The following is a 72089-nucleotide window of genomic DNA, read 5'->3' as shown; positions in this document are numbered from 1 at the left end:
TAACGAGACAAAGAGACAGCGCACAGCGGGTAGCGTGGCCGAGCGGTCTAAGGTGCTGGATTAAGACTCCAGTCTCTTGGGGGGCGTGGGTTCGAATCCCACCGCTGACAGGTGCTTCTGTTGCGACCCCCTTTCAGCTGACTTCAGACGAAAGGGAGGGAACTGCTTTTTGGCAGTCTCTCGAGAAACTAAGCAAAGTGTTTAAAGATACTTTCTCAGCTTGACATCAAGGCACAAAACAAAAACCTTCTTGCGTCCTCTCAACCCAAAAGCGCTTTGCCACTTTTTGCGTTATGCAGGGAACGACGTCTGCCCAGATCACTTTTGTGTCAATGCAAATCATAGTGTGCCCTCCGTTTTAATGTTGGCTGTGCTGGCGTGCCGCTTCTGTCTGTGAAACTTGAATGTTCTGCTTCTTCACACCGAATCGTTGGCGGGGGTTGAGCATGTTAAATCTTTGCGCATAGCGCTCCTTTGGAAGTACTTTGTCCAAGTTCAAAAGCGATCGTGGGATTTACTTCATGCGTTCAAGAAGCATGCCTCGCACGACAGATTTAAATGGGGAATGGAGCCTGCTTCTTGCTGTTTTTCCTGTGGTTGCAGTTACAAAGCTGATCGTGCTTTCACATTCTGTTAACAGTATTCACTGGCTAAGCTTTATCAGTTGGTTCGTAAAGGAATCTCTGCCTCGGTTCCAGAAAAGTCATCTGTAGTGTTTTTTTTCCGTGCCCATGGCAGTCTTTTAAAGCTGGTAGTAATGGCGGCGAAGTTAATTTTTTATCCTCTTTAAAAGAATAAGGACGGGCTGGGGCGAGCTCCATTTACCACTCTTTCAGCTAACCGCCGAACTCGCGAACTGATTACACTGCAGAGCCACAGGCGCCTCGCTTTTCTCCATTCTCTGGGTTAGGGTGAAAAAAAAACACTGCTGGTATTAGCTGGCCTGCTGGGAGTACCTCTTCTTCACTGATAAGCAAGATTTGTGTTTCATCTTTCGCAAGCTGTATAGATTTCTTTCAAAACAAGTTGTTCCAGAAAGGAAACGAACACTTGCATTCACCTGAATTAAAAGGGATGGGATTTGCCCGTAAGGATAAATTCTGTACAGTAAGACAGGAGGAAAGGCACCGCTGGGAATCGGACCCAGGATCTCCTGTTTACTAAACAGGCGCTTTAGCCAACTAAGCCACGGCGCCGGCGAAGTGCTGTCCTTTGACAGCCACTTGGACACGTCTCAACTGCTCTGAGACATGCGTTCGGTGTGCACCGAGCCTGCTCGCCTTGCAAGTTGCCTCATTTACATGCGATAGCTTCAGCACTAAGAGAAAGGATGAGAAATGGCTTTTATCTGGCACTTTTCATGTCAGAGGATCTCAATCTCCTTTCCGTGTACAAGAGGATGTCCAGCTCATGTAGCTAAAGACGTAGACGACAGTGCTCCACTGAAATCTTGATCTCACAACCCTCGGTATGACTCCACTGTGTTCTGCTTTAGACAAAGGGGGGAAAAGACTTCTTTCATCACACGTTTTGCACTGTTTACGGTGTTTGCAGTGCTCTTTCTTAAATGAAAACCAGGAATCGGCACCATATGAGGTGTGACTAGATAATATTGGAACAAGTAGCCTCGCCGTTCCATGCGTGACGTGAGCAAAGTGTAATTCCTGTCTTTATAGTGTGCTTGTTAGAGACTTAGCTGGCACCCAGAGCGCTTTAAATCCGGGAGTCAGCAGCCCAAGACAAGAGAGCTTCCTTCGTCTATGTTTTTTGCGTGAAGGGGGGAAACCATACGTGTGCTGCAAACGATCTTAGTATCGAAGTGCCGTCCCACATAACCGATCCGAACAATCTGTTTTACAGAGGAGCACTGCCGGAGCTTATCGTTGGCAAATTGAAGACCAGGCCGACCTCTTCTGTGACTCTTGAACACTGAATCTCAAGGTTCTGAATTCAAGCTCCACGCTGGCTGGAAATTCCATAGGTAATGATCACATTTTCTTGCATGCTAATCAAAAGAAATATTAAGAAACTTTTCCCGATACCAGTTTTTTACAAAAGTAAAGGCACATGGCACATGTGTGCCACATCACGTCCGAGTTTAGTGACAACTACCTCAGAGATTGTAAGCTGGGTAGTTTCAGATCAGATCACTTTTTTATCAAAGGTTCAAGCAAACCCGAATACTTTTGCAAGAGACATTTCAGAATCCCAGTCAAATCCAGTACGATTGCTGGATCCTTCGAATTCGACTGAACTATAGCACAGATCTGCAGTCCACCATTAGAATACTGTGGGTGTGTTGTATAAGCCACACGGCCAAAATAGTTCTAAAACAGGAGATGCATCCTCGTTTAGGAATGTGGTATAAAGTGAAATGGTCTGGGAAGAGTCCTACGTTTGAACAGTTCAAAATAGACGTAAAGGGGTATTTACGGACTCTTTCGAAATGTAAGAACAAGCTGTGCGGACCTTATCTTTATTTACCTTGTGTAATCGTTTTTCATAAAGTGTAATTGTATTATAGCATGTGCCACTGACGATGTTCTTGATACGTTATATGTGCTCTTGTTTGTATTGTATGTAGTTTTGTTGTTCAAATAAAACGTAAAAGACACAACTTTCCGGATGCGGCTGCTGTAAAGATAAAATGACATCAAGGGTGCTGTACGCAGAGGTCTGAAACCTGCTCCACAGAAGATCTTTATCCAGAGGTGTTAAAGAAGTCGAGATCTCGCCATGAGAGTGTAAGCATCTCAGAAAAAGCAGGTGCAGTCGGTTCCACGGTCATAACGCCACTAAGTCGGGCGACAAGAGCAAAACCCACCCGACCTCCTCCGAGCAAGTAACGAGACAAAGAGACAGCGCACAGCGGGTAGCGTGGCCGAGCGGTCTAAGGCGCTGGATTAAGGCTCCAGTCTCTTCGGGGGCGTGGGTTCGAATCCCACCGCTGCCAGGTGCTTCTGTCGCCACCTCCTTTCAGCTGACTTCAGACGAAAGGGAGGGAACTGCTTTTTGGCAGTCTCTCGAGAAACTAAGCAAAGTGTTTAAAGATACTTTCTCAGCTTGACATCAAGGCACAAAACAAAAACCTTCTTGCGTCCTCTCAACCCAAAAGCGCTTTGCCACTTTTTGCGTTATGCAGGGAACGACGTCTGCCCAGATCACTTTTGTGTCAATGCAAATCGTAGTGTGCCCTCCGTTTTAATGTTGGCTGTGCTGGCGTGCTGCTTCTGTCTGTGAAACTTGAATGTTCTGCTTCTTCACACCGAATCGTTGGCTTGGGTTGAGCTTGTTAAATCTTTGCGCATAGCGCTCCTTTGGAAGTACTTTGTCCAAGTTCAAAAGCGATCGTGGGATTTACTTCATGCGTTCAAGAAGCATGCCTCGCACGACAGATTTAAATGGGGAATGGAGCCTGCTTCTTGCTGTTTTTCCTGTGGTTGCAGTTACAAAGTTGATCGTGCTTTCACATTCTGTTAACAGTATTCACTGGCTGAGCTTTATCAGTTGGTTCGTAAAGGAATCTCTGCTTCGGTTCCAGAAAAGTCATCTGTAGTGTGTTTTTTTCCGTGCCCATGGCAGTCTTTTAAAGCTGGTAGTAATGGCGGCAAAGTTAATTTTTTATCCTCTTTAAAAGAATAAGGACGGGCTGGGGCGAGCTCCATTTGCCACTCTTTCAGCTAACCGCCGAACTCGCGAACTGATTACACTGCAGAGCCACAGGCGCCTCGCTTTTCTCCATTCTCTGGGTTAGGGTGAAAAAAAAACACTGCTGGTATTAGCTGGCCTGCTGGGAGTACCTCTTCTTCACTGATAAGAAAGATTTGTGTTTCATCTTTCGCAAGCTGTATAGATTTCTTTCAAAACAAGTTGTTCCAGAAAGGAAACGAACACTTGCATTCACCTGAATTAAAAGGCATGGGATTTGCCCGTAAGGATAAATTCTGTACAGTAAGACAGGAAGAAAGGCACCGCTGGGAATCGGACCCAGGATCTCCTGTTTACTAGACAGGCGCTTTAGCCAACTAAGCCACGGCGCCGGCGAAGGGCTGTCCTTTGACAGCCACTTGGACACGTCTCAACTGCTCTGAGACAACTGCGTTCAGTGTGCACCGAGCCTGCTCGCCTTGCAAGTTGCCTCATTTACATGCGATAGCTCCACCACTAAGAGAAAGGATGAGAAATGGCTTTTATCTGGCACTTTTCATGTCAGAGGATCTCAATCTGCTTTCCGTGTACAAGAGGATGTCCAACTCATGTAGCTAAAGACGTAGACGACAGTGCTCCACTGAAATCTTGATCTCACAACCCTCGGCATGACTCCGCTGTGTTCTGCTTTAGACAAAGGGCGGAAAAGACTTCTTTCATCACACGTTTTGCACTGTTTACGGTGTTTGCAGTGCTCTTTCTTAAATGAAAACCAGGAATCGGCACCATATGAGGTGTGACTAGATAATATTGGAACAAGTAGCCTCGCCATCCCATGCGTGACATGAGCAAAGTGTAATTCCTGTCTTTATAGTGTGCTTGTTAGAGACTTAGCTGGCACCCAGAGCGCTTTAAATCCGGGAGTCAGCAGCCCAAGACAAGAGAGCTTCCTTCGACTATGTTTTTTGCATGAAGGGGGGAAACCATGCGTGTGCTGCAAACAATCTTAGTATCGAAGTGCCGTCCCACATAACCAATCCGAACAATCTGTTTTACAGAGGAGCACTGCCGGAGCTTATCGTTGGCAAATTGAAGACCAGGCCGACCTCTTCTGTGACTCTTGAACACTGAATCTCAAGGTTCTGAATTCAAGCTCCACGCTGGCTGGAAATTCCATAGGTAATGATCACATTTTCTTGCATGCTAATCAAAAGAAATATTAAGAAACTTTTCCCGATACCAGTTTTTTACAAAAGTAAAGGCACATGGCACATGTGTGCCACATCACGTCCGAGTTTAGTGACAACTACCTCAGAGATTGTAAGCTGGGTAGTTTCAGATCAGATCACTTTTTTTATCAAAGGTTCAAGCAAACCCGAATACTTTTGCAAGAGACATTTCAGAATCCCAGTCAAATCCAGTACGATTGCTGGATCCTTCGAATTCGACTGAACTATAGCACAGATCTGCAGTCCACCATTAGAATACTGTGGGTGTGTTGTATAAGCCACACGGCCAAAATAGTTCTAAAACAGGAGATGCATCCTCGTTTAGGAATGTGGTATAAAGTGAAATGGTCTGGGAAGAGTCCTACGTTTGAACAGTTCAAAATAGACGTAAAGGGGTATTTACGGACTCTTTCGAAATGTAAGAACAAGCTGTGCGGACCTTATCTTTATTTACCTTGTGTAATCGTTTTTCATAAAGTGTAATTGTATTATAGCATGTGCCACTGACGATGTTCTTGATACGTTATATGTGCTCTTGTTTGTATTGTATGTAGTTTTGTTGTTTAAATAAAACGTAAAAGACACAACTTTCCGGATGCGGCTGCTGTAAAGATAAAATGACATCAAGGGTGCTGTACGCAGAGGTCTGAAACCTGCTCCACAGAAGATCCTTATCCAGAGGTGTTAAAGAAGTCGAGATCTCGCCATGAGAGGGGAAGCATCTCAGAAAAAGCAGGTGCAGTCGGTTCCACGGTCATAACGCCACTAAGTCGGGCGACAAGAGCAAAACCCACCCGACCTCCTCCGAGCAAGTAACGAGACAAAGAGACAGCGCACAGCGGGTAGCGTGGCCGAGCGGTCTAAGGCGCTGGATTAAGGCTCCAGTCTCTTCGGGGGCGTGGGTTCGAATCCCACCGCTGCCAGGTGCTTCTGTCGCCACCTCCTTTCAGCTGACTTCAGACGAAAGGGAGGGAACTGCTTTTTGGCAGTCTCTCGAGAAACTAAGCAAAGTGTTTAAAGATACTTTCTCAGATTGACATCAAGGCACAAAACAAAAACCTTCTTGCGTCCTCTCAACCCAAAAGCGCTTTGCCACTTTTTGCGTTATGCAGGGAACGATGTCTGCCCAGATCACTTTTGTGTCAATGCAAATCGTAGTGTGCCCTCCGTTTTAATGTTGGCTGTGCTGGCGTGCCGCTTCTGTCTGTGAAACTTGAATGTTCTGCTTCTTCACACCGAATCGTTGGCTTGGGTTGAGCTTGTTAAATCTTTGCGCATAGCGCTCCTTTGGAAGTACTTTGTCCAAGTTCAAAAGCGATCGTGGGATTTACTTCATGCGTTCAAGAAGCATGCCTCGCACGACAGATTTAAATGGGGAATGGAGCCTGCTTCTTGCTGTTTTTCCTGTGGTTGCAGTTACAAAGTTGATCGTGCTTTCACATTCTGTTAACAGTATTCACTGGCTGAGCTTTATCAGTTGGTTCGTAAAGGAATCTCTGCTTCGGTTCCAGAAAAGTCATCTGTAGTGTGTTTTTTTCCGTGCCCATGGCAGTCTTTTAAAGCTGGTAGTAATGGCGGCAAAGTTAATTTTTTATCCTCTTTAAAAGAATAAGGACGGGCTGGGGCGAGCTCCATTTGCCACTCTTTCAGCTAACCGCCGAACTCGCGAACTGATTACACTGCAGAGCCACAGGCGCCTCGCTTTTCTCCATTCTATGGGTTAGGGTGAAAAAAAAACACTGCTGGTATTAGCTGGCCTGCTGGGAGTATCTCTTCTTCACTGATAAGAAAGATTTGTGTTTCATCTTTCGCAAGCTGTATAGATTTCTTTCAAAACAAGTTGTTCCAGAAAGGAAACGAACACTTGCATTCACCTGAATTAAAAGGCATGGGATTTGCCCGTAAGGATAAATTCTGTACAGTAAGACAGGAAGAAAGGCACCGCTGGGAATCGGACCCAGGATCTCCTGTTTACTAGACAGGCGCTTTAGCCAACTAAGCCACGGCGCCGGCAAAGGGCTGTCCTTTGACAGCCACTTGGACACGTCTCAACTGCTCTGAGACAACTGCGTTCAGTGTGCACCGAGCCTGCTCGCCTTGCAAGTTGCCTCATTTACATGCGATAGCTCCACCACTAAGAGAAAGGATGAGAAATGGCTTTTATCTGGCACTTTTCATGTCAGAGGATCTCAATCTGCTTTCCGTGTACAAGAGGATGTCCAACTCATGTAGCTAAAGACGTAGACGACAGTGCTCCACTGAAATCTTGATCTCACAACCCTCGGCATGACTCCGCTGTGTTCTGCTTTAGACAAAGGGCGGAAAAGACTTCTTTCATCACACGTTTTGCACTGTTTACGGTGTTTGCAGTGCTCTTTCTTAAATGAAAACCAGGAATCGGCACCATATGAGGTGTGACTAGATAATATTGGAACAAGTAGCCTCGCCATCCCATGCGTGACATGAGCAAAGTGTAATTCCTTTCTTTATAGTGTGCTTGTTAGAGACTTAGCTGGCACCCAGACCACTTTAAATCCGGGAGTCAGCAGCCCATGACAAGAGAGCTTCCTTAGACTATGTTTTTTGCATGAAGGGGGGAAACCATGCGTGTGCTGCAAACAATCTTAGTATCGAAGTGCCGTCCCACATAACCGATCCGAACAATCTGTTTTACAGAGGAGCACTGCCGGAGCTTATCATTGGCAAATTGAAGACCAGGCCGACCTCTTCTGTGACTCTTGAACACTGAATCTCAAGGTTCTGAATTCAAGCTCCACGCTGGCTGGAAATTCCATAGGTAATGATCACATTTTCTTGCAAGCTAATCAAAAGAAATATTAAGAAACTTTTCCCGATACCAGTTTTTTACAAAAGTAAAGGCACATGGCACATGTGTGCCACATCACGTCCGATTTTAGTGACAACTACCTCAGAGATTGTAAGCTGGGTAGTTTCAGATCAGATCACTTTTTTACCAAAGGTTCAAGCAAACCCGAATACTTTTGCAAGAGACATTTCAGAATCCCAGTCAAATCCAGTACGATTGCTGGATCCTTCGAATTCGACTGAACTATAGCACAGATCTGCAGTCCACCATTAGAATACTGTGGGTGTGTTGTATAAGCCACACGGCCAAAATAGTTCTAAAACAGGAGATGCATCTTCGTTTAGGAATGTGGTATAGAGTGAAATGGTCTGGGAAGAGTCCTACGTTTGAACAGTTCAATATAGACGTAAAGGGGTATTTACGGACTCTTTCGAAATGTAAGAACAAGCTTTGTGGACCTTATCTTTATTTACCTTGTGTAATCGTTTTTCATAAAGTGTAATTGTATTATAGCATGTACCGCTGACGATTTTCTTGATACGTTATATGTGCTCTTTTTTGTATTGTATGTAGTTTTGTTGTTCAAATAATAAATAAAAGACACAACTTTCCGGATGCGGCTGCTGTAAAAATAAAATGACATCAAGGGCGCTGTACGCAGAGGTGTGAAGCCTGTTTCACAGAAGAACTATATCCAGAGGTGTTAAAGAAGTCGAGATCTTGCCATGAGAGGGGAAGCATCTCAGAAAAAGCAGGTGCAGTTGGTTCGACGGTCATAACGCCACTAAGTCGGGCGACAAGAGCAAAAGCCACCCTGTTTTGTCCGGGCAGGTAATGTGGCTCAGTGGTTTTAGTCTCTGGCTTAAGGCTTCAGTCTTTTCGGAGGTGTGGGTTCCAATCCCATTGCTGCCTGGTGTTTTTGTTTTAGAACCACCTTCCTACTGTTTAGGAATCCAATGGGGGACATGTGTTTTTTGATAAATGGAGCAAAAGCTATTTTATCAGCTTAACATCAAAGCAGGGAAAAAAAATGTTTCGTCTTCTCAACACAAATTCTCGTTTCCACCTTCAGCAGGGAAGTTTGTCTACCAAGATCACTTTTGAGTCAGTGCAAATCACAGTGTGCCCTCAATTATGATGTCGGTTGTGTTCCTTTTATCGTTCTGCGTCTTCAAGTCGAGTCGTCCTCAGAGGTAGAGCTGATAAAGTCTTTCTGCATAGCGCTCTATCAGAAATAACTTGTCCAAGTTCAAAAGAGATCGTGGGTTTTACTTCAAGCGATCACAAAGCATACCTCAGATGTCAGATCTAAGTGGGGAATTGATTCTGTTTTTTTATGTTCTGCTAGAGTATCTATTGGCTTGCCTTTATCAGCTGTGTTGGAAAGATAATCTGTGCTTCGTCTCAGGAAAAAATCATCAGTACTGTCATTTTATTCTGTGCGTATGGCCGTTATTTAAAGTATATAAAAATCACGAGTTCATAGATTTCTCCAAATATCAACGACACCTTGTAAACCTGTGATAAGAATTCCTTCAATCCAATAGTTTCACTCCAGGGAAAAGGCAGGGAAACATAGAGAATTCTTATTTAAAGACCACATCCGTATTGGATTGCATGTAAGCAGGCATCACTCAGAATTCCTAATATGATTCTGAATTCAGTTTTGCAGTTCTTTAGTGTTTTACTACTTTCAGAGAGTCCTTTATTGACCTTGCTGAAGCAGAGAAGCGACATAATCACAAATGTGACCAGTTTTTTTGCTGTTTCTGGTTAATAATGATTATTATTTTGTATTTTGATTAGTATTTTTCGTAGCATTCTTCTTCAGCTTTTAAGTTATTTGGTGAGCAAGAACCACTGAGAACGAATCTGAATGTGTGAGCCCATTTCAAAAAATAAAAAAAATAAGTTATATAAATCAAACCTTTTCTTCTGTAGTAATTTCATTTGATATTAAAATTAGTCCTGATTTACAATTTTTGGACATGGTTCATCTTAAATAATTTTGTAATAAGTTTCAGTTTAGGAAAATCATGCCCCAAAGCTACCAAAACTGGTAATGTTCACATAATGTGTAATGCAATAGCAGCAGTTGGGGTGGGAAACAAAAGGCATCTTTTGGTATGAATCCTAAAACTTCATAGATGGCGTTCTAGGATTTCTTGCTTCAGATAAAGCTGTCAATACAACATAGATTTCTACTCAGTCAATATCAGCAGTGTTATCACTACCAAACGCTAAATATAGATCCTGGCAATACTTCATGAGTTGTTCATTAGAAAATTGTTTATGTTTTTTTTTTTACATATTTTCAATACCAGACAAAAAATCGAAAGTTTCAATTTCATGCAACTGATGAAATCTCTCTTCGATGGAAGTTATAAGTACAGTACATCCAAAATACTGCGGAATCAATCAAATTTACATGTTTCTTGTGGATCCAGAAGATCATTTTGAGACTCAAAACATGCCTGTCTTTTCTTTTTTCGAGGACGAAGGAGTAGCAGCAGGAGTAGCAGTAATGGCAAGAACATGTTTAGAGTTCAGCACTTCTCATTTCTAATGCGGAGCCATCGACTCGGAAAGCACCAGCCCTGATAAAATAAATTGCAGAATTGCTGCCTACACGCTTTGAATTGCTGGCATTCTCTGAAAGCGTTCCTTTTTGAGGGTTCATGAAATTCCTCACATTTGAGCCAACACTAAAATATTTCATTCGGGGTCGCCTAATTCATAGTGCAAACCGAATCTACAGGGGAATGCTGTGGCACATGAAGCCGTTTGTTATTCTGTATTGAGGTGTGAGGGGCGGAATGCAAATCGAGTTGGTGAATAGAAAATGAAACAGGAGTCACTTCTTGAGCTACGAATTCCAAAAAGTATAAAAACCTGTGCATTTTAACACAAATACTCACAAATTGCACTGAGTTGCTTGCTTTCTTCTGCTGGTTTTATATTTCAGTCATTCACTGTCAGCTAGCACTGGAACAATTCAAGAGAGGTAAAAACAGGAGCTGTCAGGAGTCGGATTTGAACCCACACCTCTATTTGGAGACTAGAATACCCACGCCAGCTGGAAAGACACAGGCTTTTGAATCTGGCACCTTAGACCACTCGGCCACCCTGAACAGCAAGAGCAAGGGGTGTGCTGAATACAGTTGACTAGTTGACTAAACTGAGTTTCTTCCCTGAAATTATTTGCTTGCGAAGAGCCAAGTTGCCTTGAATGGATCTTGGAAATCAAATATACGGATGGATTGTTATTCGGTTGTGAGTTTTGAGGGGCGTATTATAAATTGAGTTGGTGAAAATGCGCTTTTTGTTAGTCTGTCGGGAGGCTGCACAAGGTGTTTAGAGGGAGAACGTCTAAAAGGTAGGCTCTCTATGTTTAACATCAAGGCAGATTTTTTTTTCCTCAGTGGAAATGCTCTTTGGCGCTTTCAACTTTACGTAGGGAACAACGTCTGCCGAGATCACTTTTGAGCCAGTGCACATGGTAATGTGCCACCAAGTACATTTAATATTGGCTGTTGTAGCGAGCTGCTTTTGTTTGTGAAGCTTTTACTTCTTCAAGCTGAATTATCAGCAGGAGTAGCTTATTAAATATTTGCTCATAGCGCTCCATCAGAAATACCTTGTCCATGTTCAAAAGAGATCAGGGGATTTACTTCATACTTTCACATAGCATACCTTAGACGAAAGATTTAAATGGGGAATTGATTGTGCTTCTTGATGTTGTTCCTGTGGTTGCCTTGGTTACAATGGTGAACATTCTTCCACGTTCTGCTAGAGTATCCACTGGGTGGGCTTTATCAATTGGCTCGGATAGGTCATCAGTGCTCCGTCTCCAGAAAAATAATCAGCACTGTCTTTTTTCTGTGCGCATGACCGTCTTTTAAAACATATAAAATCACGAGTTCATTGATTTCTCCAAATAACAACAGTACATTTTAACAAAGCGGTTAGCATTCCTCCAAACCAATAGTTTTACTCCAAGTAAAAAGCAGCACAATATATAGAGAGATGATATTCAAAGACTTCAACGTTCTTATTGGATTGCCTGTATGCAGATATCGCTCAGAATTGCTAATATGATTTTAATTCGGTGTTTCTCTACTACTTTCAGAGTCTTTTATTGACCTTGCTGGAGCAGAGAAGTGACATAATCACAAATGCGACCAGTTGTGCAGCTGTTTCTGGTTAATAATGATTAATGCGAAAAAAACAGCTCCTTGCATTCAGAGCAAGAGCAACCGATGCGCTTGCTTGTTGAGTTGGGTATTTTACAAGCTACTGTTCCTTAGCTGTAAAGTTATGTGGTGAGCAAGGACCTCTGAATCCATCAAGAAGATGGAAAATCTAATATTGCACTGCCGTCTTGTGTACAAAATATTTGTTCAGCTCTAACGTCTGTGTGCTTTGACAAGGCATCTCAAAAGGATGTATTAAATAAGAAAATGATCCTTTCTGTTACCATTCCTGTGGTTGGAGCATTGTTTCGCCCTTTTTCGCCCTTGTCTCTACAATTTTTACAGACAAGGTTTCATCACTGGAGTTGTACAGAACAAGTGTGCATCAGTCCATGAAAATCATCAGTACTGCTGTTTTTCTATGTAAAGTTTAATCAAGAGCACTTAAAAGATGCAAAAGATAGATTGTGTTCTGTGAGCACCTGCACATCTCTAAGTCACTTCCACAGCCTTCTAAGTCGGGGATGTAGCTCAGTGGTAGCTTGCATACTTCACATGTACAGATGCAGCCATTCAAAATGCGCGGGCGATACCACATTATTTTCCGGTATGCTGTACGCAATCTACCGCAAGTTACCGGTAAATACCGCTAGCAAAATAATAGTATCCGGAATTTCCGCAAGGTGGAGCTAATAAAGCTCAACCTCTCATGTTTGAGCTGTAGCCATCAAAGTCTTTAACGAAGATATTAATAATAGTATTAATAATAAATGACCTTGGACAAGCTGTAAACTCAAAGTATTGCCCTGGTCCACATTCTTTTTTTCATTGACCGTCTTTGTAAAAGTAACACCACAGCATTTCGCAATCACGCATTTTTTTCCAATCATGCAAAGTACAGTAATTTTTGAGAATCGATTCACCATTCCTTACACATGCTCACAAAAGAGATTGATTTAGGAACATAAACATATTACCGTATGCAAACTGTACTGTATACAGTATGTATATGTATATTTAATGTCTTAACTGTGCTCGTTTAAGTATTAAATATTTATATGGAATTTTACCACTGAAGGGAAATCTTAGTGCCTGAACATAAAAAGAATAGGAGCATACTGCAACGTACGCGTGTGAAGGCCATAAACGATATTAATTTTGGAACATAAACATACAGTATATGGCTGGTCTCGGTACTTTAAAGAAAACATACACGAAACATGGTTTCATTATGACCAGAATCGGTCTTGAGATATTTTTAACTTGATTTACAGTATTTGAGAGGTATGTCTTGACACCGATACTACGTAAGTACTGCTCACGTACTGTATATGTTTCTAGGTTTATATTATGCATTTCATACGGTCAAATTACTTTTGAGCAACTGATAAGAAGCGCGAAACGGTATGCCCAGGGCGTTTTAGTTTCGTTTTGTCCGGGGACTGCTTTAACTATATCGCCGTGGATTGATTAGAGATATCAAGTACATACAAGACATTTTTTAAATGTTGTAGTTTGTCCTGTAAAAATGTTACGAGAACATCATCTGTCAACAATTACACAGGTTCTGTTTCCATATTGTGGATTTTGGTTACGTAATATTATTTTCTAATTTATCATTGTGAATATATGATTTGGGCAAACAGAGCCGCAAAGAAGTACATTATGGGTTGTTGTTTTTTTTGCAGTTTTATCTAGAACAAGCGATGCTGAAACCTTTGTCTGATTCTTGTGAAACTATCCACACGACAGTTACCCACAGTAAGATTTGACTTCAGTGATGTCACTGATGGGATGTTTCTAAAAATCCATCCTCTGTAAAACGTCTTCTCTAGTTGTCCTGCATATGTATTCGCTAATGAAGCTGTGTGTTCTGAGCCTGGATCTCTACATTTCTGTATGAACCAGCTTAGAGGGCTAAAGACAGCTTGTGTTTAAATTGAGTGTAAGGTAATTTATGCTTCTAAAGTCATGGTCAGCATTTATTATAGTACTGTGCTGTAAACTTGTTCTGTGCCTAGTCACATTATTTTATAGCGTTTTTATAGCGTTATCAAATCTGGTGGCGCTGTGTGTTAGTTTCCTGACTCCCATGTCACATGGTCTGTGATTGAATCCCATGGAACTACTGTACAGTATCACTTTATTTTTTAACAAACATTTCTTTGAAAAAATGAAACGTTTCTCTTGGTCAGAGATTAAATAAAACTTCACTCGCACCAAACAAATTTATATTTCTAAATATCACAACATGATCGAATTTAAGTCTTTTTAATAACAATGAATAGTCACCTATGCGTTACAAAATAAACATTTATATTGATTTGAATCGCGTTTTGATTTAAATCGTAAACACGTGTTTAAATATATGTGTTTAAAGGCGATATACTGTATAAAAGCGCTGATTCTTATGGAGTGTGTTCCGCCGGATATTCAAAAAATTTATTTTTTTTAATCGCGTATCTAAGGAAAATTGCAGTATAACTTAGTTAATGCACAAACAGTGGCATGTTACATTATAATTTGGGTGTCTGTCCTTGCCAGAAAGCTCTAAATTGCATTTTGAGTGCGGTTTTTGACTTTTTCTAAATTGCAACCCATAAATAAAGCTGATAAAGCTTAGACTAACTGTATTCTAAACTGTATTACAACGTAAATTGCAAAAATGCACTTGGAATCTGTCCAAGCCCTACTACGAAAATTATTTAAACTGCGACACTGAACTTTATGAAACTTTATTTCATATAGCGTTTTAGGCGAATAGGTAATAAGATTGCTCATAAACCTAATCGCTTTTTCTACATAAACACAGCGTGATTGCTCTCTGAAAATGCTTTTCCTTTATATTTAGGCTCAGATTTCAACTATAGATCGCATTATTATAAACTTTCTTGGAAAAATGTATTTTATGTAAACCATGTTTGCTATTAATTCATTTAGGGCTAAAATACGTTCATTGTCTTCCAATCGAGTCGAGTTGACATTAGAAGCTTGCCACTCCCGGACTGTTACACCAACGCATTAGTATGTTAAAGCGATTTCATTGAGGAGCCCAGCTACCAGTTAACACTGTACTTCCTACTTTAAAAATACTTGTGAAACCGGTTTAAGTCGTCACAGCTAGCACTCCTGCAGAGAGAGGGTTGTACTCGTAAAGTAGAAGCAGGCGAGATTTCCAGCAAAAGACACCCCCCCCCCCACCTCAAAAACCCAGTAAGCAGTAAGGCTTTATGTTGAAAATTGAAGTGGATTTTGTTTATGATAAAGAGGAGAAACTGGGATGGGAGGAGGGTTTGGTTTTGCATAAGGGGCGGGATTATGATAATTGGAGGAATTTGCGAGAGTATAATGGTTTGATATATTTGATTTTGTATTGTGGTCGTTCTCTATGTTTTTGGTTGGTATTATGTTTATATGGTTGTTTTTGTTGGTTGGTTGTTATTATGGCTATTAATAATACGATCTATAGTTGAAATCTGAGCCTAAATAAAAAGAAAAAGCAAGTGATTAGGTTTATGAGCAATCTAATTACTTATTCGTTTAAAACGCTATATAAAATAAAGTTTATTATTAATTTGCTGGACAGAGCGGTGAACATTATTATGCATAACACAAAGATAACGATCCTTATCAGTTTGGAAATCTGTGTACGCTGTAAGGTTTTTACTTCTTAAACTTTTAAAATACACGTTTCGAATAGAAAGAAATCCTCTTCCTGGTACAGTCGCATGAAGAGAGAGGCGAAACAGCCCTACACAGCCCTGTCACAGTACACAAATATAATCATATCGTTATTAAATTATTTAGATACGCGATTCCATATTATATTAGCAGAAAAGCTGAAACTACCACTTTTTCACACGCTATTTCACATGTTAGTTAAATTTAATTTATTTATATATTATATATTTATATCTCTGACCAAGGGAAACGTCTCATTTTTTCAAAGAAATGTTTGTTCACAACGGCGACTGTCAGAAGATAGGACACAGTGGCTCAGGCACCCGCTGAATGGAAAAGGGGCACTTTAATGTTCTGTATGGCTAATACTAAAGCCAATACTAATATTCAATACTTTAATATCCTTTTCTGTATGTTTAACAATAGTGGGTACTGGCCTAATTCGTCCCTGCTCCCGTTGTTAGGTGTTAATGTGTTGTTAAGTGTGAATTTGTAGCTGTTTCCCTGGGGTCTGGCTTTTTTTCTGGAAAACCATAACTGGTCTTGTCCAGATTAACTGTCGGCGCCCAGGTCTGACAGTGCTGCTCCAGCAGTGCCAGGTTCTGGTGCAGCCTCTGTTCTGTGGGCGACAGCGGGACCAGGTCGTCTGCACAGAGCAGGAACTCGATTTCCATAATTAATGCAGATCAGTAAATCAAGGGACAAAACAATTATTGCGCCCGGGTCCTCAATGGGCTTTGACGTGCTAATGCATTGGTTTAACAGTCCGGGTGTGGCAAGCCTCTAATCTCTCCCGACTTTGAAAACCAAGTAATAACTTAACTATATGTGCAAACGTTTCATATGTTGCTGTTGTGGATGCCTGTGGAGTGTATCTTGTTTGCCGAGCGCCCTCCCCCCCTCTTTCCCTCAATTCAATTCAATTCAGGGTGTTTTATTAGCATGGCAGATGGGTTCAATCAGTGTTGGGTATTTACTTTGAGATTCCACTTTTAAAGGTGATATATAAATTTTTGACTAAAATAAATTGATATCTTTGTCTTCTAAGCTCTCTGTGTACAGTGGAGCCTCCTGTCCAGCCAGCACATGTCCACAGACATTCAAAACAGTGACATATCATAAAACGTTTGAACATATAGTGTGCAAAAATGCACTTTATTTACTAAAAATAAGACAGAGATACTGTATCAATTTATGTTGCATTAGCCTGATTATGATTAAAAAAACACATATAATTAAACACGCGTTTGCGATTTAAATCAAAACACGATTTAAATCAATATAAATGTTTATATTGTATCGCATACTGTCCAGCCTCCATTTCTCTACAAAAATTTACTCTATTACACACACACACAATAGAAGCAGGAAGCAGAAGCAGGGACCGTTGTCAGAAGGGAAGAAGGTGACTATTCATTGTTATCAAAAATGACTTAGAATCGATCATGTTGCGATATTTTGAAATATAAAAGTCAATTGATTGTCCATAAAATCGCTATTCTATTTTTTCGAAGAAATGTTTGTTAAAAGAAAAAAGTCCAGCACTAGCTGGATTTGAACACACAACCTGCAAGTTGTTAATCAGGCACGTAGACAAGCAGGCTACAAGACAACACGCATGACAGTGAGGCGAAACAGCCCTACACAGCCCTGTCGCAGTACACGAATATAATCATATCGTTATTAAATTCTTTATACGCGATTCCATATTATATTAGCAGAAAAGCTTAAAACTACCACTTTTTCACACGCTATTTCACATGCTAGTTAAATACTTCGTTGCTTAAAATGTTTAGGGAGAAATGGAATACCGGTGTGTATTTTTCCTTTAAAGTACCAATTCCTGGAATCTGACTGGCTGACACCATTCTGAAGTGGTTCCATAAAATCTGGTATACGGAAAAGAAAGCATTGATAAAAAAAGCCTGGATTCTCATTTATCTCATACAAGTATCTTTTAATGCAGTCTTTGCTGTGCTCTTGAGGATCCTTGTGATATTTTGAGCTCTAGTTGAATGATAAGTGTCGCATTTTAAATCATTTTCGTAGTTAGAAATTATGAAACGCCCTGTTAAAAGCAAGGGAGTTTTTATGCCCGTTGAAGTAAAACAAAATGCCTGACAAAGTATGGCTTGGACAGATTCCAAGTGCTTGTACAAATGTGCTAAAGACATTATACTTTGAGTATACAGCTTGTCCAAAGTCATTCATTATTAATACTATTAGTAATATCTTCAGTAAAGGCTTTGATGCATAAATATTTCTGATAAAGGTAGGTTGTGTACTTTTGTCCAGCTGAGCAATCTTGCTTTCATAAAATATATACGCGATTCAATATTATATTCCCTTTTAATCAAATTCTAAAAGTATGCCTGTTGACTCCGGTATCTCTTTAGTTAAAGACTTCGATGCTTAAAATGTTTAGGGAGAAATGGAATACTGGTGTGTATTTTTTCTTTAAAGTACCAAGACCAGCCATATACTGTATGTTTATGTTCCAAAATTAATATCGTTTATGGCCTTCACACGTGTTACAGTATGCTCCTATTCTTTTTATGCTCAGCTACTAAGATTTCCTTTCAGTGGTAAAATTCAATATCTACAACAGACACAGCAAAGACGTTTACTGTAAGTCTTTCTACGACAGACCGGCAGACCACGAGTGCTTCTGTCGGTCAACCAATCACATACTACGGTGCCTCATGTCATCTTGCATCACAATGCGCAACGCCACCTGCAGTACGTGTCTATAACGCACACTTTGAATGGCTGCATCTGTAGCAGAGGATGGCTTTGTTCCATTGACATCTGGGTGATGGGCCTAGCACGCTTCCACTGCGCCACTCAGCTATGTTTAATACAACTGCTGTTGCACCTGAGATTAAAAGTTTCAACGGTAAATGCAGCCGTCACTGAGCACTTGGTCTTTTGTAGAATAAATCATCACACGCTGCTCTACATGGGCGTGTCTTCAAGATCGTTGAGAACCAAAGATTCTGCCTTCCTTGCTACTGGTTCTACTAGGGTAAAGTTAGCTTGAAGTTCGAAAATGATTTTGGCACGCCTGTAGCGTTTACACGAAACCTCTTAGAGTTGCGAGAATACTTCCTTTGTGTATAAAATACATTGTGAATGATTTCTCAGCCTTTACTTTTTCGTTTTTATGACATTTTTTTACCAAGCACGAATATTCTTTTGTCCATATCTCCGCAATGGAAGCACAGAATGCCTTCAAACCAAATGCATTTTAAAGACCACTACTTGTGGATATTTCCACAGCCTTTACATCAAACTATCAGTGAGCTAATGATAAAATTACAATAGATTCTACAGTATTTATGTTTAAAATTAAGATACATATGTCAAAATATCAAAATCCAACTGCACAGTACTAAGGTAACAATGCTTGTCAAGTTCTCAAACCTGCATTGTATTTTTAAAATATTTCAGCAGAGGATTCAACGGGAGTATAAATGACGATTCGATGATCATTTTTCTTGGGTGAATATGGTTTTCTGGACCTCCGGTTTTTCATCGATGCGTAATTACGCACGAACTGGAACGCGGGGGACCGCTGTGTGCACACGTTCACAACGCGAGAAATACTGTTCAATACGGCTTCGTGCGAAAAACCCGTATATGACCATAGGAAGCAGTGCAATATACCTTTCACTTTTCACCTGCAATCGAGACAGGAGGTACAGTAACTCTGAGACTTGACTAAGGTCCTGGATATTGAATCACCACTACGATCAAGAGGTAAGACTTTACATTTTTACTTTTAAATGCATTTGCTGATAACCTTTTAAAACTAATACGCAGTCAGGCAGATGCATCTTTATTCTTAAGCGTCTCTCAGTGCACTGATATTGTTTTTACTAATCTAATATCAAGAATCTCATCATGTGCATGCTGAGGTGTGGACTATATCTTTGTGTTAAATGGTATTGTTTTGTATATTGTATAATTGAAATACAGCCTCTTTCTGGTTACAAGTATTGGCATAGAAGACTTCTCCTTGCATTGTATAATCAGGGCCAGTTCAATGGGGCATTTCATTAATTGAGAGCTCTTTCTAGTAGTAAATGCAGTAATTTTTAGTAGTAAATTGCATTTGTTGGTTTTTAAGGAGTAAGAGTGCAGGGGGTTTAAACCTGCAATCCAGTGTGTTGAAGTATTTCACAACACTACCTCTAGCACATCTGGAAATAAATCCTCATAATGATTATTGCCCTGGGCATGTACCAAAAAATCAGTGAGCATATATATATATATCACTGTGTTGAAGCTAGAGACACAGAATAACTGCAAACACATCATAAATACAGTGTTCCTGCAACTTTGAACTCATCCAGAATGTATCGTTTTTTGAAAGGGATTGCAGTCAGAATGCACAACTGAATCCCAAACAGAATCCCTAGTCAAATATGTTCATTTTTGAAACAGGTAAATGAGTCTCTCAGGGGCCCATTGCTCATTTTCAGACACATGTATGCGATACTTTTACCATGCGTTGAGCAATAGGGATTAAAGATACCAGAGGTAAGGTTTAAAAGCGATTCTGAGGTGCAACACATCAGCGATACAGCTAGGCATCTGAAATGCGGGGTTTGAGAGCCCTTCAAGGAACACCGTACCCTAAAGGTACCAGAAGTCCACTAGTGGACTTAGGTACTAATGCTTAGTACAAGCATTAAGTCACTGTCACTCCTGTTACAATGTGATTGCTACATATCTTCCATTCCTTTCATTACCTTTTACTTTTTAAAATGAACTCAAATTGTGTATAATGTAATAATTTAAGTAGAATAAAGTAGCAGTCATTCTGAGGTGCCACATGTGAGGGATACAGCTAAGCATCTGAAATGCAGGGTTTGAGAGCCCTTTCAGGAGCACTGCATCCATTGAGACAGACCTGTGCATGTTAAACAAATTATCATTTCTTTCAGCATTAGAGACTAAATATACTAAACGTATGATGCTAAAACGTTATTTTCACATGTATTAATGTAATAAATGATTGCTTATGCTTTATAAACAAATCTAATTAAAATAAAAGCTTAAGTTTTGTATTTATCTTGTACCATAGAACATGATTTTCTTTGTATTTCAAGCTCACAAAGTGACCAAATGACGCACTACATGATATAAGGAAGATTATCACATGCATATCGGTATTATCTTTCTTATGAAAATGCATTCCTTTCATTACCTTTTACTTTTAAAATGAACTGCAATTGTGTAGAATGTAATAATTTAAGTAGAATAGATTCTAATAATATAATGATCCAGTGTGTTGCACTGGCCTGGTCAGCCTGGCCTGGGGGATGGTGCACATAGCACTTTCAGTGCTGGAGATGTTAATGGGGGAGGTGTTGGAGATTGGCAGCTGTGGGGGATGGCTGGGTGAGTAGCTGTCAGGGTTTGTAGCTTTTCCTTTGCATCTTGTCCTCTGGGGCCATAATTAAGAGGGACGGCCGGGGGCATTCGTATTGCATTCGTAAATTGCATTTGTTGGTTTTTAAGGAGTAAGAGTGTGGGGGGTTTAAACCTGCAATCCAGTGTGTTGAAGTATTTCACAACACTACCTCTAGCACATCTGGAAATAAATCCTCATAATGATTATTTTCCTGGGCGTGTACCAAAAAATCAGTGAGCATATATATATATATCATTGTGTTGAAGCTAGAGACACAGAATAACTGCAAACACATCCTAAATACAGTGTTCCTGCAACTTTGAACTCATCCAGAATGTATCGTTTTTTGAAAGGGATTGCAGTCAGAATGCACAACTGAATCCCAAACAGAATCCCTAGTCAAATATGTTCATTTGTGAAACAGGCAAATGAGTCTCTCAGGGGCCCATTGCTCATTTTCAGACACATGTATGCGATACTTTTACCATGTGTTGAGCAATAGGGATTAAAGATACCAGAGGTAAGGTTTAAAAGTGATTCTGAGGTGCAACACATCAGCGATACAGCTAGGCATCTGAAATGCGGGGTTTGAGAGCCCTTCAAGGAACACCGTACCCTAAAGGTACCAGAAGTTTACTAGTACAAACATTAAGTCACTGTCACCCCTGTTACAATGTGATTGCTACATATCTGCAAATATCATCTTGGAGAGTATAAATCCTATTGCCAAAGGCCAGCCCTGTCTACCAGAGTAACCCTCCCACCTCCTGCAGCGATGATCAGCTCGTCTCACACGCGAGAAGTCTTCGGTTGGAAACAAGCGCCCCCTCTTCTCGCGCGTTTTGCACGTTCGAGTGCTTTTAATGCGGCTCCTTCGTACATGGTACTGATCTTTTGGAAAGCAGGAGGCAAAACTGACACGTTCCCATACCGGGAGTCAAACCCGGGCCGCCTGGGTGAAAACCAGGAATCCTAAACGCTAGACCATATGGGAGCACACAACCCCGCTGTTCCGGGCATCATGCAAGCAAACTACATAAATATGAGAAAACACGCAAGAGAGTTGTCACTCAGAGTGTCGAAGGGTCGATGTATACTGGGGCTCAGTTGAAATGCAACGTCAGGACTTTGCCGAATTAGGTCACACGAAGAGAGCACAGCCTTTTCCGCCCTGCTGTTTGTGTATCGGTAACTCGCCGTGATCGTATAGTGGTCAGTACTTTGCGTTGTGGCCGCAACAACCCCGGTTCGAATCCGGGTCACGGCAGAATAGGGGCTTCTGCTTTTACTACTTGCGCGAATGAAGGCAAAAAAAAGCCAATCGATGTGAACGAACGGCGCTTTACAGAGGAGTACTGCCTGACTGGATCGTTGATGAACGACAGAGGCCACTCCGACCTCTTCTCGGTTTTCTTCAATGACTTACTAAGGATCTTCTTCACATTCGCCCATGCAGGGGAAGCCAGTTACACCAAAGCAAACGCAGGAAAGTGCATTTCAAGCAGAGACCAGGAGGGACTTGTTTACACCGAGAGTGGTCGGAGAATGGAACAATGCGCCCAGCCCTGTTGCTGGAGCCGATTCTTGATGAGATCTTGGGCTCACTAAGAGGCCCCCACTGGATGCTAATCTTTCTGTTGTTCTTGCAGGTCCTGCGCTGCTTTTGAGCCGACAGAGCTCGTCCTGGTCTGTCGGCACAGCCCAATTGCAAATGATCGGCTCCGCGTACAGAAGGAACGTGCGTTTGGTACAAGAGTGCATGAAGGGACCGGAAATACATTGGGAACAAATGACCGGTCGCTCAAGACCTCTGTGAAGTACAGGAGCGTGCAAAAAGAGGCTGTTTCCGCCCGGTCTCGAACCGGGGACCTTTCGCGTGTGAGGCGAACGTGATAGCCGCTACACTACGGAAACCTGTAGGGACCGCTGCTGGTGTCTCGCTTGCGTTTCGGGCTGAGAAAGGGAAGCGTCACTTTAGGCAGGGGACGCTGGAGAGAGGAACAAGGGGCGCGATGAAACAAAATGCCGAAACCCATGATCAAACTAGGGACCTTTAGATCTTGAGTCGAACGCTCTCCCAACTGAGTTACTTCGGCTGTGCGCATCACCCCCAGCCACCTACTCCAGCCTTCCTGTGTTGTGGCATGAGCACACCAAGAGGAGCGGGAGAGTGTTCACAGCGCAAGCTGAATCCCCAAACAGTGTGCGTAGCGACAAACAAAACTGGCCTGTTTCCACCCGATTTCAAACGAGAGATCTTTCACGTGTAAGGCAAACGTGATAACCACTACACTACGGAAACAGTGGGAAAACACGCCCACCGGCAGTGAGTATTCAACTTCACTGCATTACTGCTTGAGAATTCAATTGTTATCCCAACTAGTTGATATCAATTTATTTCCTTAGGGTTATTTACTTGTTTTGAGTATCTAATGTAGAAGTTGTAAACAAGTTCAATTACGAAACGGTCTAAATGAATGATATACCGAACGTATGTCCTCTTGATATGTGTAACTCTTTGTAACTGAATGAATTTATATCTTTTGTATTCTGATAACCCTTACGATAAGATCTGTTAGGTTTACATGCATATTCTATATATTAATAAATGTATACTCGTGTATTATTACCTGTGTGTGCGTTGTTTGAGTTATATCGCATGGTTGGATTCTAAGACCATTAAAAGAATCAATTTTGTGATTTACTGCCACAATTAATAATTGTCCCAGTAAATGCACAAACCCCTACCGAACTGGTGCCTCGTGAGAGCACACTACAACAGTGTTGATCTCCTGTCCCAGCCTGAGGAGCAGACAGCGAGCCTGTCTCTCAATAATAATAATAAAGTGTGTGATCTCCTGTCCCAGCCTGGGGAACACTGAGCCTGTCTCTCAATACTAATAATACAGTGTGTGATTCCCTGCCCCAGCCAATGGAACAGACAGTGAGCCTGTCTCTCAATAATAATACAGTGTGTGACCTCCTGTCCCAGCTTGGGGAACTGTGAGCCAGACTCTCAATAATAATAATACAGTGTGATCTACTGTCCCAGGCTGAGGAACAATGAGTTTATCTGTCAATAATAATAATACAGTGTGATCTCCTGTCCCAGCCTGAGGAACAGTGAGCTTGTCTCTCAATAATAATAATAGAGTGTGATCTCCTGTCCCAGCCTGAGGAACTGTGAGCCTGTCTCTCAATAATAATAATACAGTGTGTGATCTCCTGTCCCAGCCTGAGGAACAGACAGTGAACCTGTCTCTCAATAATAATATGAATAAACTGTGTGATCTCCTGTCCCAGCCTGAGGAACAGGCAGTGAGCCTGTCTCTCAATAATAATAATACAGTGTGTGACCTCCTGTCCCAGCCTGAGGAACAGACAGTGAGCCCGTCTCTCAATAATAATAATACAGTGTGTGATCTCCTGTCCCAACCTGAGGAACACACAGGAGTGAGCCAGTCTCTCAATAATAATAAAGCAGATTATGATCTCCTGTAACAGCCTAAGGAACAGTCAGGAAAGAGCAGGTCTCTCGATAATAATAATACAGTGTGTGATCTCCTGTCCCAGCCTGAGGAACAGACAGTGAGCCTCTCTCTCAATAATAATAATAAAGTGTGTGACCTCCTGTCCCAGCCTGAGGAACAGCGAGCCTCTCTCTCAATAATAATAATACAGTGTGTGATCTCCTGTCCCAGCCTGAGGAACAGTGAGCTTGTCTCTCAAGAATAATACAGTGTGATCTCTTGTCCCAGCCTGAGGAACAGAGGGCCTGTCTCTCATTAATAATAATACAGTGTGTGATTTCCTGTCCCAGCCTGAGGAACAGACAGTGAACCTGTCTCTCAATAATAATAATACAGTGTGTGATCTCCTGTCCCAGCCTGAGGAACAGACAGTGAACCTGTCTCTCAATAAGAATAATCCAGTGTGGAATGTCCTGTCCCAGCCTAAGGAACAGACAGTGAGCCTGTCTCTCAATCATAATAATACAGTGTGTGACTTCCTGTCCCAGCCTAAGGAACAGACAGTGAGCCTGTCTCTCATTAATAATAATACAGTGTGTGATTTCCTGTCCCAGCCTGAGGAACAGACAGTGAACCTGTCTCTCAATAATAATAATACAGTGTGTGACTTCCTGTCCCAGCCTGAGGAACAGACAGTGAACCTGTCTCTCAATAATAATAATCCAGTGTGGAATGTCCTGTCCCAGCCTGAGGAACAGACAGTGAGCCTGTCTCTCAATCATAATAATACAGTGTGTGACTTCCTGTCCCAGCCTGAGGAACAGACAGTGAGCCTGTCTCTCAATAATAATAAAGCAGATTATGATCTGCTGTCCCAGCCTAAGGAACAATCAGGAAAGGGCAGGTCTCTCGATAATAATAATACAGTGTGTGATCTACTGTCCCAGCCTGAGGAACAGTGAGCTTGTCTCTCAATAATAATAATCCAGTGTGATCTCCTGTCCCAGCCTGAGGAACAGTGAGCCTGTCTCTCAATAATAAAAATACAGTGTGTGACCTCCTGTCCCAGCCTGGGGAACAGTGAGCCAGACTCTCAATAATAATAATACAGTGTGATCTACTGTCCCAGCATAAGGAACAGACAGTGAGCCTGTCTCTCAGTAATAATACAGTGTGTGATCTTCTGTCCCAGTCTGGGGAATTGAAAGTGAGCCTGTCTCTCAGTAATAATAATAATAGTGTGTGATCCACTGTCCCAGCCTGAGGAACAGACAGTCAGCCCGTCTCTCAATAATAATAATACAGTGTGTGATCTCCTGTCCCACCCTGAGGAACAGACAGGAGTGAGCCAGTCTCTCAATATTAAGAGAGCATATTATGATCTGCTGTCCCAGCCTAAGGAACAATCAGGTGTAGTGTGCTCTCTGAATGCACCAGTGTAGGGTTTGGGCATTTACTGGGACAATTATTAATTGTAGCTGTAAATCACAAAATTGATTCTTTTGATGGCTTTATAATCCAACCATGCGATATAACTTTAAACAACGCACACACTCAGGTACTTATACACGAGGATACATTTATTAATACATAGAATATGCATATAAACCTAACAGATCTTATCGAGAGGGTTATCAGAATACAAAAGGTATATATTCAGTCAGTTACCAAGAGTTACATATATCAAGAGAACATACGTTCGGTTTATCATTCATTTAGACCGTTTCATAAAGTGAACTTGGTTACAACTTCTACATTAGATACTGAAAACAAGTACATAACTCTTAGGAATTAAATTGATATCAACTGGTTGGGATAACAATTGAATTCTCAAGCTGTAATGCATTGAAGTTGAATACTCATCCAATCTCTGGGGATTCAGATCTCCTGCGGGCTCTCTGGCTCCGTGCCAGGCTGTGCTGTGCTGCAGATGCTCACTGACCGGCTAGTTAGTGTTGGCTTTAACTAGCAAAGTTTGTGCACAGGAGAAAAGATGACTGTGGGTCCCAGCAAGTCAGGAAGAGGACTGGTTCATTCCTGATGAAGCGCTAGTTCTGAATAGTGATTCAGCTGTCCACAGTTCCGACCTGTTCACAAGGCTTGCTGCTGGTGCTTAGCTCAGGTGGATCCTCTGATTACTCTCTGGCAACCTCCGCTCTAGACTCTTAGAACAAAGGAAAGTTCTGGCACTCGAACACACTGGCCGTTCCGTGGTTGTCCGGGCTGAGTCTTAGGATGTCCTTTGTCCTTTTGCTCCTGGGCCATCCTGCCCTGGAATTCTCCTTTGAATTCCCTTTAGAAAAGTCCACAAAATAGTCTCTCAGGCCCTCTGTGTTGCCTGTTTTTACCTGAAGGAACTTCAGCTTGTTCATTGGCAGAAAGTTCCATGGGCATCAGAGTCCCACGTGGGTTACTCGGCCCTACCAGTCCCTGATTGGTTGATCAAGGTGAGATGTGAGTCACTTACTCCTGACACTTAGGAATGCAGTCCAGATGTCCATCTGGCACACCCTAGACAGATAGGCGCCAATGGATGACCATTGATCATGATAGCCAGGCTTAGCTAAGTGCACCCCCCTTTGGGAGCTGTCCCTTATCAAAAGAAAACATCTTTAAATCAGCCTGCATGAAAAGTTTCTCTGTGGCTGCACCACAGAGATGAAGAGAGATGGGGCCTCATATGAAAAAGCACAGCAACACTTAATTCTGTCTTATTAACAAGCATTGCCGCTAAAAGTGAAAGGCTGAAGTGAAATAGAGCGGGACGAAGGCAGTGAAGAGAGAGAACGTGGGAAGAAGAGAAAAACGCAAGGGAAAAAAAGCAGCGTCGTAAAAGAGGTGACGGAGCTGTCCTCTCTATAAGAAGGGTGCCAGCGAGCCTTACTCTTGCTTATGGCCACACCCCCTTGAGCACGCCTGATCTTGTTTGATCTTGGAAGCTAAACAGAGATGGGTCTGGTTAGTACTTGGATGGGAGACCGCCTGGGAATACCAGGTGCTGTAAGCTTTTAAGCGCAGGAGGCGCCCTATCCCCGCTCGCTCGCTCATTCCCCTGTTCACACGTGTAGTGCGATTTTTTGGTTTTTTGTCAGCTTTGGTGAGACACAGGTGCTTGTGTATTAGCATGAGCGTTTTTTATTCTGATCATGAACAGTTTTACAAGTCCACAAAGGATCGAGGAAAGGTTTATCGCCAGCCATTTATTCTTATCATGAACCTTATATACTGTATCTCTACATCCCATAACCTTTAACGGCAGGTGCCTGGGTGTGGACATGTTGTGATGTAATATTTATTTTAAAAGTAAACTTTTTAGTAAAGTCTGTTATATTGTTAAAATCTATAAGCGTTATAAAGATCAATTTTTGCTCGTGCTTATAAGTTATCGCTGCTAAATGTGTCTTATTCAATTATTTTAACACTTTTATGACCTATCCACTAAAATATAAAGTCCCGCCCTACAATGCTCTTCTCAAAAGATAAAATAAGTTTTACATTTTTTGATTCAATGTAATTTCTTTTCTAGAGAAACACACATCATTTGAGGCTTGGGTTGCATGTTAATATTTTTAAGGTTTAAAGACTTTACGTTCACTATACGTGGAAAATCATTTCAAACTTTTGAAAAGTTGTTGAGAATTTGTCATTGAAATAAGCTTACATATTTTAATTCAACGTGATTACTTTTCACTCTCGATAAAACACGTCTGATTTTGGGGCGAGGGATATGGTGGGGCGTTCTAAAACATCACAACCATTTGAAAAATGTCTTGAGCATGGTTACAAATTTGGAGTTTATGTTTAAATTAGCCGACTTGCCAGTGTTGAAGTGTGACACCTGAGCTGTGCGGCCCCGATATTGACTGCTGCGAAGATGGCTTCTTTGAGTAGTGAATCATCGGATTCCTCTGCTATGCAAACTGAAGAAGTAGGTTGCTAAAATATTTTTTCTGATAGTGGAATTGTTGTTTCAATCTGCGTTTAGCGTATTTCGTTTTCAACACTTTGTCTTCTTTTTAGCAAAAGCTGACCCAGCACTCAGTGGTGTGTGACAGTGGCTGTCATGTGAACTCTGATGGTGATTCAGGTGTTGGGGGTCCGTCAATGACTGATGAAGAGTTGCTACAAATGGTAAATATTAAACCACAGCAAGTTCGAAGCAAACGAAGAACTCTAACACAAAAGAGGCATTACAATTTAAATATTTTAGGTAAAAAGCATGCCTATTTATTTTGTTAAGCCTTCCTTTTATTTTTTCCTTTAATAGAATAACGAAGAGGTCGATGCATCAATCTTCAAACTACCATCAAGCTTGAATGTTTCGTGTCTGTTCATGTGTGTTCGCCAAAATGTGATTAATGATGATGTTCAACCTAGTTTAGCTAACGATGGCTCTAATGAGCTCGATGCTATGGATCAGATTGTAAAGTCGGTGGTATGTTGCACCTTCAACCATTGTTTAAAGGGGGTTGTGGTTGATGAGTGCGCGGCCTGTTTGATTAATCATCCAGGTCAACGGGGTCACACATGCCTGGTTGTCGGGTGCGCGGCTGGGTACTGTGGTGTCTCCGGGGGAAAGTTTATGTAAATGAAAGTAGTACTCACACCACACTTTTCTTTCCTGAGTTTCGTGGCGTTTCTTCCTCCAACTATCTTCCAAATACAGTCCGTAATCCGTTCCCTTAATCCTGATCTGATCCGAGTTCCAAAAGTCCGTAATAAAGCCAATCCGCGATGTATCCTTATCCAGTGTCCGTAATCCAAAAACCATAAACCTTTTCTCCTTTCAGTAGTCCGTTATTCTTTAGCCCGATCTTTAACATACACCTCTTTCCTCTCTTTTCCTCCAAACCGCATTCACCTTATCGGCTTCCGCCCTGTTCACTGCCTCCAGGACACTTATATTTCGGTTCCTGATGCGGCTCAGCTGTGTCTCATTGTTTCTCAGGGTAGACCCTTTCCATTTACCGGTCAGCTGATTCTTTTTGGCAGCCATTTTGCTAAGGTCCATATCTAGTATTTTAAGTAGGTCATTCCAAAAATACCTGTTATGAATGACCCTTCCCCTGGTCATGTTACAGTACAAAGATGTGTTGTTTGCCGCATTAGAAATTTATAAGTGTCTCAGTTTAGCCCGAATTTTATCGGCTGTTCTGTACATCGCCAGTGGCCTGGGTGCCTATACTTTTACAGATGATACTGAGCGGAGTATAAAGCACTTGCTGAGAAAAATAATTGACGACCGCTCGCCATATGAGTATGTACGCTCCTTACTTGTAAAGGTAGATGGAAAAAAACTACACGTGACTTTTGGTGCGTTGCAAAACTTATTTTATACTTATTTATACTTATTTTTACAGAAAAGAAAAAAGATCTATGTAAAACCAGGGCTGTGAAATACTCGCAATGTGAATAGAGCTTTCACTCTGTTTTACAGACACAGGTGTGCCATTGTGAGAAGAACGAAAAATTTCGAATGTATACGTAAGAATTCTTACAAAAAGTGCTTTACACTCTTCTTTCTGCAAAGCTTGAAATGAAAATCAATTAACTGAATGCTAATGTCCTTGAATTTGTTAAAGAGATTGATGTGCATTTAAAGAACATGAGTGAAATTACTGCGATTCTGATGTTTTCACATCAGAAACTGAAGCCTGGCGGATTCAGCGGTGTGTATTCCAAAATACAACGTATTTTACATAGAACCTGTGGTAACACCGTCCCTCTGATCACTCAGGCTAATTTATTTGCTCTGTTAGGGTCGCCCAGTTCGGTGTTCATGGCTATAGAAATGGCAAGAGAAAGGGCGTTATGAATGCTTTTTCAGATGCTGCTGAGTTTCTGAACAATTTTGGGGCGATAGCTACAACTAATTTTCTGCACCAACATTTAATTGGCGATTGCAAGCAGTAGTCTGTAATGTGTGTGAAAAGTTTAAAAGTATATACTGGGATGTTTCTGTAATTTAAAACCTACTGATGAAATAAAGTGGTTCACATTTCACATGCTATTTGTCCTGCGAGTTCTTTCTGTGACACTTTACTCAGTCAGTCAGTCAGTCAGTGTGCGTGCGTGCGTGCGTGCGTGCGTGCGCTCACATCCCGGAAACTCGCTGCACTCACCAGACTTCCCACACCGCCGATTCCCTAGGGTTATAATAGATTGCATTCAAACCTGCAGCAGACATGATCACCTTCCATCCCTCGTTGCTAATACGCTCTTTCACACACTTATTTATAAATCGAAGGGGATGCGGTGGTGGGCATTTGGACCCTGAGGCCTGGGGCTGCTAGGGGAGGAAGGCGGGACAACAACACTCATTATGCCACACCATTGGCTCTCGAGGGGGCGGGACATCCGCCCATAACATTGCACCATTGGCCGATAAGGGGGCAGGACATCTGCCCATGGCGGCCTCCCATTGGCTGAAAAAAGGGGCGTGGTACCTGTCAAAATGTTTGATGAAAGGTGTCGCTTTATTCTACTCCCGGGCCAAAATCAGCCCTCGGATCATCAACTCAATCAGGAACTCCCAGTCTCACAACTGCATTCCCTCGGTGCTTCCCTACCACCCTAACCCAATTTCTATCCCCAGGGCCATCATTAACAATGACTAAATTTTACAGGACGATCCCTCCATTGGTACTCTTTTTTCCGACAGCCCAATCATCTCTTATCGCTGACCACCACATAAGCTTCTTGTTCACAGCTCCCTCACACTCAGCACCTTCCCCTGCAATAGCACTCGCTGCATCACTGGCAAATACATATCTAACGACATTCAGGGCATCACAGGACAATTCCAGATAACCCTGACAACATCCTGTATCTCATTTACTGTATCTCTTGCAAAAAATGCCCAGCTATCTACATTTGGGAAACCGAAAGGAGACTAGGAGAATGCTTCAGAGAACATATTAGGGCTGGGAAGGTTAAAGATTTCTCCAAACCCATAGTTTTTCTTTTCACCTCAAATAGCCAGGATCTCTCAATGACTGACTTATTTTAATGTAATCTTCTCTATTCTCATGCAGGTTTTGACTTCACACCTTTCTTCACCTCTCTCCATTTTGCACTTCCTGAGTGGCCTCTCTGCTGCTCCTACCTCCTCCCCTCTCCCAGCTTTTGTTCTTCTGTGCTACTTAATCTTTGTAATCTGCCCTGTCTTTCTCACACCTGAAGAAGGCTTCACAGCCGAAACATTGAGTTTTCTCACTTCTCTTTTCAGTATGGAATAAACCTATTACTTGTTCCTTTGCAGACTACACATGCTGACATAGTTTAGTTCAGGTGGGTAGCTGCTTCAATATACATTTGTAAATGTCAATTTAAAACTGTAAAAATAGTAAGATTGTAACTCCACTTTAAAACGTGGCAAGAAATAGACACATGGCAGGCTACACCCTGGAAAGGACACCAGTCCATCCCAGGGCAAAGATATAAAAAATAAACATATAGGCAGCACATATCAAGCCTTACAAGAAATCATTAACGCCCTCAACACACACCACAGGTCCATTAAACTCAAATACACCAAGCATGGTAGCCTGATAGACTTCCTAGACACCACCACATACAAGGTTTCTTCCTTCAACAACACAGACAAACTGGACATCAAGGTATTTTTCAAAGACACATTCACACGGCTTACTGCACAAAGATAGCTTCCACCCAAAACATACTTTAAAAGGACTGGTAAAATCACAACTCCTACACTTCAACAAAATCTGTACACAATAACAAGACTTTGAGGAAGCCAAATACACACTCTTCCAAGCTTTATGCCAGAGAAGATACACACAAAGTTTCCTCAAAACTGTGGCACAAACATTTCTAAATAGAAAAACTCCAGATGACAGAAAAATACCCCTCAACACATCATATTCTCAACTCAGCATAAAAACCAACCAAAAGCCATGATATTAGAAAACACAAACATACTAAGGGAGCACAAAATCATATCTGCACACAGAAAAAAACAAAAACCTTCAGCATTAATTAGTCCAAAGCAAGCTAAAACCTGTACAAAACAGATCATATACACCAAGAGCCAAACATTTCATAACAGAAAACAGTGATCCAAAACAAAGAAACTAAAGAAATCTTCCAGTTGCAAAGGGCACTCTCAGAAAACATCAATAACGCCATCTATAGCATCCAGTGCAAAACGTGCGGGGTGACCTACGTGGGGGGAACGGGTAACTCCATCCGAACCCAACTGACACAACACAGGTACATCAGGAACCACGGGACTGGAAAGCAACCCCAACTGGACAGAGATAGAAAGAAAGAAAAAGGAAAGGGAGTGGATCAAAAGACTTAATACTATCTTTACACAAGACCTGAACATCAGAAAAACCGGGAGGGTTTTAGTCGTTGGAAGGAGAGTGCTCTCCTTGTCCCAGATGGCCCCCTCTCGGATAAAATCTGGGAGAAGGAGCTTTGCTCCCCTCTCCTAACTAGCCAGATCCTACAGGGACTGGAACTCTTCACCATACTAACATGCAACAAACAGAAGAATAACTGAAACCAATCAGCTATGGAAACTCGCACAGCTTGCACAGTCCTACTAGGGAGGAAAACAAAAGACCCTGATTGCCTATTGAGATGTTAATGGTCCATACATAATCCCCACCAGGGAAAGCAGAAACCCATTCACCAACTGAAACTGCACCTACTCATACAGAAACGTACAGAAGAAACACAGACCATAGGATACAAACTAGCCCCCTAGGAGGAACTACAACACACTGCCCCTTACAAAACAGGATAAAAACAGGCCAGCATGGACACAGTGTTCCAGAACAATGCCTGAAGAAGACCCAGGCAGAAACATAGCGACACACAGAAAGGCAAGATTGGCTTCCTATGGAGCCACAGATTCTACAGAGGTAAAGCTGCCTAACAGTGGAAACCTAACGGTGTCAACGAAGCTTTAGGCATTTAAATGGTAAGTATGGATCAATCCAGAGTTGACAACGCACGCAACCGTACGGTCACCCTCCACACTGCCTACACAACAAACATGTCAAACAGACAGGATACCTTCCAACAAGGAACCAGGATCATCTACAAAATGATCCAAACAGTCCACCATTTACAAAACACAGCAGTTTTATTGGACGGGAGAACCGAGCACCCGCCAGCCTACGACGGAAGACCGAGGAACTCATAAAACCTGCCAAGCCACCCAAACTCACACATTTGAAGCTTGTAAGCAATGCCAAAAATTGGCTTCACACCACACTGCAGATCCTCGAAGAGCAAAATCTGTCATACGACTAGAGGATCTTGAGCTTCCCCACTGGGAGGAAGCTTTCACACTTGCTTCCAACTGATCAAAGAAACATTATGGGAGGAAATTGCAGAACACCACCTTTGGACCCTACAGTACACAAGCTATCAATACTGGGTTAGGGAAGGACACTCGGGCAGATCAAATTATCACAGCAGTTTTTAAATTCTACAACGACTTCTACTGGAAAGACTGCGAACAAGACCAAGTAAGAGTTAAGTTGTTTTATAAAGTCATTATTTTAGAGCAAGGTATAATTCTGATAAAAATACAATAAACAATATGGTGAAGCTATTGGAGAGAAAATTAAGGCTCGGTTAAGAAACTGAAACAGTCTTGACTTGTTCCTTTACACAAAAGTTATTTATTTTCAAGAGAGACCCATGAGGATTCCTCTGGTGTGCAAGGCCTGCCTAAAGACATTTGACCAGTTTCCTCTTCACCTAAAGAGGGTGTGTATGAAATGAGCCTCAGCAGAGGAGATCAGCAAGGTCCTTCTCCAGGCCAGGACCTGAGGAATGGGCAGGTCGGGGATTGCAAGAGCATAGGGCTCATGTGTGGTGAGAATGTGAGACTGGCGGAGTCCATGGACTGTTTTATGTGGAATCCTGAAGACACATCAGCAAGGTAAGATATTTATAATTTATAAGGGTTCTTCTGTTTCATTTCTAACCTTTACCTTTATGTAAGGGTATGTTAAAATGATATACCAGTGGTCCAGATGCCCTGAGCAAGAGGCTGCTGTCCAGGAGGAAGAGATGCCAGAGACTGAAGTGGAAGAGGAAGGGGAAGATGTGAGTTCTGGAGAACTTTCTATTTTTTACAAATGTATCTTTTGTTTTATACTTGTATTCTAGTTTGTCTTAGAAGTAAAAATGTTTAAATGTGTATTTTGTATTCCTACTGTCCCCCCAGTTCTTAAAAGCCATCAGCAGGCTCTCAGGAAGACGGTGACCCAGGCTGGACTGGACAGAACGCACTCCCTGGATGCTCCTCACCTGGCTGGGTTTAAACAGGACCTTACCAAGGATCTTGGAGTGGCAGATTGCTCTCAGGAGGTATTTATTTTTAAAGGCATTTAAAATTGAGCAGTGATATTTCCATAGCACATGTTTTTACTCCTTAGCTTAAAATTCACCCATGTGAAATCTCAGCCATAAACATAGTGACTCTACATTTGTCAGGTAGAAAATGTTTCCAGATTCCTGTTTTTATGGATCCATCTGCATCTTCCTTAAACTTTGTAAAGGGCCTATCCAGAACAACAATTATTGTAACCAAATGAACCAAATTTGGATCATCCTCCTGGTAAGCTATGAGCGGTGGGGTGGTCAACTTCACATGCATGTCTCCCCTCCAGAAGCCAACGTTCGATATAGACTTGAGTCTATAGATATCCTTGCTACTCACGATGGGAAAGTTCAACAGGAAACCTATTTCCTTGGCTTCGGGGTTGACATGTATAGGAATGGCACTGCCTAGACTGTATGCAAGATGTACCTGCAATGGCTGCACCATCTCGGAAGTGGTTGTCTTCAGTACTTCTTCTACTAAGGACAGTGGAACCAAGTAGGTTGGAATCTGTCCCATGGCTAGGCTAGTTACCGTGGCACTAAGCTCCCTAAGCAAATCCTGCATCAGCATCCTGACCTGTTGCACGTAAGCATAATCCCACTGTAACACGTCGACAATCCTGCCCACGGTGTGGAGGGTGTTATTTAACACTGCTGCATGAAGGTTTACTGCTAATATTGTGCCCTGTAAGGTTTTCCCTAGGCTTTCCAGCCGCTGCTGCTGTTGATACAGCCTGTCCTGAATTTCTGGCATTTCCTTACGTAACCCAGACACCTGCCTTCTCAGGGTGGTCAGGGTGACAGTGTTAGCAGCAAACAGACCAGCTGAAAATAGCGAACCCACGGCGGAGGCCGCAGCAATCAGACCCCCCAAGAACCTTTTGGGGCGGCTGAGGCCTGTCATCTCCTCCTGGCTGACTGTTGCCTTCCTCAGCTGGCGGAGCATGTGTATAGTGTCTAGCTGGGCATGCCATACAGCATCCTTAGCCCACTGCCTGCCATGATAGGACACCCTACTGTTCATATTGATGTGCTTCCGAAACATATCACTTGGGTCCAGCCGCACATACACTCGCTGAGTATATGTTCTGCAATTTGTTAACAACAATCCGGGAGCGTCCTGCAGGACTATGCCGGTAGGAGGACCGGGTTCCACAACTTCAACGGGCTGTGTCGAGGCGATCCACAGCACTGTCAGGACCAGCCGTGGCAGTTTTAGGATTCCCATTCTGGAACACAGATGAGGCACATGGTACAGTTCCACTATAATTTTGAATATATTTTCCTAGGAGGACCTACACTACAGTACCTAACTACCTGCAGCTACAAAAGGGCACCCCCCTCTTGATCGGGTTTAGACTTTTAAACCTATTCTGTGTCCTCCGGCGCCATTTGAGGTGGGCGATACAACCGGAGGTGGTTGCGATGCACCCACTTGTAGACCAGAGATTGCCTTCCTTTTTCAATCCGAATTCGATAAGCTACCGGTGATACCTTATCGACATTCTCGTGGGGTCCTGTCCAACTGGGTAAGAACTTCCGGGCCACCCCTGTGGGTTTGGCAAATTGGAAGTACAGGACCTTGTCTCCTACTTGGAGTTCCTGGTTAACTGCCTTTCGGTCATAGTATGCTTTCCTACCCTCTGCACTCCTTCCCAGATTGTTCTGGGCAAAAGCAAAGGTTGCCTGCAGATGTGCTCGCAAGTCTGACACATACTGATGGGCCGTAGCAGCCCCCGTCGTGCTCAGGTCCTCCACCCCATAAAGACAGTGTAGGGGAAGAGTCATCTTCCGACCTGTCATCATCTCAAAAGGTGGGACCCCCGTAGAGCAATGGGGCATGGCTCGGATAGCCATCAGAACCAGCGGCAGCTTAATGTCCCAGTCCCTACTGCTGGGGGAGACAAACTTTTTTAACATACTAACCACCGTTCGGTTTGCCCTTTCTGCCTGGCCCGAGGATTGAGGGTGGTAGGAGATATGCAACTGGGCCTTGACCCCAAGCATATTCCACAGGGTTGCCATTACTGTAGCTGTGAAATGGGTTCCCCGATCCGAGTCCACGTTCAGGGGGAGTCCCCATCGACTGAACACATGGTTCACCAACAGCACTGCAGTTGTCTCTGCCGTGTCGTTGGGTGCTGGGAGGCACTCAATCCATTTTGTGAATGCACACGTAACAGTGAGGAAATATTTGTTCCCTCTGGATGACCTCACCAGCGGCCCCACCCAATCCATTTGTAGATTGGACCAGGGGAATGTCATGCCCTTTTTCTGGAGTGGTGCACGGTGCAAGGGCCGTGATGGTTGGAACTGGCTACACGTCAGACACCCCTTTACATACGCGGCGATGTCTTGGCCCATGTGAGGCCAGAATGCCACCTGCTGGATAGTGTCATACGTGGCCTTGATTCCCCGGTGGCCCCCACAGGGCTCGTCATGAGCGTGTTGGATCATGACCCCCCGATGGCAGCGGGGAACTACCCACTTTGGGACACCTTGTGCAACTGGTACACAAACCAACAACCCCTTTATAATTTTTAGGTTGTCTTTCACCTCTGCCAGCTCCTGCCAGGAGACTGGCTCAGCACCTGCTCCGAAAGAGGTTGACGCACTGGGTCAGCGATATGCTGATACATTTGCCCAATTGCTGGGTCCTGTTTCTGCATTTCCGCAAGATCGGTGTTAAAACCCTGTGACCCAAGCACTACAGATTGAGGGTCAGCTCCGACATCCTGTCTAGCCCTGCTTCGGGTGACCGCCTTGACCTCAGCCACGGTTTCTGGGGGTAGCCATTCCTGCTGGAACTGCCAGGGTTCACCCTCTAAGGCGCCAGATTTGGCCAGCCGGTCGGCCTCATCATTCCCGTCTTTGTCAGGTCCCTTCACCTGGGAGTGTCCCTTCACCTTCCTCCAGTAAACCATCATTCCAGCCTCGGTCGTGAGCTTGTCACTGGCCAGGAACAACTCTTTGTTCTTTACTTCCTTGCCCCGGGCATTTTTCATGCCGTTACCCTTCCAATACGGAAGATGGGACACGAAGCTATGTCGGGCGTAGTTCGAGTCACTACAGATGACAAATTGTTTAAGGCCATTTGTCAGGGCCTGCTGGAGGGTGATCAGCACCCCAGCTACTTCCGCATACTGACTAGTCTTTGGTCCTAGCTTATAGCGGGTCGGCCCACAGGGAGTATTGTCTTGCCAAACTACTCCTACCCCTGCTAGCACCTGCTGTTCGTGGCGAAAAGAGCAACCGTCAACATAGGCCATGGGTAAGCCCTGGCCCATGTTCTCATCGTAGTACCGATGATTGTTCGGTAGCTCAGCAGCGGGAATTGTTTCTGGAGCTTCCATGTCAGTGTCACAGCCGTGACACACTTGGCCCAAAGCCAGGCCCTGTCCCAGGTACATTCTCTTGCTCTGTGCATAACGTACCTCTATCTCATAGCCTTGTAGGGCCATCATCCATGCCACAATCCTGCTATTTGACACCCTGCCCGCTTTCAGTTTCTGGCTATGCAGGAATGTCACAGGTTGGTGGCAGGTTTCGATGATGATCTTTTGTCCCCCTACATAACTACGGAAGTGTTCTACCGACCAGACCGTAGACAACAGGGCCTTCTCGCAGTCCAAGAACTTTTGCTCCACTGGGCTCAGGGCTCGACTGGCATACGCCACCACCCTTCGTTCTTGGTCATATTCCTGACTCAGAGCAGCCCCAAGGCAGTGCTCTGAGAACCCTGCTTCAAGGTAGAAGACCTTATTTTTGTCAGGGTAGGCCAAGCACGGCGCACTACCGAGTCTGCGCTTCAGCTCCATCACAGCCTGTTCTGAGGAAGGTCCCCACTCAAAGGGCACGTCTTTCTGCAACAGCTTGTGGAGGGGCCTTGCTATTTCAGCGTAATCCTCAATAAACTGCCGGGAATAATTACATACTCCCAGAAAGCTGCGCAGTTCAGACAGGTTAGTGGGCGACCTCATATTCTGGATAGCTTGGACTCTGCTGGACTGTGGCTGTATGCCTTGGGCTCCAACCAATAGTCCCACGTACTCCACTTGGGTCTTACACCACTGTCCCTTAGCCAGAGACAGTTTGGCCCCTGCACGGGAGAGCTGGGTCAACACATGCCTGATCTCGGCCATGTGTTCTTCCCAGGTCTGACTCCGCATCAGAATATCGTCCACATAGACCAGGTTGCCCCTGGCGGCTGCATCACTCATGGCTTTGTGCAGAAATATGTTGAACTCCGCTGGGGAGTTGGAATACCCAAAGGGGCATCGATTCCAGGTGAACTGCCTGTTTCCAAAGGAAAAGGCCAGTTTGTACTGGTCTGTCGGTTCTACCTTAAGGGTCCAGAACCCATTGGCCACATCCACTGTGGTGAAATATTTCGCTGTTGTCACCTTGGCTAACTCCTGATCTAGGTAGATCATTGGCCATCGTGACAAAGGAACCTGTTTATTCAGCTGCCGGTAGTCAATGGTCAGACGCCACTTACCATTGGGTTTCAGCACCGGCCACAGTGGGGAGTTATAAGTGGAGTTACACTCCCTTATGATCTGACGCTCTAGTAGAACATCCAACGTCTGCTTTATGGACTCGTATGCCGTGAGGGGAATGCGATACTGCCTGACATAGGTTGGGCGGGCGCCAGGGGCCGTAGGAATGCGCACTGTGTGCAAATCCGTCACCCCGCAGTCGTAGGCGTCCCGTGCAAACACTTCCTGGAAATCCTGGAAGATCTGACGCAGCTGCTGACGCTGGCTTTCCGTTTCCAGGGCATCTGCCTTACCAACCTGTTCCTGTACCTGCTCTAGGAACCCCGCTTTTGACGGCATGGCGGTATCCCGGGTCACACTCTCGGCTGAGTGGTCCGTCGGAACACCTGCGTGTACTGTATACACAACCATCTCATCCTTATCGCTAAGGTCCACTCTGCACACTTCCTGGTTGCAGAATCCCTCTATTGGCATAATTGCAATCATCCGTCGGGGGTAGGTGTAGTACACCTGCTCGGTTCCCCCCTCCCTGGCCAAGGGACCAGGGAGCTGCCCCAGTACTGGGATGGCCAGTTCGAAATCATAGAAACCATTGTCAATTACCAGTCCCATGTCAGTGCGAGCAGGGATTTTGACATCTTGTTTTGCTATGTTCTGCACCAACAGGCAGGTGGCTCGGCCATTCCGTTCCAGTCTGGGGGTACCACAGACTGCTAGGTTCAGTCTGATAAACTGAGCTGATGGTTGGAAGAAAACCATCTCAGCATCCATTCTCTGTCCCTTCTTTAGGACAAGGCGTACTGGAAACCCTGCTGTTGACGCAGGAACGATCAGGTCCGATTCGTTTACTACCTGGCAGGCCTGAGGAATCGTCTGACCTGACCGAATGTTCTCGGGGTCGCCGCTTAGAGAGTGGGCATCTGGGTTCACCCGTGTCCACAGCACACTTCTGACACCTGGACCCCTCCCACCACCATGGGGTGGTAGTCCTGGTCCCCCTGAGGTACCAGGGCGCACAGAAAGGACTCCCATTCATTACCGGACAGGGAGATCCACTCTTCTTCAGGGATGAAAAAGGGGTGTGCTTTACCTGGCGGGTCAAGCAGCTGCTCGGAGCACTGCTCCTGTAGTTGGGAGACCGTGGGAGTGCTGGCCTGGGCAGGACTTCCCTGTAGTTTTGGAAAGCAAGAAGAGGCATTTATTTCTCGTCCAGAGGAACCAGGAGGATCCTCCAACTCAGCTATAGTGTTCAGTGGGCACTGTGTGATCACAGCATAACCACTGAACCCCCCTTTTTGCTGTACAACAGGCTTAGGGTTTTTGACCTGAGCCCACAATTTTCCACGCTGGCAGTCCACCAGAGGCTCCAGCCTGTCAAGCAGGTCTTTGCCAATGAGTAGTGGCTCTGTTTTAAACCTAGAGATGTAAACAGGATGCACCACGTTCATTGGCCCGAACCCAAGTGCCACCCACACTCGGTGTTTGATCCTGGCATGATCCTGGGTATAGCTGGAAATATCTATCTTACACGGTTCTACCTTAAGTCTGATGCCTTTTCCTTTCGCTACTCGTTTGAGCTCACTGAGTAGATCGGCTGACATCAAACTAATTTCAGCCCCAGTGTCAATCAGTGCTTCTCTATCTAAGACGTTTTCAAGAGAAACCTTGATATAAATACGCCTTGCTTTGCCTTTCTGGCTGAGATTCCCTAAGAATTGTTGGAAGCCTGCCTTTTCTTTGACTTCAGGGGCGGGGTCAGCGCCCAACTCAGAGTCACAGCCTTCTTCTAGGCAGGAACCCTTCCACCCAATCAAATAGACTGAGGGAGGGGTTTGGGATGGATCCCCGCCTCCTCCAGTGGGAGGGGGCGTGGTCCCCCTAAGCTCATTCACGCTTCCGGCATTCGGTGCGGAAGGTTTACCCTGTCCTGATCTCTCAAGCAGGGCTTGTTCAAGCCTGGCCAGGCGGGTTGCAGTCAACTCCCTTCGTCCAGCCTTATGATAGGCTCTGCCTGTGCCCTTGCCTTCCCCGTAGCGCTCACGGCGGCTCTGACGCTTAGTGCGGTCCTGCCTGCCTATTTTGCGCCGGGCCTTAGCGGGCTCAGGAACCTCAGCTCCCTCGAGCTGAGGCGAGTCGTCAACCCTGCTGGCTTTAGTGGCGAACACGGCCGTTTTAGCAGGTTTTCGCTCTGAGGAAGCAGAGACTTCAGCTCCCCAGGCTTTTTGAGCCAACCTTCTAATGTCAGCCATTTTCATCGCTTTTGCATCAGTGTGCATCACAATCATTTTCCTGACTGAGGGATGCAGATTAGCAATGAATAAACCTTTGAAATTCACGTTCTCTTCGCAACCCTCTTCATTCCGCACTGCAAAATAAGTGCGCCTAAGCCTCTCATAATAGTCGCGAGGGGCTTCAGCTTTTTCGTGCTTAATATGGTGCGCAGCGGCCACGGCAGCTATGGGATCGATAAAAGCCGAAAATTCTCCGATCACTGCCTGACACAGCTCCTCAAAGCTATTACAGACCTCCGGTCCTTGTCTAGACATCCACTCGTGTACCGCTCGGCTGGTAGTTTTCCTTACTAACATAGCCTTTTCCTGTTCGGACGCTCCGGGCATAAACTGCAAAGTATATCTCAGCTCATTGATGTAGGTTTCCACATTATTCCCTGACACTGATAGGTCAAACCTTTCTACATCTTTGGCTAACTGCCTCGGGGAGTGGAGGTTAATTTTTACGGTTTCTCCGCGGGCAGGGGGATGGCCGTGATCAGGAGCAGGGGGTCTATGCCTGAATTGCATCGCCCTTGCGTCTTGCGCAGGACTCGGCGATCTCCCCCATGCCGATCCGACCACAGACCCTGGCTGGGAGAAACCTCCTCACGGCGCGCTGGGTGAGCGCTCCGGGCTGCTAGGTGGGCTGGCCTGCAAGTGGAATCTAGCCTGTTTTGCTTCCAGTACGGCAGCATCTAACTCCTTTTGCCTTTTCTGGCTAAGCTCATTTAAACTCTCAATTTCTTTTTCTTTTTCTTTCAAGCTCGCTTCCAGGTCTCTCCTAGCTACCTCAGCCGCAGTTTCTCTAGCAGACAGGTCATCTAATTTACCTAAAACTTCCCTGAGTCTGTCTTCACTTTCCTCATTTTTCACTCTCTTTTCTCTGATTATATCCAACAACTCAACTCGCTCCGCCTTATATCTTTCTAGCTTTCCCTGAAGCTTTTGAAACTTTGTCAGCTCGGACAAAGACAGTTCCAGCTGTTTAGCTAGATTTAAGGCGAAACTAGATAGGACCTGAACTGCGTTCACGGACCCTCCTGTGTTAAGCTGGTTCGCTACCTTAGCTACTAAATCTACTTGCAGCTTCTCAATATCATCAAAGTTCAACTTTTCGATACCACTCCAGTAACCAGGATTGTCGTCGCTAGAAATAGTACTTATAAGTGACTCCACTTCAGACATTTTAGCAGCCATTGTCATTACGTCAGAGAAACTTTAAGAGTATTACTTTTTTTTCCTTTTACCAAAATACAGTATGGAATCTAAACACCCGAGCAGATGGATTTCCAATCAGCACGCGTTACACTAAACGCTAGAAAACAGGGGGATCTCTTTACGCAGTTATCAGCACACCCGGTATTCGCGTATAGAAGCCGCGGTGCTGTGCTGAACTTGAACTCACAGCAATATCAGTTATTCTGTGTGATTGATTCTCATTTCATTCTAAACTCGCCCACCCAGGGACGCCATTAAATGTAGTGGTTTGATGGGTTACTGAGACAATTATTAATTGTAGCAGTAATCACGAGGTTGTTCGTTGGGGCTTTTAGAAAATCAATCGTCAGAACAACTAACAACGCACACACACGGGTTCAATACACGTGATACATTTATTAATATAAACTGTGCACCAAACATATACTAGTCTGCCTGGATACGAGCGGCAGACCTTACTGTGAGGGTTATCAATATACAAGGTATATAATCTCGAAGAGATGCAAACACAAAGAGATACACAACAGAGAATATATGTCAATATATATCGTTCGGTTACCAAATCGCTAATCAGTGTTATTACCCACTGTTACTCTAAACTCGGAAGTAAATACATTACTCATGAATTAAATTGATAACAACTTGTGTTGAGGTACAATTGAATTCTCGAGACGCAATGTAGAACATGGGGTTTACTTATCCACTGTGTTTGGATTTGGAATTTCCTGGCACGAACACCAAACCAGCTGACAGGCTCTGTTGCAGCCTCTGTTCCAGCGGTTGTCCAATGGGCGTTGTCCCGGTGTCCTCTGGCTACCGGCCAACCTGTCGAGGTGCAGCTCGGAGTAGGACGGGCGGAGAAATCTAACAGCGGCGCGCAGGGCAATCGTTACTCCAAGGGGATCTACCAGCAGTCCGGCTGGCTTGTAGAAAGTCTCTATGCACAGAGTGTGACCGCGAGTCTTCACAAGTCACTCTTTTGCCTGGGAAGAAACTGGTTCGTTCCCGGTCCAGCGCTGCTTCTGAATAAGCTATTCAGGTTGTCGACGAGGGTCCAACTGTAGGCTGCCGTTGATCAAGCGGAGCATTCACGTTGGTAGAATTCTGAGTACGTACGGGATCCTCGGCCTCGCGCTTAGAACAAAGTCCAAGTCCTTTTGCAGACAACAGCAGTTGTCACGTGATTGTCTCTGAGGATGCGCGAAAATGGCCAAGGAGAGCTCAGAACTGAGCTTGCGCTCCCTTTTTGATCAAGACCCAGATGTGTGCTGATTGGTTGAGAGTTTGGCGGGCATTGTAGACCCACGTGGTATTACCACGCCCTGCCAGTCCCTGATTGGTTGGTCAAGGTGAGATATGAGTCACTTACTCTTGACACTTAGGAATGCAGTCCAGATGTCCATTCGGCACTCCCTAGACTGATAGGCGCCAATGGATGACCATTGATCATGATAGCCAGGCTTAGCTAATTGCATCCCCATCTGGGAGCTTGTTTCTTATCAAAAGAAAACATCTTAAATCAGCCTGCATGAATTCCTTCTCTGTGGCTGCACCACAGAGATGGAGGGTGAGATGGGGCCTCCTTTAGGACAGCATACCAACGCTTAATTCTGTCTTATTAACAAGCATTACCGCTACATGTGTATGTCAAGAACTTGAGTGAAATTATTGCAGATATGATGTTTTCAGATCAGAAAAGGAAGCCTGGGTTTTCTACAGTGTGTATTCCAAAATACAGCATGTTTTGCACAGAACCTGTGGTAACACCATCCCACTGATTACGCAGGCAAATTTTTTTGCCCTGCTAGATCGGATCGCCCAGTGTGATTCGCATGGCTTTAGACACGGGGAGCGGAAGGGGGTTATGAATGCTTTTTCAGATGCCGCAAAGTTTCTCAGCAATGTTGGGGTGGTGGTTACGTGTAACAAACTAATTTTCCGCACCAACATTTAATTGTTGAATGCAAACAGGAGCCGGTAACGCATGTGTGCTGCGTTGTTTCAGTGTTTGAAAACCCCCAGTTGAAATAAAGCGGTTCACATTTCACATACTTGCAAACTGGAGTCCGTACCTTGTGTAAAAAGTGCTGCTGCGCCGTTTCTGTGTTTGAAAACCCCCTGTTGAAATAAAGCGGTTCACATTTCACATACTTGCAAACTGGAGTCTGTAACTTGTGTAAAAAGTGCTGCTGCGCTGTTTCTGTGTTTGAAAACCCCCTGTTGAAATAAAGCGGTTCACATTTCACATGGTGTTTGTCCGTGAGACTTTACGCAGTCAGTGTTTGTGTGTGTGCTTACACCCCTGCTGCTTTTGAGAGACGGCTTGTGCAGCGTATAAGCAGCCTGGCCGGACAACCACTCGACCACCCGGCCGCGGCTGGTGCCGCTCACACCCCGGGATCTCGCGGCCCGCACCAGAATCCCCGCGCCGCCGTAACTACCCGATTTCCTAGGGTTATAATAGAGCGCACTCAACCCCGCGGCAGACATGGTCCCCTTCCAAACCAATACACACTTTCACACACCTAAAGCGAGGGATGCGCCGCCTTGGGGCTTTGGGACCCTGAGGCTCCGGACCGACCGGCCGGGGGGAGGCGGGAGTTCCGACCCACACCATTGGCTCCTGAGGGGGCGGGACATGCACAAATAACAACACGCCATTGGCTGGCAAGGGGGCAGGACAGTAACCACCGCGGACGACCATTGGCTGGAAAAGGGGGCGTGGTACCTGTCAAAAGTTTGAAGAAAGGTGTCGCTTTATACTACTCATGCTGATCGTCTTATAAATGCAAAAGAAACTTTTAAAGCTGATAAAGTCATTTGCATGTGGCTACAACATCCCTGGAAGAGAGATTTTATCAGTTGCACATAATCGGTATTTTTTACTTTTTTTTCAGCACTGGAAATATATTTTTTTAAGTTTTCTTAAGAAGATCTCATGAAGTATTGCCAGGACCTACCTTTAGCACTCAATAGCGATATTAATGGAGTAGAAATGTAAGATAAATTGATGATCTGAGCTAAAATAGTTCTTATGCGCCTCCTGTAACAGTGTTCGTATTCATAGCAAGTAATATTCTTTTTCAACCCCAAACGTTGCTATTGCATTAAGCTTTGTGCGACCATTAGAGGTTTCGGTAGCTTCTGGAGAGCGCACTTTTCCAAACTGAAACCTATAAGAACATTATTCAAGGTACACCATGTCCCAGAATCGTTCATCGGGACTAGGATTAATATCAATGGAAAGTACTTCAAGATTTAACTGAAATATTAAAAGAATAGGAAAGCATTTAAAATAGAAAAAATCAGTTCAGATGATATTTAATTTTTGAGAAATGGGCACATACTGTACATCAGCTCAGTGAGCAGTGCGAGGTGCTCTCCTGGAGATGATGTTAAATTAGTTAAAATCATGTGATTGTTGAAAAAGCTTAATACTTAGTGAAACAGCCAGCACAAATGGTTGTGCTACTATAGCAGCGTCGATAAAAGACCCTCTGAAAGCAGTAAAGCACTGCACAACTGAATTCATTGCTATTTCGAGAAATCCACAAACTCGTGTTTTTCATGTGCTTTAAAAGACAGCCATACTCACCGACAAAATAACGACACTGCAGCTGATTTTTTCCGAAGCACAGTTGACCTTTCTGAGCCAAATGATGAAGCTCACCCAGTGAATACTATAGCAGAAGGTGGAGGAAAGTGCAACTTTGTAACTACTGCAACCACAGGAACAACTGCAAGAAGCAGAATCAATTTCCCATCGAATGGTGGAGTTGTCTGAGGTACGAGATGTGAACGTGTGCAGAGAATCCCACAATCTCTTCAAAACTTGGACAAAGTATTTCTGATGGAGCTCTGTGCGCAAAGATTGAATAAGCTTTGCTCCTGCCGATGATTCTGCATGAAAAAGCACAGCATTCAAGTTTCACAGACAAATGCACCATGCCTACAGAACCAATTTTAAAAACAATTGCGGCACACTACGATTCACACTGACTCAAAAGTGATCACGGCAGATGTTGTTTCCTGCATAATGCTGAAGGGACCAAAGAGCATTGCTGTTGAGAACACAAAATGAGGCTTTTTCATGCCTTGATGTTAAGCTGACAAAGACTATCTTGAAACACCTAGTTCAGTCTCTCGACAGATTGTCAAGCAAAGCTTTTACCCATTGAAGTCGCAATAGAAGGAAGGTCTTAACCCACCAACACTTAGCAGCGGCAAGATTCAAACCTAACCCAGCGAAGAAAATGGAGCACAAACCCAGCACTTAGACCACCCAGCCACACTCCCAACACCTTACTCTTTTGGAGAACGTCGGGTGGGTTCAGCTCTTGTTGTGCAACGCGTGGAAATGACTGCATCTTCGTTTTCCGAGATGTTTCCTATCACATCTTTGTCAGCTCTGAATATAGTGCTTCTTTGGAGCAGGCTTCAGACCCTTTATTTTATTTATAAAGGAGGGCGCATTCAGGAACATGTAATTCCTGTTTTAGAAATGCTTTGGGCGGTGTGTTTTATATAATGCACAAACAGTATTCTGATTGTATACTGTAGACCTGTGTAGCAATCATACTGGACGTGACTGGGATTCTGAAATGTTTCTTGAAAAGGTATTCAGGGTTGCTTGAATCTATAATAAAAAAGTGACCCGAAACTTCCAACCTTCCAATCACTGATGTCACTCTCCCTAAACCTGTACATGATGTTTTGCTGATGTGCAATGTGCCTTTACTCCTGTATTAAAAACGACCTCTGTTGTTGGGCGGAGTTGAAGGAGAACTAACTGCACAGAAAAAGTACGTAACGATAAAATATTTCTGCCCGTGAAACACATCAATCGTTCAGCATTTCTAAAATGTTTAATTGAATTGACAAAGAAATCCTCTCCTTAAAGTTCGAAAAGGATTATCTGTTGAGCCAGCAGGCGTAACACTGCAGTTGCCCGTTTCTCACAGGTGTTTGAAGTTGTGGATAACATTTAGCAGGTTTGGCACCGTGGCTTAGCTGGTTAAGATGCCTCACTAAAAACCAGGAGACCCTGGGTGCGAATCCCAGCGGTATCTATTCGTAGACAACAGGCCACTCATTGTCAATATTTATGGAGCTTAATTTAAAGACAATGGGAGAAGCATGAGTTACAGCTTTCTGTAGCTGTTTTATATAGTTACATATTGGTTGGCTCTGTGGCGCAATGGAGCACATTGGACTTTTAGGCCTTGATAGAATGAAGTCATTCAAAGGTTGTGGGTTCGAGTCCCACCAGAGTCATGTAACATTTTGATTCAACCTTTCAAAATCCTCTAGGGATTAGTGTTGATCAAGTCAAATAAAGGACTTCTTAAGAGTCCACAGTTGAAAATGAACCAGCAGCCACAAGAAAGAAATTAGCACTGGACTGTGATCACATTACTCCTGTCCTGGACTCCTTGTACTGGCTTCCTGTCAACTTCAAAATCCTCATGCTCATCTATAAGGCTCTCCATGGCTTGGCACCTCAGTACCTGTCTGGGTTATCGCCCTACTCCCCACCTCACAACCTTCACTCTTCTAATTCTGGTCTCCTATCTGTCCCCCAGTCCATCTACACTCTATGGGTGACAGGGCCTTCTCCTGTTTTGCCCCAAAGCTCTGGATCTTTATTCCCAAGGATATCAGAGAGTCACCTTCTCTAAACTCCTTCAAATCCAGACTCAAAACCCTCTTCTTTAGAAGAGCCTTTAATGAACTATTCTTTACCCCTCTGTTCCTACTGTATTTAATACCACCATCTATTGTCTCCTCTAACTGTGTATTCTCATCCTGCTTATCTTGTGTATTTTTTTAACTTTATTGGTTTCATTCTGTAAAGCGCTTTGGAAAGCCACCTTTAAAGGCACTATATAATGTAAAGATTATTATTATTATGATTAATAATGATGAACAGTGCATTTAACACTGAGGACATGCGGTCCTTCTTTGCAAAGGATTGCAAAGGTTGGGAATTAGCCTTTCACTCGTGTTGTTGAAGACCGTATCCTGGCTTTGTTGCAGGAAATGTCTGGATGCCATCACCGGATCAAGGAGAGGATCAGGGTTTTGGGAAGTCTTTTTGATGCCTGACACTGTGTGTTTCCTGGTTGTAACGGGTGTCATTCTGGACCTAAACAACAGAGAACACCGTTGAAATCACTGAACTGCCTAGCGGACACTTTGTCACCTTCTTCAGACCTGTATTTAATGCGATTCTCTGAAAACTTGGCACGTTATATCTGCTACCTTTATGGAGGGCACACTCATAAGAATCATAGACTCGATCACAAGCATCTAAAAATGAGCATGAGAAATGAAAGCTATAAGGCTGAATGGCACAAATTCTCCTGTTCCTTCTGCAGCAAATGTGTGTTTTTTGCTTCTTAACACTGAGATAGTTGGAGATATTTGGCAGCAGTGGGATTCCAACTCACACCCCCAAAGAGACTAGAGCTTTAATCCAGCTCTAAATTAAAAACTGGGTGACTTGTAAGGGCTGGTAGGAGAGGAAAGGTATAAATGCTTCTTTTTTGGACAAAGTCTTTATCTTTACTAAAAGAAGGAAAGAAATATTTGATTATTATTTTTTCACCAGTTGTTTTGATCAAATTATTGTAACGCAGTGCCATATTAGGATATAATATGTACATGAACGTCATGTCTGAGTCGATGATGGCAGCTGAGTATCGCTGGAGGACAGTTCATCATGAGTGGGTAAGCCTGCATAATGAGGGAGAAGAGATCGGCCTCTCTGACGCAGTTAGTGACACTAACCTTCTGTCCTACTGTTCTCTGCTAATGTAGAGGGTGAATGTTTATTTAGGTGAATGTAAGGTTTCATTCTTGTAAAATATTTCCGAGCACTTTTTTTGTTGCTGAAAATTAATTTTGTGCATTTGAATGAATTCCGATATTGTCACCTAATTCCATACATTGTTTCATCAGACTAGAACATTTAGAGGAGCTCAATTGCATTTATGAATTGCATAGTGATAGTATTACTTTCCGTTTAAATACTTCAGTCAAAAATGTAGAGAAGGTGCTCCTGTTTTCACCATTATAAGAACTGTGATGCACCAGTAATATTTACTCTTATAAAAGTATTGTAATTGTATTGTTCTGTTCTGTAACAATCTTGAGTGACACAAACCTTCTGTTTTACTGCACTACATTTCTCCAGAGGCCAGTTCAGCACACAAGGATCCTCAGTCAAACAAACACTGCAATCGCATGATAAACGCCATTTCTCATCCTTTCTCTTAGTGTCGGAGCTACTAATATATGCAAAGGAGGCGACGTGACAATGAAATCTTAAAGAAAGTCTTCATGAAGGTGTGCGTCGGCAAGCTCTCCACTGGCAATTGACTGGGCTTGTGAAGAAATCAATCTCATTCAACAACCATACAAATTGCACAGCTTAAGGCACATGAAGTGAAATCTGTGAGCAGATTGACACAAAACAATGTCACTTCACATTATCTGCAAAGTTGTTTTGCTTGTCTGACCACCTCTTCCTACTTTACAGTGAGCACATATATTTCAGTTTCTTTCTCCCATGTGGAGATATATCCACTGCCAAAACTGCTGTCTGATTATTAAAATTATCTGTAAAACTGTTACATGTCTTCATCTAATTGTAAATTTATAAGACGGTCTATGAGACATTTGTGAGAGTAGCTGAATCCCAGGACTGGTATGGAATCACACACAGACAGGTCATCTGTGTGATCTGAGTCCCACTGCTCAGAGCTACAGACTGGTCAAATGGTCACTATTGTAGACACGACCATCGGACCATCGGCTACAAATAATCAATATACTGATCATAGTGTCACTATTGGTGTTTATTACATAAATACTATATATAAATAATAAGATAATTCCACAGTCATATGTGTTATAAAACATTTATAAACATTTTGGGAGGCTGACATACAGTAAAGAAAGTAATACTGAAGGGCTGGAAGTCCTGGAAAGCGTTAATAGAACCATCTTGCTTTCGACCTGGATCAGAACCCCCAACTGCCAGATCAGTGACCCCTGAGCCCAGTTCACAGAGAGGAGAACCAGGAGCTCTTTTATGTCTCTAAGAGGGCTGGGAGGAAGGATAAAAGGGGGAAATGTGACATGAGTCCAGGCTGTTCTGTCTGATATTGTTCATATAGCAGCACTGATTGTCTGAATATCTTCTGGTTCTGGATTGTGAGGATAGAGAGCAGTACGGCGTTGAGATCCTGTCTGAGCTGTGATTCTGACTGAGAAGAGAATAATGATTTTTTATTCTGCCTGAGAATTTTCCTGAGAATTTTTCTTCTTTTCCAAGTGGTTTTACATCTCCTTCAGATACTCTGCACAGACTGCCAGAGTGAGAGAAGAGGAGAGAGAGATGGACAGATAAGAGCACATACAGCAAGAGACACATACGTCTTGATTTACTTTGAAGCAAGTGTTCATTTCTTTACTGGAACAAGTTGTTTCTGAACTTCAAGAAATTCATACAATTTCTGAAAGATAAAATACAAATCTTGCTTCTCAGGACAGAAAAAATGCTGCAAAAAATGCCAGTGATTTGTGAAAAGCAACGGGAATGTGTCCTTGTGCAGCTGTTAAACAAAGCGCTGGTGGGTCAAACGCACTCAGGGATGCGCTTCAGATTGTGATGATTTAAACATAATCTCCGCTAAAAATTGAAGGGATTTCTTTGCAAACCCTCTTGAATGTTGCAGGAAATCTTCGTATTTTACTCGTGTGCAACTACAACAAGTAAACAATTAAGTACCTAAGTCAATGTCCAAGAAAACCATATTCACGTGTGGAATTTTTCTTTAACTGGCTGTTGGGAGAATTCATTTATACACCCGTTGTATCTTTAGCAAAAATATTTTAAAATTAGTACACAGATTTGTTGGAGAACCTGACAATCCTTGACAATCATTATTAAATGAGCATTATACAAATGTGCGTTGATATTTTTAATATGTACCTTAATTGTAATATATATACATAATTGCTTTGATATGGATGTTCATTTGAAGGAATTGAGGAAGCTATGAAAGATCGCAGAACAACCAAAGATACACTTGGGCATCTGCTATTGGTAAAGATGAAAGAGTACCTTAAGTGTAAAGCTTGCATACACACAAGAGAAAAAAACAGTTTTAATGCACTTCATTAAATTGATGGTGTCCTTATCAATCGTGCATAAAGTGTACATAGCAGAGGATGGTTTCGATCCATCGACCTCTGGGTTATGGGCCTAGCACGCTTCCGCTGCGCCACTCTGCTATGGGGTGATTCAACACAACTGCTCTATCTTTGCTTTCTAAAAGTGCGCCCAAGATGAAAAGTCTAAACGGTAAACGCAGACGTCACTTTGAGCACTTGGTCTTTTATAGTACAAAACATCACCCGCTGCTCTACATGGGCGTGTCTTCAATATCGTTGAGAACCAAACCTTCTGCTTTCCGAGGCAACTGATTCTTTCGTCGTTAATTCCCAAATCTTCAATGAGAATCAGTAAAACGAAAATCAAACACATGTACACACTCGCGTCCTAACCTGAAAGAAAAATCTACACCCACTTTATAATACTGAAAATGATTCAGGAAGTACAGCAAAGTACTAAAACCAGCGAATGCATCTGCATACATAAAATGTCAATTTTTCAAAAGTAAAATCTTCAGCTTTGAAAGATTGTCATCCATATATTTTCGTTTTTCTCTTTTTTTTACATAACACGCTTTCGAGAAACAAACTGTCTTTTAATTAAGGCTTCATTAGAAAATGTGTATCTTGGTTTGCTAAGTTAAAATCGGCACACCCCAGTGGGCAAAAGATGTAGAATATACGACTATTAAACGCATACCTTAGACGTGTAAATGTGCTCCGTAACTGGTCTAGAATGAAATTCTAATATACGTATATCGTTATACGTCAATTAGACATCTATGATTATATGTTTATTATACATAAATGGTTGGAGTTCTATTATACGGATAAATTTAGAAGACTATAATACATATATAGTTAAAGGTCTATTATACATCAAAGAAAGATTTTTATAGGTGTAGAAACTAGTAAATAAAGCCAATGATTTATTTTAGAAATGTATTCTTAAAATATACAATTATTCACACCTGAAAAATATGTAGTTCAAATTATAGATTATATACAATATTGTAATCAACAAATGTCTAATCATCATAAAAAAACACAACTAGTAAACTTCAGTTACAAATTCTAGTAACATGGCAATATATATATAGTAATGACAAACACAAACTAATTACATGAACACGCTAATATTTAACTCAAAACCACATTTCGATTCAAATATAAATTTTAAAATTTACAACTTCTTTATTTCCACGAAAATGTTATTAATGTAGCACAAACGCTACTTTATAATAAAGACAGAAAGAAACTGTTTGTTTTGTGGCTCATGGTGATCCTCCTCTCGATACGAATGAAATGTTTAATATGATCTCTCGAGAAAAAAAGGAGTCAATTTCCGCCTGGAATGATTGATGCCCCATCAAATATTTTGTAATATCCCTGGAAGTTTATACAGTAGAACCCTGGTTCGTGGCTTAAATTCAAGGTAAACAAGACTAAGGAAACGAGTTGGAAACTTGATGTCGGAGTGGGATTTAAATCACCCGGAACATTTCACTACATTGGGCAGCATGTGCCAGAGAGCAATCACTGACATTCCTTCGATAGCTCAGTTGGTATAGAAGAAGAGTGTAGTAGAATCAGTGGCAACTCTTAGGTTGCTGGTTCGATTCTGGTGCGAAGGAAGGTGCTTTTCTGTACTTTAACCAAAGAGATAAAAAAGTGAATCTGTTTCATTCAGACATTGATCAAAAGCTCAATAAACGACGAAGCAGAGGCTCCTGTTCCGAATTCAGCCCACGTTTGATTGTCTTGTTTTGGCCAAGATCTGATCTTTGAATTAAGGGACTACACTGCATGCGTTGTAATTCAAAAATACATACAAATGTCAAGTTTTTTTGTAGATATAAAGGTGTTCTCTGTTTTCAAAGGATAGTTACTTAATTGGCATAATGATTTGGTATTGATTTTGTATCGTTGTATTATAAAGTTTGTGCTTTCTGTGTTTTTATCGTATTGTGAACTTATTTTTTAAACAAATGCTTACAAAAGCAAACACGGCACACATATGTTTATACCAGCGGTGAATTGTACATTTTTATTAAGTACAAGCTACTGTGCCCTTCTGGGAGTATAACAGGTTCGATATAAAGTGGCAAAAATATAAAAGGGGAAAATACCCCACACTGCGTGTAAACCCTCGCTGTGACTGTTTTAGATAAAAATGGCGTACTGTGCACGAAATGTTGCAGAAACACAATCTGATATTTTGATAATTATTATTTTAATAATTTGATCAAATTGAGGCCCAGGATCCAAATCTTCAGTTCTGATTTTTTTAAGTGATATCTTTCCTTCCTGTCGTGGAAGTCACAAGATGTGAGCAATTGTTTTTTTATGTTACGATCCAAAGAGCCTCAGACGCACTGTAACCAAACCAGGATGGATTGTGCTGGGAGCCGGACTGAGCTCATTCTCACTCCCTGTGCTAAAAACAGAATTAGCTTTTCCCCGAACACCGTCTACAGCTGCTGGATGGTGCTCTGCGTCCTACTGCTCCGGCAATTACTTTGACGAAAGACAGCTCACTCGGGCGCTTTTAACCTTCTCGCAGCTACGGGCGAGATTGACGCTCGCGATATGAAGGCGCTGGTACACATTCTCTAACTTTCACAATCGCGACAGACTTCGCTTTTTTAAAAAAAAAAAGTAGATATAGCCCTGAAAAAGCATTAGCTTTATCAGTTTTTACATTAATCTATTTTGAATCAAAGTTTGATATTTTTTATTTTTTATTGCATTTTACATAATAATAATAATAATTATTATTATTGCTTACACTTATATAGCGCTGTTCTGGATACTCCACTTAATGCGCTTTACAGGTAATGGGGACTCCCCTCCACCACCACCATTCTCCTGAATGATCACAGAGAGTCAGGACCTCGGTTTTACGTCTCAGCCGAAGGACGGCACCTGTTTACAGTTTAGTGTTCCCGTCATTGTACTGGCGTATCAGGACCCGCATGGACCGCAGGGTGTGCGCCCAGCAACAGAAACCAGACGTGTGTCGCGCTCGGCTGCGAGCAGGACAATGACGTCACGGGGACAAAGTAGAGGAAATCAAAACGGTTCTATAAAAGACCTGTGTCAGCTGTTGGTTTGCAGTCTGGACTCTAAATCCTCCGATCCGATTTTAAATCTCTCTAATACCTGAGCTGCGGCTTGTTCCGAGTATTTATTCGTATACTTATTATGTGTAAGTGTATAGATGAAACCTTTCATATATTGTTCAGTTTAAATCAAAATGCTTTACTAATACAAGAGAGAAGTATAGTATGAAGGGTGTGACAAATTTATGATTTCTTGAAACAAAACGGTTTTTATTTGCATTCGAAATGAAGCGGAATTTTAGCGCGACACACAAACCCTTTGTCTTTTTTAGAGTGATTTTTAAACAGACATAAATGTAGAAAACGTGTTTTTTTTAGTACTATAATTGCAGGGTCAGTGGCGTAATGAATAACGCGTCAAGCCTCGCGTCAGAAAATTATAGATTGGACTGCCGTCTGGCTTGTTGAGTTTATACCACTTACTGTTACGATCCCTGCCTCTCGGCAACGGAGGAGGCAGAAGTAGGTGTAGCCCCTATCCATCAGTTCACCTATCAGTTTTTCCCTTTCACCACCACACCCCCGTCTCATCCTACTTAAACACCTGTCCTTCCCTACCTCGTTGCTCAGTATTGGTTTTCCCTATCGAGCTTCCTGGTTGCGCTTCTTCTACTCTGTGTTTGTCTTGGATTTCGGCTTACGGTTTTTCCCTTTGGACTTCGGCTTTTCGGATCTCGGCTTGGATTGGTACTTTCGCTCTGTCTTGGATTACTGGCTTCCTCTGGATTCTCGGATTGCTCTACGGACTACGACTTCGGATCGCACTTCGGCTTCGGTACACGTTCCCTTTCGGATATCTTGCTCCCCCTGGACTCTCGGCTCGTTCCTACGATTACGGTTTGCTTTCGGTTTACGACTTGGCTTTGTTCGCTCTTGCAAGTGGGTTCACTCACTAGTTCGGTCCCTATTACCGAACTCGTAACACTTACATTCTTTTATATAAATGAACTGCACCTGAAAGCTATAGAAAACACTTTGGGTAAGTTGTCTGCAGCCTCATGCGAATTTCGACAACTTACCCAAAACACTGTACTGTCTGGAGATCAGCTCCAGCTCTGAACTCAATTGCAATAAAAAAAACATGTGTAACAAAACTGGAGAACAGCTGAACTTGTGCTCAGTTCGGTGATGAGGGTTCAGAACTGTCATTGCTGTAATTAGCACGAGCTGCACAGGCTCTGAATCAGACCATGTCAATTAGTCTGATCAGTGTAGGACACGTTAATGTAGAATTATTAATACGTTTATTAGTTAGTTCAGGTTTACCCACCTGAACTAATGTAGAATTATTACTTGGTCTGTCTCTTGTTTGTATATAAATGAATGTCTCTGACAACTTAATGTTAGTTTTACGATGTAGGTCAGGCGTTGACATATGCACGAGTATACGAAATGTCTCACTCCTGATTCAACTCATGTTCTATAGGAGATTGGCGATTCCTCCTGTTTCTCGTACAACCATATCAGAACAGAAGCACGTGTCACCCAGCTGTGATTCAAGATCGACTTGCATCTTTATCCCTTTTTTGTTCGTGATCATTATTTTCTTTAGTTATGATCAATATTGAACTTTTTCGAAATGAAATGACAATAATCAAACATGCAGGCAGATTTTTGAAAAGTATTCGGAATTGACAGGGTGCCCCTTTGGAATAGTTGTCAGAAAATGTGAGAAAAGGAAAGTCATGTAAGCTCTCACACAAAGCATTGAAGATTGGAATCTGAGTGTAAAAAAGCTACCCGTCTCCCAATGATAGGCAGGGATACACACCATGACACTAACTAGGAGCGCTTGTCAGCTGTTAGGAGGCATTTCCTCTTAACACTACTATTGTTTCGGGTTTCGGCTTTTACAACAGAATAACAAAACGGCTTCAATTACGTCGATTAGACTCAGCGAAACTTTAACACCTATGATATTACGAGTGCTTTGCACATGTCGAACTTCAAGAAGGAACTACTACAACAGTTGTGGACATAATTCAATACCACCGGCAAAGTCCAATGCCGGCAACGTCTGAGAAAATAATGTTCACTCATGGAATTTGGTCTTTGAATGGCTGGCGGGAAAATTCATTTATACTCCTGTTGCACCCTCAGCAGATTTGTTGGAGAACCTGGCAAGAATTATTGGGATAGCACTGTATGTATTCTGGTTTATTAACTTTAATTTTAATATAAATGTAAACATGCATGCTGTATAATCTATTGTAATTTTAAAATATGTTAGCTGAGGATGCGAGGGGGGCTATTACACCTTGTGAAACACAGAAGGAACTGTAAAAAAGGCTGGTATTTGAATAAAATTGGCAATCACAAGAAAACCACAATTTATGTGGTATTATCATCAATATCCTTCAAAATCGACGTTCAAATGAAGGATTTGAAGAAACTATGAAAAAAGCAACAGTAGTAGCAAAGGATTTTGATTTTTGTTCTTGCATCACCGTAGAGTTGCACCCCTACAAACAGCACAAAGGATGAATCCCACCTCCTTTGTTATTGCTACGTTTGTGCCGGTGAAAGTAGCGTTTGTGCTATTGAAAGCATTTCGGAAGATGAAGGTGCAGTCACTTCCACATGTCATGATATCATTAGATCGGACGACAAGAGCTGAAGCCCCCCAGTCCAAGCCAGCAATGTGAGAAAGATGGGGATGGAGGACAGTAGTGTGGCCGAGTGGTCTAATGTGCTGGATTTTAGGCTCCAGTCTCTCTTGGGGTGTGGGTTTGAATCCCACTGCTGCCAAATGTTAGTGTTTTCAGACCTGCAATAAGATCAGTAAAAGCGCTTTTTGTTAGGCTGCGGGAGGTGCTTAGAGATAGACTTTCTAAAAGACAGGCTGTCAGCTTAACATCAAGGCAGAAGAAATATTTTGTTTTCTCAACAGAAATTCTCTTTGGCATGTTCAGCTTTATGTAGGGAACAACGTCTGCCGAGATCACTTTTGAGGCAGTGCACATGATAGTGTTCCGGAAAGCACATTTAATATTGGCTGTGGTGGTGAGCTGCTTTTGTCTGTGAAACTTTTAATTCTTAGCGCCGAATCGTTGGCAGGGGAAAAGCTTATTAAACCTTTTAACAAAGCGCTCCATCAGAAATACTTTGTTCATGATCAAAAGAGATCAGAGGATTAACTTCATGAATTCACATAGCATAACTTACAGGAAAGATTTAAAAGGGGAATTGATTGTGCTTCCTGATGTTGTTCCTGTGGTTTCTTTGGATACAAAGGTGAATGTTCTTTGACGTTCTGCTAGTGTATCCACTGGGTGGGCTTTATCAATTAGCTCGGATAGGTCATCAGTGCTCCATCTCCGGAAAATAATAAGCACTGTCGTTTTTTCCTGTGCTGTCTTTTAAAACATAAAAGATCACGAGTTTATAGATTTCTCCAAATTAACAACTATACATTTTAACCCAGCAGTTAGCATTCCTTCAATCTAATAGTTTTACTCTGGGTAAAAAGCAGAGCAATATACAGAGAGATGATATTCAAATATTTCAACGTTCTTATTGGATTACCTGTATGGAGATATCGCTCAGAATTCCTAATATGATTTTGAGTTCAGTTTTGCTTTACTACTTTCAGAGTCTTTTATTGACCTTGCTGAAGCAGAGAAGTGACATAATCACAAATGCGACCTACCTGTGCTGCTGTTTCTGGTTAATAATGATTATTGTGAGGAAAAAAAAAAACAGCTCCTTGCATTAAGAGCAAGAGCAACCAACGCGCTTGCTTGTTGAGTTGGGTTTTATTCCGTGGTGCTCTTCCTCAGATGCAAAGTTATTTGGCGAGCAAGGACCTCTGAGAAGGAGCCTGAATCCATCAAGAACTCAGAAATTCTAAGATCGCACTGCCGTCTTGTGTACAGAGATCTGCTTCTTCCTTTTTGAGTGTTTTGGTGTTTAAGAGCATGCTTCCTACCTCGAATGTTTGTTTCAGGAGATGTGTTACCGGATCACAGATCATCTTGAAAAGATTTGGGATGCACTGGCTCAGTTATTTGAAGGAACCTATACCACCAATGCACTTCTGAGAAGCACCTGCACATTTTCGCAATCCTCTCTCTCACCTACAAAGTTATGAAGACACAGACGACCAACAAAAACTGATTTGACTCACTCAAGGCTTCACTCTTCTGTTGTGATGTCGTTTTAATTAGTGTTAGCTGTGATGAGGTGTTGTTTCTGCCTCTTAAAGTTTAAGAGTCTGCTCCTTTCTTCCTGGTATAGAAATAACATGTTCCATCTTTGTTTACAAACACCACTGTAAATTATTTGTCCATCTCTAAAGCCTGTGTGTATTGACAAGGCAATTCAAAAGCACATATTAAATAAGAACACGATCCTTCTTGTTACCATTCACGTGGTTGGAGCGTTGTTGCGCCCTTTAACGTTCTTCTACAATATTTACAGACAGGGCTTTATCACTGGAGTTGTGTGCATCGGTCCATGAACATCAACTGTACTGGTGTTTTTCTATGCGTAATTTAATCGCAAGCACTTAAAAGATGCAAAAAGGTTTCAAGGAAAACATAATTGAAAGACAATCGAGTAAGGAGGTAGAAAAACGCACCCCCCCCGTTGAAGAATCAACCACCGTCGCCCATGTGATTGGATATAAAAATAAATTATTCATTTTGCCCAGTCTCTGGAAGCTTCGATGCGATTATTTTCCCTTCCTTATTTCTTCATTCCCATTAATTTACTTTGTAGTAGAAGAAACGCGAAAGTGGGAAACTGCAGGCATTCTTCGTGAAGGGTGGATTGTGTTCAGTAAACATATGAACATCTTTACGTCAGTTCCACCATCGGCAGCCTAGGGGATGTAGTTCAGTGGCAGAGCGCATGCTTCGCATGTATGAGGTCCCGGGTTCAATCCCCGGCATCTCCAGGTGTCTTATATTACTGTGCTCACATCGCAATCTTCTGTTGAGTGAGAACTCTTTGCTCGTGTTCATAGAGAGCCAGTTTTACACAATTAATTTCAGTCACACACGAAGTGCTACAGTGTTGCTCTGCTGTTTTAAATGTACCTCCAAAGCATTTCGTTCTGTTAACTACCAAATGATTTGAACTAATTTGACGTCATATTCAGAAAATCCAGAGAAGGTCATCAGACTTTTAGTGGCTGTTGAAGAAAACACCTGTTGAATCTCACCAGGGATTTCTTGAGAGATCATTCAGCGAGCGAGTCCTCCCTCTGGACTCCAAACATTTTTAGTTAAACTGTTATTCACATACTCTAACGAAGAGAAACGTTAGTGTCTTCCGGTGTGTGAGCCCATTTCTCAAAAAAAAGTTATATAAATTTAATTGTTCTACTTTTTAGGCTTGCATAGTCTTATTAATATTTCAGTTAAATTTTAACTGTAGTTTTTTTTTCTGTAGTAACATCAGTTGATATTAATATTAGTCCTGATTTATATGTTTTTGTCATGGTTGATCTTAAGTAATTTTGTAATTAGTTTCAGTTTTGAAAAATCGCGCAGAGAAGCTACCAAAACTGGTAATGTTCATATAATGTGTAATGCAATAGCAGCATTTTGGGTTGAAAACAAAAAGTATATCTTGGTATGAATCCTAACACATCATAGGCAGCGTTCTAGGACTTCTCGCTTCAGATAAAGTTGTCAATACATCATAGATTTCTACTCAGTCAATATCAGCAGTTTTATCGGTACCGAACGCTAGATATAGATCCTGGCAATACTTCGTGAGATCATTGTAAGAAAATCCAAAATACTACGGAAGGAATCAAATTTATACGTTTCTTTGGATCGAGAATATGATCATTATGAGACTCAAAACATGCCTGTCTTTTCTTTTTTCGAGGACAAATGGATTATTGAGGTGTAAAGATGGGTTCAAAACCAAAATCACCTGCTATCGCTGCTGTTTCTTCAAATCCTTCAACTGATCATCGATATCGAGGAATAATATATAGTTTCTTCAAATCCTTCAACTAATCATCGACATAGAGAAATAATATTATACAACTTGTGGTTTTCTGTTAATTGCCAATTTGACTGTAATTACATCTTCGTTTACAGATGTCTTGCATGTATCACATGGTATAATAGTCGTCGTGCGTCCTCAGTTAAAATGTTTTAAAAAGTACGACAAAAGTACAACATTTATGGTTACATCCATATTAAAATGAAGGTAAATATACCAAGATATTAAAATACAATTGTACAGTTCTAACTTAATAATGCCTGTGAAGTTTTCCAACAAATCCGAACTGTAATTTTGAAATATTATAGCTGAGAATGAAAAGAGAGTACAAAGATCAAATTCAATGAGTGAAAATGCACCAGTAGTTCTCTAAACTGAGTTTCTTCCCTGAAATGACTCGCTAGCGAAGCACCAAGCAGCCTTGAACGGATCGCGGAAATCAAGTATACAGTACAGATGGATTCAGAGTGTGCTTTCCAACTTTTGTGCAACATTTTCCTTTGATAGGGCAGAGTTGTCTTCACAATCTGGGTTAAATAAAAAGGAGTGACGACAGTGTTAAACAGCTTTCCTTCTTGGGGAACAACGGTTGTGTTCCATATTTCTAATTATTTTGGTTTCAAGATCGCAATTTAGTGTGAAACATAAACGCCAGCTGGATAAGCTTTATTAATTTCCCTCACGGGATCAATAAAGTATCTATCTATAAATCTCTTACACGTCATTTACAATGGCCTTTCAACTAATAGCCCGTGCAGGGATCAAACTCTAGCTGTTCGTACAGTACGAGTTGCGTAAGGCTCTGCAACATGCAGATGAGAAACTAACCTCTGCTTCTTCATTATACACACAGTGAGCTATATATGCGAGCTTACTGCCTCCTACGGGCTCTGTATTTGATTGCGGTACAAGACCGGCCGTGGAGTTAAAGTGAGACGGGTGTGTACATTAAAAGGCTCATAGCGTCCCTGGGAGGGCTCAAACCACCACCCTTTTGGTTAACAACCGAACCACAAAGACTCATGTACAGCTTAACACTTCTCGGTCTCGGTGAAAGTGATACACTCCGTAAAATTTCCAGAGATTCATTTATTTTTAAATGAAAATCACCAACAGCGGCCGAGATCTACTGGAGTTTTTTCATTCTATACTGCGATTTCTGGAGGGTACCCTGTGGAAATACGAGTTTTGACGAGAAGGGATGGACATATAAGGTCAAAAGGCTTGGGGAATTGAACTTTAAGGTGAAGACTGCGGGTTCAGTAGCAGCAGAACCTGATCAGTATCAGTTGACTCCGATATACTTTGAAAATGAACTTGGGGATTTAGAGTCAGACGTGCTACCGTTGCACCATGGGGTACTTAATTTAAAAAAATAGGAAAAAAAAATCAGTGTTCCTGGATCTGTAATTGAGAACAACACCTGCACAAGAGCTGCGCAGGAAGAATAAAATGTTGTCTGGGAAGAAGAGACTCTCTTCGGAAGAGCGGCGCTCTTAACAGATTTTTTTTTGTCTCCTTTGGGGAATTCAAAGGCGCTGATAGATGTGACCTCGTGGCGCAACGGTAGCGCGTCTGATTCCAGATGAGAAAGCTGCGTGTCAGCTATTGGTTTTTCAGGTTCTGCTGGTCCTGAACACGGAATTCACACCATGCAGTTGAGTTCTATCTGTACACCACATAGATAATCTAAACAAAATAGAGCAGTACAGGACACGCAGTGTGGAGCTCACACAGCGAATAGCCTTGAACACAAGAGAAAAGGCACCGTTCACATCTGCTAAACATCACGCCCAACTTTAGAGACAGCTGCGTCAGAGAATGGAATCCCGGAAGTTTCAGATAACTTCTTTTAATTCAGGTTCAATCAAACCTGAAAGTTAATGAGTTTCCGGACACTTTTGTTTTATTAAAAAAAGTGTCTGAAGCCTGAAAATGTAATTTGAAAAAAAAACGCTATTGTACATTAGCAGGTGCTTTTTGTAACGATTTGCTATTTCATGCTGGAAAACAAAGGAAACAGACCCAACGTTTGCTTTCAGGTGCGGTTCATTACATAATAGACATCTATTACTGAGGAGCTTGAATATAATTTACACGAGCCAGGTAGAAGTCGAACCTTCAATCTTATGATCCGAAATCAGACGCGTTATTTATTAAACCGCTGACATTTCACATAACCTGAATTCCCCCATAGTGTGCTCAGCGCCGCTACTAGTAATGCACCGCTCCGTCTAAAATTTCAAAGTGAAAAACATGTGTTTTCTGATTTTTATGAGTTTTAAAATATAATCTCTTTAAATATGACAAGGGTTTTATGTTTCGCACTGAAATTCCGATTGATTGAGAATTCAGAGAAAGACTGTTTTCTTCCACAACACCGTATAATTATCACATCCACCAGACTCTCCAACCTCTCCAGACCTTGCTGGGTGAGCAATTGCTCCGATAAATTAGGTCACGTATCATGTTAAATCATTTCTTCTCAACACATTTCCTGGTGCACGTTTTCTCTATGAAAAAAAGTACATTTTTCCCTTGAACGATTTTTCGTTTTTATCAAAGCGTACAGAAAGAAAAAAAGAAGAAGAAATAGTGTCGCAAAAGAACTCTGTCGCCCTTGGGAGATGTCAAACGCATTGGACATGAAAAATGCCAGATTAAAGCCTTCTCTTCGTTTCTCAGTGTCGGGGCTGCTATGTAAAAGAGGCAATTTGCTCTGAGAGCAGGTTCAGCGCTTACTAAACGCAGATGTCTCAGAGCGGTGTGTCCAAGTGGCTGTAAAAGGTGATGGTTGTCCTGTCACCGTAGCTTAGTTGGTTAAAGCGCCTCTTTATGAAACAAAAAAAACGAAATTCAAATCCCAGCCGTGTCTTTCTTCCTTTCTTGTAGTACAGAACGTACCATTTTGGGCACTCACAAAGGGCTTGTTTTCGTTAAATGCATGTGTTCATTTCCTTTCTGGAAAACTTATTTTTGATGAAATTCACACAGCTTGCGGAAAATGAAATCCAATTCTTGGTTATCAGTGCAGAAGAAATATTACCGGCTGGCAAAATAAACGGTTAGAGATTTTTTTTTTTTAACCGGGAATTTGTGATTCGAGAGAAAAACCTACATGTCAGTCTCTGTGGCGCAATCGGTTAGCGCGTTCGGCTGTTAACCGAAAGGTTGGTGGTTCGATTCCACCCAGGGACGAGTTTCTTTGGCGATGTAAATATTGTCTTCGGTCGATTGGATTTCTCAGCGACACCATAGCCATTTTAATATTTGCAACAAATGCGAGTGTTTAACACGTGTCAGGATCACCAGGAAATGTCCAATAATGCCCAACATCGTAACTCCCCAGAAAACCATATTCACCCAAGAAAAATGATCGTCGAATCGTCATTTATAGTCCAGTTGAATCCTCTGCTGAAATATCTTAAAAATACAATGCAGGCTTGTTTGAGAACTTGACAAGCATTGTTACGATAGCACTGTGCAGTTGGATTTTGATATTTTGACATATTTACCTTAAATTTAAACATAAATACTATACAGTCTATTGTAATTTTAAAATATGTCAGCTGAGGATGCAAAGGGTTGAAAGGGAAAGGTCAGAGGGTATAGTAACAACAAGGTTAGGATTTGTGGAGGTGGTAGGGGTGTTGATGGTTTTTCTCTGTAGAGGATGATTGAATGTTTTATCCTTCTCTGAAGTGAGAAACTGGAAGAGTTGGGAGTTGAGAGATCTGATGATGTTAGATATAAAAGGAAGTTGATGTGGAGCTGTTAGCAGTAAAAATTACTTAATGTCTTTGATGTTGTCATCAAAGATAAACTGTAGTCAGCAAAGATAAAAAGAAAATTATCTTTGCTTACTGCCCTGTCTTTCTCACACCTGAAGAAGGCTCCACAGCTGAAATGTTGAGATTCTTTTCTTCTCTTTTCAGCAGGAATAGTCCTTTACTTGTTCCTTTGCAGCCTATGCTTGCTGACGCAGCTACTCACCTGATATTTAACATTCCTATAATCACAAATATGAATACCACTGTGGGTTTTTTTTCCATGATTATTTATTCTGTCATTGAAGCATATTTTATATCATACCGAAGTGTCATAATCACTGAAAATCTTTTTTTTTCATTTAGAAAATAAGAAAATGATAAATCACTATGAATTGCATTTAGCCTGTTCTGATCTAGATATTCTATATACTTTAACATGCCATGTTCACAACGTCACAACTCAGAAATGCAACAGTGAAGTGTTGTTATAACAAATGTACATACTGTTGGTGACATTGAAATGTTTTGGTAATGAGGAAGGAGGGACATGCAATGTTCACAGGATCAAATTTAAAAAACAATACAGTAAAATTTATTGTACTTCGGGATTATGAGAGCCTGTTACATTGTGTCTCACACCTCAGTGTCAGAATTTTGAGACGTTTTTATAACCAGGGGGAAAACACTTTAACCAAATCAGCCAAGGTGCTATCAGAGTATTAACATCATGTCTGCGTCGGTGATTACAGCTGACTATCGCTGGAGGACAGTTCACTGTGAACAAGTCAACCTCAACTGTTCTATGCTGCATTCTACCCTAGTGGTAAATATTGGTTTCCGTGCGTGTAATATTCCTTTTTTTGTCAAATATTTTCAAGCACAAAGTTTGCTGTTGAAAATAAGCCTTGTGGTTCTCAATGTTGTGATCCTTTTCCCCCAGTGTCACCCAAATTGATACATTGTGCTTTGGCAATTCTTCAGGCTATATTGTTTAGAGGAGCTCAGTTGAATTAGTTTGTGTAGATAAAGTATTTCTTTTCCCTTTAATCCTTTAAAACATATTACATTTTCAATACATTGTATCTTTCTTCCTACTAATTGTAGCGGCAATGCTTGTTAATAAGACAGAATTAAGTGTTGCTGTGCTTTCCCAAATAAGGCCCCATCTCTCTCTTCATCTTTGTGGTGCAGCCACAGAGAAACTATTCATGCAGGCTGATTTAAAGATGTTTTCTTTTGATAAGGGACAGCTCCCAAATGGGGATGCATTTAGCTAAGCCTGGCTATCATGATCAATGGTCATCCATTGGCGCCTATCTGTCTAGGGAGTGCCAGATGGACATCTGGACTGCATTCCTAAGTGTCAGGAGTAAGTGACTCATATCTCACCTTGATCAACCAATCAGGGACTGGTAGGGCCGAGTAACCTACGTGGAATTCTGATGCCCATGGAACTTTCAGCCAATGAATGAGCTGAAGTTCCTCCAGGTAAAAACAGGCAACACAGAGCTCCCAGAAGGAGAATTTCTAAGGAGAATTCCAGGGGTGCGAGACTATTCTAAAGAATTCCAGGGAAGGACGGCCCAGGAGCAGAAAGGCTCCCAAGGGCAGGACATTCTCGCAGCGCGCCTCCTGACCATCCTGATACATTTTCAATACATTGTACTGAATCTTTCTTCCTACTAATTGTCATCATTTTTTTCTGGCTTGATCTTGTAATCAGAGATTTCAGAATATTCCTTAAAAACTAGTAAAAGAAGAGGGACAGATTCGTGCACACTAAAAAATATGAAAGGGAAGCAGGACACAGTAACCACCAAACATCTTATAGATTATGAATGTGCCTGAATATTTTCAGTGATTTAGAGGGTTCTGCCATTTTAGATGTTATGCTGTTCCTGTGTGATGTATCAAATGTGTTATTTAAATCTCCAGTCATTACTATATCAGTCTTAAGGCCTTGCAGTATAGATTGCAATTCATCCAAAAATGCCAAGTTTCCCACTGGTGATACACACAAGGAAATTCATGTACATTCCCCCCCCCCCCAAATCAACCAATTTAAAATCAAATACCTCCCTCCTCATCTGCAGGTGGAGAGATTAATGTCAGAAGAAATACAGGTTTAAAAGTCAGGAGCATTGATAGTCCTATTTTAAAATTATGCTAAAATGCTCACAATATATTTAAAATGTTCTGTAAAATGCAAAAATAATTAAAAAATATTAAAACAAGGTTAAAAGAAATGATACACAGTTATAAAGCTCAGGAATGATCAATTTGAAGTTACAATCCACTTACAATATGCCAAAAATGGCAAGAATATGTAAAACAGGTGTATAAAATTAAAAAAAAGTTAAAAATAAATACTTAATACTTTTAAAATTCAGGAATGTGATTGGTCAGATGCTTACGATGAGTGTTGCTGGTGTTTCGTGTGATTTAGCGAATTGAAACAAAATATTCAATTTAAAAACGGCAAGAGCTCGTATGAAAAAAAAGTTCGTAATATAAGTATCTTTGTTGTAAGAACTGCGCCAGAACTAGTGACTGGTTTATATTCAGTTATGTGCATTGGGAACAAAAGGGAAACTTACATGGATTTTATTAGGTTTTAGGAATCAGAAAATGTATTTTTACACGTTTATGCCTAAGAGCAGAAATAACTTCCTGCTTTCAGCGCTTTTATTGTTTCTGCTTGTAACCTCGAACAGAAAAACCCAGTACTGACTCACAGAAACGCCCCGGAGTTTCGTTGTTTCTGGGATTTAAGAGGGATGTATGAAGACAGTAAAGGGGAGTTTTTTTTTCCCCGCTGTAGAGTATGAAGGCGGTGTGACGAGTCTGGAGGGAGGAGACGCACATTCCGCACGGAGAGCGCAGAGCAATGAGTTTCACCTGCAGCTCGCCGAGTCCTGTCCTATATAACCGCTGAGCCCGGGTACCCAAAGTCTCCAGCCAGTGTTGGAGATTTACAGGGTTAAAGCCCAGAAGTTGAGAGTAGAGTTTTTGTACGAGTATAAGATTAAGGGAATAGGGTTTGGTGCACAGAAGAGGTTTAGGTTTGGTTTGTTTTTGTCACATTTGTAACGGCCATGGCGGCCTGTAGGGTCGGCATGCGCCGTTACTTTTGCGCGCGTTTGGTGTTCAAGTGTGGTGAGGGCTCGGTTCACTCGGGTGATATTTCACGGTTGGATTTTTCAAGGAAGGTGTTACAGAAAGAGTTAAAGGTTAAGGCATTAGATGTCAATTGCTTAATTACTTTGCCGAAGGGAATTGGTTTTGACGTTAGTTTCAAATCGGCAAAGTTATTGGAAGAATTTTGGAGAAAAATAGAAGAGAAAAAAGATGTGGGCCTGATTAGAATGTTTGAATGGCAGAAGCTGACGTATCTTTCTAATAGGACTGTGATTGTTCGCATGTTTAATGAGATGGTGATGAAGGAAGATATTGTGACATGGTTGTCTAAGTATTGTTTAGTGAAAGGTGAGCCTCAGAAAGTCTTGGATGATGATGGGATCTGGAACTGTGCATGGAGAGTACCTATTTCGTTGCATGAAGACAAAACTGGTTATGGTGGATTTAAACACATTCCTTCTTTGATTGGATTAGGTGAAAATAGAGGCCTTGTGTTCTACCAAGGGCAGCCAAAACTGTGCAGGAGGTGTGGGGAGCTGGGTCACTTTGTGGATGCCTGTACAAAGGTGGTGTGTGGTAAGTGCAAGGAAATTGGACATGCATATACTGAATGTACAAGCGTGAGGAAATGCAATCTATGTGAGTGTGAAGGTCATGTGTTTAAAGACTGTCCAAATTCCTTTGCAAACAGAACAAAACTGGGAAGACCGATGCAAAAGCAGGAAGAGTTTGAAGAGGCATTTAGGGCTGGAGCAGTGGTTCTGGATCAGGAACTGGATGTGGTTGACGTTGAAGAAAGTAGTGGAAAAGAGAGTGAGGGTTCAGAATGGAGTGAAGGAGATGAGGCTGAGGTAGAAAAGAATGATAATAATGTGGAAAGTGAGGTGGACTCTGAATTGAGTGGTAGCATCTCTCCTGATCGTCTGCCACCCGTGGAGACTGAAAGCGCTCAAAGGGAATGTATAGAACAAAGGGTGCAGGCTAAAAGGTCTGCTGAGACATCTGATTTAGAAAGTGATCTAACTCCGAGTGGAAAAGTGAGGGAAGATCATTTTCAGAGTCCTCAGATGGCAGGTTCTCCCATGGGATTAGTTCTCTCCAATCCTACTGATCCAGCTTTAGAACTAGAGACTCAAGGAGGGCAGGTGGAGAACCATCCTATTGATGGCGGGGGTGGTGGAGGAGGAGGCAAGGAGAGCAAATGGAAAAAGAAAAAGGCCTGTATAGTAGGTGTCACAGACTGAATGATTCTAGCCAGAGTTTTTAGTCTCCCCTGGTCTAACTTTAAGTATGGCTCTGAACATTGTGTCCATAAACGTGAGAAGCATTCGATCCAAGTTAAGGGCAAGGACTATATTATCATTTGTGAGTAAGGTAAATGCTGATATTGTTACAGGAGTGTGGATTACCTTTTAAAAACAGCTATAAGGATATGGAAGAACTGTGGACATTGGGCCCATCAATTTGGAGTGGGTCCAATGAGAATAAATCTGATGGTATAGCTGTTTTAATTAAAAATAAGATGGTAGAGGTACATCAGTACCTTGTAGTGAAACCAGGGAGAGCACTGGTGGTGTATCTGGGTTTCATGAATGTCAAATTTAAACTTTTAAATGTGTATTGTCCGAGTTGCCCACACGACAGATATGTCCTAATTCAGGAATTGAGAGAATATTTATTGGGATGGGAACCACTGGTTTTAGCTGGGGATTTTAATTGCCTTTCAGAAAGAGAAGGCAGAATGAGGGGTGAGAGACGGGTCCAATTTGATAAATCATCAATATTATTGCAAACTGTATGTAAAGATTTTAAACTGAAAGATGCCCTCAAACTTCATAGTCAGGGGAGGGCAGGTTTCACATGGCACAAGTCTAATGGGACCCAAGCCTCACGTATAGATTTTATTTTGATACGTGATTTTACTTGCACAACTGCAGGCTTAACCCCTGTTTTTTTCTCTGACCATTGTTTACTGTCATGTACACTTGCTATTCCAACAGTTGTTACTGTGGGGAAGGGTGTGTGGAAGCTGAATATTTCACTTCTGGAGGATGAGGAAGTGAGGAGCAGGTTCAGGGAAAGATATAAGGAATGGCAGACTTTGTACGACCTGTTTGGCACAAGAGCACAGTGGTGGGAGGAGGTAAAGGAGCGTACAAAAGCATTTTTCATAGAGATGGGGAGGAGAAAACAGGCTAGGATACGAAGGGTTGAAAACGGATTACAAAAGAGATTGCAGAGGTATGTTAAGTTATTAGAAGAGGGGTGGGACTTCAGTGAGGAAATCAAAGAATTAAAGAATGAGCTTTTAAATCTCTCTAGAGAAAAGATTAAAAAAAATCATGTTTCAAAGCAAAGTGAAAGAGCTTGAAGAAGGTGAAAAATGTACAAGATTCTTTTTCAAGAAAAGGGTTGTAGGGAGGGGACTAATGTCTGCATTGAAGGGACGAGAGGGGGTTTTGCAAACTAGTATGGAAGACATGTTGACTGTAGCTGAGAATTTCTATGGGGAGTTGTTTGGAAAGAAACAAGTGTCTAAGGATTTGTTAGAAAAATTTGTGCAAGTCATTCCAAAAAGTGTAAAAGATGATACTGTGTTATCAAAAGGCCTTTCTGTAGAAGAGTTAATGGAAAGTTTGAAGACCTTCAAAACGGGTAAGACTCCAGGGTTGGATGGTCTACCCATTGAGTTTTACAGGGCCTTTTGGGATATTTTAGCATTGGATCTTTTAACCATTTTTAAAGAATTTGAGTTTTTAGAAGAACTGCCGGACAGCTTTAAGACGGGAGTTGTGATCTTACTATTCAAAAAGAATGATCGCACAGACCTGGCAAATTGGCGACCGATAACTTTATTGAATTGTGATCTTAAACTGCTTTCCAAGTGTTTAACGCTTCGATTAAAATCTGTCCTGAGTGAAGTCATTCATCCAGATCAAGCTTGTGGAGTGGCAGGGAGGAGGATCACGGACAGCCTGATACTGATTAGAGATACCATAGGTTATGCGAGAGAGAGGAATATTGGATTGGCGGTTTTAAACTTGGATTTTGAGAAAGCTTACGATCGTATCTCTTATGAGTATATGTTTAGAGTACTACAAAAGATGGGGCTTTCAACCAGGTTCCTCACTTGGGTAAGGTTATTATATAAGGGTATAGGAAGTAGAATAATGATTAATGGCAGCATGTCAAATGTAGTTAATGTGAATTGCGGTGTTCGCCAAGGCTGTCCGTTATCCCCACTCCTTTTTGTTTGCTGTATAGAACCACTGGCACAAGCCTTGAGAATGGAGAATGGGATTGAAGGCATTAAAATCCCTGGGAGTGGGGCCCAAGAGGTGAGAACTGTACTATACATGGACGATGTAAATGTTTTTTGTACAGACTATAAGGGAGTCAGAAATAGCTTGGAGGTGACAACCCAGTTTTGCGGAGCATCAGGGGCCAAGCTGAATAAAAACAAATGTGTGCTGATGCAATATGGAAACTGGAGTGAAGAGGAAAATGTGGGAATCACAATTCGTAGAGATGAAATAAAGATTTTGGGAATAAACTTTGACAGAAATGGGATGGGGAGTAGGAATTGGGAGAGGGTGGTAGGGAAAGTCAAAAGCAAGATCGGTCTGTGGAGTTTACGGGAATTAACAATGGAAGGCAAGGTTTTAGTTGTCAAGACTGTAATTTTACCATTACTGTTGTTTGTCAGCGCTGTTTTTATGCCATCAAGGTCTGTTTTACTGGTTTTAAAGAGGGCTATTTTTTATTTTTTCTGGAGGTCAAAATGGGAGAGAGTAAAGAGGGTGGTTGTAGAAAAAAAGGTGGAAATGGGTGGAAAAGGCATGCCTGAACTGTTCACTTTCCTAATGTACAAATATGTATCATTACATTTGTCTTTAGCGGTAGGGAACAGGGGGAAAGTATCCTTTATGTCTCGCTTTTTGTGTGGTTTTTATTTAAGGACATTGAAAGTTTTAGAGATCCCTTTAACAGTACCTGTTGCTTTTAACCTCCCGCATTCTTATTTTATCATAAAGAAATTTTTAAGGGAACAGAATTTGGAGAATGAGGCACTGGATGTGTTGACAAGCGCAAG

The 72089-nt window shown here is 42.3% G+C and overlaps 7 non-coding genes and 1 pseudogene across 7 annotated transcripts; 6 read left to right on the top strand and 2 right to left on the bottom strand.

The window, feature by feature from the left end:
* Positions 1 to 2871: 2871 nt before the first annotated feature.
* trnal-aag (transfer RNA leucine (anticodon AAG)) lies at positions 2872 to 2953 on the top strand. Its single transcript has one exon. It is a non-coding gene; the product is annotated as a tRNA-Leu (tRNA).
* A 1013-nt stretch (positions 2954 to 3966) lies between these two features.
* On the bottom strand, positions 3967 to 4040 carry trnat-agu (transfer RNA threonine (anticodon AGU)). Its single transcript has one exon. It is a non-coding gene; the product is annotated as a tRNA-Thr (tRNA).
* A 1678-nt stretch (positions 4041 to 5718) lies between these two features.
* Positions 5719 to 5800, top strand: trnal-aag (transfer RNA leucine (anticodon AAG)). The gene has a single exon. It is a non-coding gene; the product is annotated as a tRNA-Leu (tRNA).
* A 1013-nt stretch (positions 5801 to 6813) lies between these two features.
* trnat-agu (transfer RNA threonine (anticodon AGU)) lies at positions 6814 to 6887 on the bottom strand. The gene has a single exon. It is a non-coding gene; the product is annotated as a tRNA-Thr (tRNA).
* Positions 6888 to 22192: 15305 nt separating this feature from the next.
* Positions 22193 to 22264, top strand: trnah-gug (transfer RNA histidin (anticodon GUG)). The gene has a single exon. It is a non-coding gene; the product is annotated as a tRNA-His (tRNA).
* Positions 22265 to 27355: 5091 nt separating this feature from the next.
* On the top strand, positions 27356 to 27474 carry LOC148812020 (5S ribosomal RNA; annotated as a pseudogene).
* A 32478-nt stretch (positions 27475 to 59952) lies between these two features.
* trnaa-cgc (transfer RNA alanine (anticodon CGC)) lies at positions 59953 to 60024 on the top strand. Its single transcript has one exon. It is a non-coding gene; the product is annotated as a tRNA-Ala (tRNA).
* Positions 60025 to 64212: 4188 nt separating this feature from the next.
* Positions 64213 to 64286, top strand: trnan-guu (transfer RNA asparagine (anticodon GUU)). The gene has a single exon. It is a non-coding gene; the product is annotated as a tRNA-Asn (tRNA).
* Positions 64287 to 72089: the final 7803 nt, after the last annotated feature.

This window comes from Atractosteus spatula (genome assembly GCF_055471065.1).
Source record: "Atractosteus spatula isolate fAtrSpa1 chromosome 10 unlocalized genomic scaffold, fAtrSpa1.hap1 SUPER_10_unloc_5, whole genome shotgun sequence".
NCBI lineage: Eukaryota > Metazoa > Chordata > Actinopteri > Semionotiformes > Lepisosteidae > Atractosteus > Atractosteus spatula.
This window is presented reverse-complemented; position numbering and strand designations above follow the sequence as displayed.